The 50,666-nt window shown below is 27.4% G+C and overlaps 3 protein-coding genes across 6 annotated transcripts; 2 read left to right on the forward strand and 1 right to left on the reverse strand.

The window, feature by feature from the left end:
- Window positions 1-277: 277 nt before the first annotated feature.
- Window positions 278-4,645, forward strand: LOC134829842 (deformed epidermal autoregulatory factor 1). Its single transcript, XM_063843120.1, has 5 exons — window positions 278-480; window positions 872-1,565; window positions 1,647-2,087; window positions 3,486-3,715; window positions 3,924-4,645. Exons 1-5 carry the CDS (start codon window positions 403-405, stop codon window positions 4,092-4,094), a joined length of 1,614 nt encoding a protein of 537 aa, XP_063699190.1. The 5' UTR covers window positions 278-402; the 3' UTR covers window positions 4,095-4,645.
- A 656-nt stretch (window positions 4,646-5,301) lies between these two features.
- LOC134829858 (protein SCAI) lies at window positions 5,302-12,667 on the forward strand. 3 transcript variants are annotated; one of them, XM_063843143.1, is made up of 9 exons: window positions 5,302-5,362; window positions 7,423-7,624; window positions 7,685-7,867; window positions 7,923-8,153; window positions 8,763-8,885; window positions 9,720-9,863; window positions 10,407-10,729; window positions 10,798-10,993; window positions 11,923-12,667. In XM_063843143.1, exons 2-9 carry the CDS (start codon window positions 7,524-7,526, stop codon window positions 12,428-12,430), a joined length of 1,809 nt encoding a protein of 602 aa, XP_063699213.1. In that variant the 5' UTR covers window positions 5,302-5,362; window positions 7,423-7,523; the 3' UTR covers window positions 12,431-12,667. The 3 variants fall into 3 exon arrangements, with proteins under 3 accessions (XP_063699213.1, XP_063699212.1, XP_063699214.1); XM_063843142.1 differs by lacking the exon at window positions 5,302-5,362 and adding an exon at window positions 6,753-6,801; XM_063843144.1 differs by lacking the exon at window positions 5,302-5,362 and adding an exon at window positions 6,753-6,801 and having other exon boundaries at window positions 9,735-9,863.
- Window positions 12,668-17,063: 4,396 nt separating this feature from the next.
- Window positions 17,064-33,457, reverse strand: LOC134831031 (DNA-binding protein D-ETS-3). Of its 2 annotated transcripts, XM_063844665.1 has the most exons (7): window positions 32,876-33,457; window positions 32,713-32,766; window positions 28,159-28,236; window positions 25,552-25,599; window positions 21,540-21,729; window positions 19,180-19,388; window positions 17,064-18,086 (listed from the first exon to the last, which is right to left on the reverse strand). In XM_063844665.1, the coding sequence occupies exons 1-7, from the start codon at window positions 32,955-32,957 to the stop codon at window positions 17,959-17,961; spliced, it is 789 nt and encodes a 262-aa protein (XP_063700735.1). In that variant the 5' UTR covers window positions 32,958-33,457; the 3' UTR covers window positions 17,064-17,958. The 2 variants fall into 2 exon arrangements, with proteins under 2 accessions (XP_063700735.1, XP_063700736.1); XM_063844666.1 differs by lacking the exon at window positions 28,159-28,236.
- Between the last annotated feature and the right edge of the window lie 17,209 nt (window positions 33,458-50,666).

A 50,666-nucleotide genomic window follows, 5' to 3' on the forward strand; every position in this document is an offset into this window, starting at 1 on the left:
AAAAAAGCGAGAAATGCATGAAAAAGCCTCTCACGGATAAATTAGAGCCAAAAATAAATCTATAAGTTATTGATTTTTGGCGGTTCTAAAACAACAAAAAAAAAAAAAAATATAAAAAAACAAATATTTAAGAAGAACGTTTTTTTTTTAAATTTCAAAACCTATGCACACTGTATGAGATTGACGAATATTCTTTGGTTTTCTTCAAATACATACTCCTCACAAATGAATTAACCATAAAGCGATTCTTTATCCAAATATCAACAAAAATAAAAATTGAGCCTAATCGCTTTTTAGCAAAAATGTTAAGGAATCGGCAAATATAAGAAAAAAAAATTAGCTGTAGTGATTGTGTACCTTGAAAAATTTTATATAAAACAAGAACTGAGCATAGGGAACGAAATGGAACAAGAAACATCAGAAACTGAAGTAAAAGCAATTTCAAATGTTAAACTTGAACAAATTAATACAAATGGCGAGGTAAATAGATGAGTGTTTCATTCATACATTTTTTTTGGAACTGTGCTTATCATGTACTAATCAATTTGTGGTGTAAAGCAAATGGCAGGACTTTTGAAAATAAAATAATCTTTCAGCTGTCTATTGTAATTTGTTTGGGTTCCATTTTGGAAAATCTTTTTTTCCTACTAGTATAACTACTACATAGAAGCTGAGTTACGAGGGACATTGCATGTATGCCAAATCAGCTAAAATTATGCGCAGACTACAAATACACGAGTGTTATCAGTGAATTTGATCATTAGTTAGTTTTAATTAAAAATAAAAAAAAAATAGATATTTTTTGCGTGAATTTGTGCTAAAATGTTGTTTAGTTAATTTGTTTAGTATTTGATTACTTTTTTTTTTTTAGATATCTGGAAACCGAACGACAGCAAGACTGGTGACAACGGATGCAAACGGAGAAAACACAGTGGTATCTGTACCTGTGTCAGTTCCCGTCAATTCTCTTTTAGGCGGTGCTGCTTTTAGCGTGCTTACCTCGGATCAAATTCAACATTTCAAACCAATGATATGTGTAGACAACAACGGTTTTTTATCAGGCAACAATCTTAACGTGGTAGGTGATTTAGCAAATGCTGGAGATTTGAAGGCAACACATATTGTTATACAGCAGCAACAACAACAAACGAACGACAATTCATCAGGACATCAAGAAAACAATGGAATTTCGGGATTACACGATAGCAATCCAAATCAAATTCAGTCTCATCAGAATCTAGTGGGACAGACTGCGTCACAAGGTCTAAATTGGCAAAATTCAGATCCAAGTCAGTTGGAGGTATTACCAGTACGATGTAAAACGACGACAGCAGAGCTGTTCAAAGCTCGTTTAGGCTCTGGTGGTAGAGGGCGATGCATACGACATAAAGAAAACTGGTATACACCTAGTGAATTTGAAAATTTATGCGGACGTGGATCTAGCAAGGACTGGAAACGTTCTATTCGATATGGCGGACGAAGTCTACAAGCTTTAATTGATGAAGGAGTTCTTACGCCTCATGCCACAAGTTGCACATGCTCTGCATGTTGTGACGACGATTCTAGTACGTGTTCTTGTTTCATTTTTTTTCCTTCACACTCAGAACTCTAATTTATTCTTTTATTTATACATCTATTTTCTTTAGCGGCTAGTGGGCCTGTACGGCTTTTCACACCATATAAACGAAGAAGACGAAATCAAGATTCGCAACAGACACAATTAGTACAATCGCCTCAACAAACAACTAACAGTGCACAACAGCATCACCATCTGCATCAACAGCCACAACAAATTCAAATACACCAAACTACGATACAGAGTCCTAATGATCCAAAAAAGAAAAAAATAATTGGTACAACAACGACTAAAACGTTACAACCACCTCAACAGGCACATCAACAGGAGTTTACAACGGCAAACACCACCACACAACCAAGCAATCATACGCCAACTGCCACTACAATCATTCAAACAATAGATGGTCATCATGTTGATTTGAATAACTTGACAACAAAAGATGAGACGTGGCAGACAATAACTGATGGCTTAGATACTAGCTCAGAATATGTTGATCCAACTTCTCAAAGTAAGTTACTAGGTAATCAAATAATTCGGCTGCTCCAAATTTTTTTCTACTTTTTATCCCATGTCACCTTTCAAAAGTTAAAAATCTAATAGGATATTATTATATATTTCATAATATTTAAAGAAATTTTACAAAACTTGTAAATTTTCAATACATATATACAATACATACATATATTTAATGCATATACCGTAATGTAGATAATTCTTATGGAAAAAAATTACGTTCTATTAACGAAAATAGATTTTAAAATTCGTTCTATTAACATTTTTACGTAAAAATTTTGAATTTTTAACGAAATTTCGCATTTTTTTTAAATATTTTAAACAATAAATTATTTTATTTTGATGAATTTATATTTTGATTTTATGAAAAATAATTTAAAATTTGTCTAAAAAATTTCTTAAAAAATCCAAAAATTAATGGAAAATTATTGTTCTATTAACTTCAAAATTGATGTCCATTAATTATTAGCAATTTTTGAATTTGTAACGGATTTTTTCCATAAGAACTATCTACATTACGGTATATTTATTTAATATTGGAAATCGTTTTTTGACCATATTTTTTTGGAATTTCTCAACAGATTTTTTTATAGTTTTTTTTTTGTTTTAACGCTAAAAAATTGTTTGAAAACACAAAAAAAAACATTTTCGCGAATTTATTTGACAAAATAAAATGAAATGAATTTAGAAAATCCTTTCGATAAGTAATAAAGCCGCTCCAATTTTTTTTCTATATTTTTGTACCCTGCTCCATTTCAAAAGTCAAAAATCCAATGGGGCAAAATAAAAAAAAAGTTGAAAATTTTATAAAAATTGACCGTTTTTTTGAAAGTTTTCCATGTTTTTTCAAGAAATTTTCAAAAAATTTTTTTGAATACTTTCAATTATTAAGAGCTTTTGTAATAAAAAACGAAATTTTTCATTAATTTTCTTCTCTAAAAATATTTTTCAAAATTTTTTGACAGTTACTTTTATAAAATTTTTTTGTTTAAATTTTTAACTTATTAACTTAATTATTAAATTATGAAATCTCAATGTAGATATCATAAAAGCAACTAAAATATTCATTAATGGCCAAAAATTGTTTAATTTTGGACATTTTGCATGAAAAAGTATCTCAAAACTTTTTTTTATTTTGCATCCCCCGCCCCATTTTGAAAAAAGTCTTCTGGGACAAAAGTATCGTAAAAAATTTGGAACGGTTTAATGTGTATTTGTCAAACGCGATCATTGTAATTAGTGCGATTATTTAACCAACGCTGGCTGAAGCCACCTCAGATGTGGAGACCAAAATTTTGGGTTTGTGTTTGAGATGGCTTCGGTAACATCTATTAAAACCTAGTTTAATTAAGTGCAAAATCACTTTTAACAAAATTATTTCAAATTTGAACAGTAATGTCAGAAGCAAATGTGCCGATAGATAGACTACGAAGTCTATGTTCTCAAATGGTAAAAATTACGAACGACTTTAAGAGATATTTGGCCGAAACCAAAGAGATCCATGCTCGACAAATTGAGCGACTGCAGCGAGAGCGGGATACTGCAATATTGGCAGCAAGTCAATTAGAAGATCCAAATAGCATTGGTCAATGCCCACCTGGTGTAGAAATGCCAAATAAAAAGGTATATTTTTTACTAATACATGAATTCATTATTATCCACCTGATTTATGTAAAACTCTGATTTGATTCCAAATGTAGAATATTAAGTATTTTTAAATATTTTTTTCCACATGTTATGTTTCATTAGAAGAACATTCTCAAAATTTTCTGATATCTTAAACTTGAAATTAAAATGAAGAAAAAATAAATGTTTTGTTTTTTTACTTTAGTGTGCAAATTGTAATAGAGAAGCAATGGCCGAATGTTCTTTGTGTCGTCGAACACCGTATTGCTCAACATTTTGCCAACGCAAGGATTGGATTACACATCAAAACGAATGTGCTCGTAGTCAACCTGAACCTACACAACAAATAATGCTAATTGTAAACGAAGAGGCATAGTCAGCATCATATCAAGAGTGACCAATCAGGCACAAGCACAGCGTCAAACAACACAACTTTTTTTACACAGCAACGCGAGGTCAAATTTTATTTGATACCTAACTGAAATTATGTTTTAAGACGAGAAAAAAAAATAAATTAGACTAATTAATAAAAATCATAGAAGCTTCTTTAAAAAAATATTCAAATGATGATAAGTTGTAGGTGTATAATATTGAACATCCCCCAAGAAATGGTTTTACCGTAATTTTAGTACTCAATAGGTGTAAAGCAAAATCATAATATAAGTCTTTGTAGTGAATAAAAAAAACACATCGTTGTTAATCAATTTTTTATATTTTTAAATATAAAAAGAGTTAGTGAAAATGTATAAAAACATAATTAACAAAGTCTATGAGCTAAGAGATTTTTGAAAAATTTTCAACTTAATTTTTATTATATAAGGAATGAAGCAAAAAATATAATTTGTTATTTGTTCTTTCTTCGAAGATTTAAAATTTGAAAAAAATACTTAATCTTAATATCGATAGCATACATATATATTTTTTACTACAGCTACCAAATAAAACGATGTATGATAAATAATACATATATGAGTTATTCATGTCATTTCAAAACATTGAACGAAGACTTCCAAACTGTTTTATGATGATCAGCTGAACTGTTTTTTTAAGTCTTGAAGTAAAAATTCTTAATAATAAAAATATGAAAGTGTAATTTAAGCAAAGAGAAAATGACCCGAAATAAATATTTTAAATACCTAGTTGGATAAATTTAAAATAGAAAAAAACAACAAAATGTCTTATAATTTTTTTAATTTCTAAAGATAATTTTTATACTTTTTTTCATTTTATAACTCATTATAACTCTTGGAAGGTTTTTTAACTGTTCCTTGAAAAAATCTCGTAAAGCTCTAAACGGCATGCATTTCTGTCTCAAAAACATATTTCCCTGTTGCCGAATATACGGAATGATTACCTGTTCAAACAACATCTTTTCTTTTGAGGACTTGACCTAACACAAGCTTCAACAATTTCTTTTCTCAACGACGCGATTTCTTTGTTAATATTTGTGTCATAGTACATTTGATTAAAAAAAAGAAATTGCCAAGATTAAATAGTCCAACAAGAGAAATCTTAGAGAGAACTTTCTTTGACGTAGGTTAAGTATATTGTTTAGTATGAAGGTTATTGCGTTCGATGAAATTACCAAAATAATGGAGTATAAACAATTCAGGGGCCATTGACGACACGCTGAAATTTCTTTCTGTAAGTATCATAGATTTTTCTAGTCGTTTGCCGGTTTCATCATATAATTTTGCTAGGGTTGGTTGTCCGTCTTTTTTTATCATAATTTTACTCGGTTTATCATAATAAAAATTGGCTGGAATACCAACAATGGAACCATACATAAAATAGTATGCTCCAGCATGAAATGGCTTCATATCAAACAGACAAAGCATTTTGTTATGAAATCCTTCCATTTCATTCATGTTTTTACCAAGTGCCTTTATGAATCGTAATTTTACTTGATCTGGTAATTTTTGTTAAATTGCTAAAATATTTTTTTAGTTTATTACGCACTACTGATACACAATATAAGGCTGTTGATCGACAACTTTCAGTCGCAAAATGTTATAGTATCCTCTGAAAATAAGACATTTTAATCTTCTTAAACATTATTCTAAAGTAATGTTTTTTCTCGGTTTGAAAATATCAGTTAGAATATGTGAACTGTCAAATAACTATCAAATTGAGGAAATTTCTGTCATAGATGAACTATGAATACATATATAGGTATATACATTTTGAATACACTTTAAAAAAATTAAGTTAAAAAACGTTAAATTTATACCCATTTTGCTGAAAAGCTGAAAACCTATTTTTTTTAATAGTAGTACAATTGCAAATACCTAATAATAATTTTAGAATGAGTAGTCGTGATCATGTTTCTTTCAGAATAAATTTAGGTGAAACTTAACGGAAATAAAATGACACCTATTCAAATACGCTTGACACCTCGTGATGCAGGGGTAGGAAAGCCAGGGTGGAAAATTTTCCAATTGTCACATACTTATTAATGTATCATACATACAATATTTTCCACTTTGTAACCCCATAGTAAAATTAGTTAGTGGTGTCGCCATGTTTGTCGTGAAATTCACTTGCATACTTTAGTCTTTATACATTAAGAATATTTATATTAAATAAATCCAAATTGTTTGTTCAATAATTATGCCTTCAAGTGAAACATCATAATCATTATTTTCTATTTAAGCGTTTAAGTGTCTAAAATAAAAACTGAATTTTGATAAAAGCACTACTACAAAAGCGATTTACATTGTACTCACATTCACATTTTATTGATGTCCTTTCTTTTTCCTTAAAAGATTTAATAAATTTCACTTTTAATATAGTTTTGAACATTTTATTCCTTATGTATTTTTAAAGTGAAAAAACAATCTTCAGAAATCTTATTGAATAAAATTATCTAGGTATTTTTTTTCTTATAGTGCTCAAATGTAAATTTTAAATGTGAAAATAAAATTTTGATTATTTAAATCGTTTTTATTCATATTTGAAAGGACAGAAATAATTATTGTGTTATTAAAAACTAAACATAGATTCATTTTTAAAAAACATCAAATAAGCTTGGTATAATGGAGAGGAATCGAATAAAATAAGCCATAAACACTGAAGAGCTAAAAGTAAAAGTTCGTTTCACTATAAAAAAAAACTAGACAATCCTATTCTATTTTACATATTTTATACAATTATTTCTCGCATTTATTATTGAAAAAACTATTATAGTCTCAAAGCATATATAAGCTATGTGAGATCAAATGGTTTTAGAGGCAACTGTTGTGTAAAACAGATTAATTGAATATTTATGTGATTGAAAATTGACACTACCTATATATTTTTTTTTAAATTAATCAAAATTTTAAATTAATTAAATAAAACTAAATTAATTAATCAAAAACAAAAAAAAAGGTTGCAAACCGGTTCCGAATTTTGTTTTATATTTTAGAAATGTGGGTGAAGCTCTGTAATTTCGAATTTGTGGCTTGATGTATGGGCTTAGAATATCAATACAATACCTTTTCAGAAACATTATAATTTGATATTTGACATTATTTTTTAAATTTGTTTTTAGCAAGAAGCTCTTAAAAATCCTTAATAACTTAGGAATGGAAAGTTAAATTAAATTTTAATGAATGGTGAAAGTATTTCGAGTGCTGTTGTATGTTTTTTTTATTCATTTATCCATAAAGTAATACAACAAACTTGACAAAATAACTAATTGATAAAACTCATTATTTTCATAGGTGTATTATAACACAGAAAAAAGCATTTACCTATCAATATAAGGACGAATATTAGAAAAATAAAACAAAAAATAGATAATTCAAATACAAAGTCTCGCGGTATGGTTATAATGGCTTCCACACAAGAAGAACAAGATCGTAAAATTGTTCTTGAATTTATACATTTGTTGGAAAAGTCCAAACAACTGTTTAATGGATTAAGGTCAGTATTTTACATAGATTTAATGATTTTGTTTTGATTAACAATAGACCAAAAAAACAGAGATTTGCCACAATATGGTCATCGCCAATGGCAGGCATACTTTGGACGAACATTTGATGTTTACACAAAACTATGGAAGTTTCAACAACAACACCGAATGGTTTTAGACTCTCAGTATGGATTAAAAAGATGGCAAATTGGTGAGGTCGCTAGTAAAATAGGACAGCTTTATTACCATTACTAGTAATATATTTTGACAAGTTTACATGTTTAAAACATACTAATATATTTTTTATAGTTTAAGGACTAGTGAGACTAATTATTTGAATGAGGCGTACTCTTTTTATGCGGCTATTCGAGGAAGAGCTTATTACTCTAGAGCGAATAAAGAAGATAGACCCGATCTTATGGTGAAAAAATTACGTTATTATGCAAGATTTATAGTAGTTTGTCTGCTATTAAAAAAAATGAAACTTGTTCGGGAACTTGTGATGGAATTAGAGAGACAAATTCAAGAATATGTTTCAGCGTAAGACTAATGAATATATTAGGGGGATTCCATTCTAAAAAATACCAAAATCCCGGATTTTAAATTTACCTATAAAAGTACACATTTTATTATTTTATCGTGATGTCCATCCAAAAATAAGAAACTTTTGCTAAGACAACATTTATTTCCGACTTATTTTAAAAATTTTTATCAATGACCCAAAATTTTTTAAAAACGCTAAAAAATCACATTTTTGGGCTTGCTGATCAAACGGTTCGTTTCCCACCATAAGTTTCATGGTAAAAATTGATGTACTCGAGACGACAAACAATCCTGGTGAACAAAAATTTTGAAAATCAAAACTTGAAATTCTGACCTTTTTTTCGCTACGTGAATTTTTCCCATATTTTGCGATAAAAATTTTTTAAAACTATCATAAAATTTTTAAAAATAAGGAGAAAAAAATTTCGCCAAAGCAAAAGTTTTTTCTTTTTTGATGGACATCACGATAAAATATTCAGTTTTTTATTTCTACTACTGTTTTATGAGAAAAGTGAATCCGGGATTTTGGTATTTTTTAGAATGGAATGCACCATTATTGAACGTAGAATAATCATAATCGTGTATTTTATTTGTATGTGCATATAGATATGAGCCCGATGATCAACTAGAATGGCAATTAGTATTGGACGAAATAAAGGGTTTTATTAAAGCAGAGTCTGCTGTTGCAGTATTACATGCTGACAGCAATCCTATAGTATTATCACATAGGTGAGCTTATTGTCCAGAATACTATTTATGAGTAGTTAGGCCCGTGCTTTCCTCTTGTGCATTGTTTTTATCAATTGCAATAATATTTATGTTTTCACAAATATATAAATATATTTTACAAAATCACAAAGGAATTTTTGATAAATCATACATTGTGAATATTTTTTGACCTTTGCTTATGCCTACATTTTTAATTAATAATAAATTAAATTAATCCAATGTTTTTTACAAATTTTTTAATACATGTTTTTAATGCATGCTTACGACGCTCCAATTATTTTTATTCTGTGTCGTTTTGGTTGAATATTCAAAACATTAATTAGGTTGCTCCAAATGAAACTCAATTTCATTTCATTTAATTTCTATTCAGAAACCAAGAAAAAAACAATTATGAAGAGGGGCAGTTTCATAAATTAGATGCTTTCATTATTCAATACTTCGCCTTTTTACAAAAACTGAATCACGTACATCGCGTTTTTCAATGTAGCTATGAATGTGCTGCTTTTCCCTATTTTATTTTATAGTTTTTAATTTTAAAAAATCGTACCTAATATTTTTTAAAAATTAATTTAACTTACTGTTCTAATTAAAATAAGAAAAAAAAATTATCGTTAAAAAATTTAAAATAAAATTGGCCCGTTTCATACATAATTCGTTCAGAACATATTTTTTTAAATAAAAAATTAGGTAAATAAATGTATGTCAATTAAAATAAAAATTAAAAATAATAATTCATAAAAATTCATAATTTCATTCATTGATCTCATTTGAAAAGCACGGGCCATTTTCATATGCACATTAGAACAGTCCTAGCTCTATTTTTTTAATTTGAAGTGGTTCTGGTTCCAGGTTAAGTCCATTAACCACCCCACCCTGTGAAAGATCGCCACATATGACTCTGAGTTTACAAGAAATATTGATTGTGGGCTCAGCATGTGATCAAGCCAAATTTTCAGAGTTAACTATGGACATGTTCAGGTATGATTTTTAATTTTTTTACTATAAATTTACAAAGAAAAAAATAAAACGAGAATGAATTGCATTTGTTTATAAAACGAATGACTTGACCGCATTTCAATGTGTTCAGTTCCATTTTAAAATTTTTGAAGATTTTCTGATTTTCCATGAATTTTCCGAGTTTTCCCGAAAATTTTGATCAATTTTCACTTTTGATGTTAATCGTGAGACTCTCCTAAACATTTTAAAATTCTGAAAATTTTCAAGATTTTCCATGAATTTTCCGAGTTTTCCCGAAGTTTTCCACTTCTTCGACAGCATTTTCCAACGGATGAACACTAATTTAAAATTTCAACGTATAATTTTTATTTTTAAATATGCTGTCAAATCTGTCATTTGAAAAGAATTCGCCAAACCTGCTAGTTCAAACAAAGTTAAAGTGGCACACCACACAGATGGACGGACGGACGGACGACATCACGAGCTTGTCACGAGCACAATAACGTATTTTTTTTCAAAAAAATTGAAATGCGGCAAAAAATGTTTTATCAAATAATTGTTTAGAATGTTGCAAACTCTTGAACGTGAACCAACAGAATCAGCACATCCATTAGCGCATATCATTGGAGTTCATGGAGGGCCACATGACTCAAGTCCAGCGACTGCTCGTATGCCTTATAGTGTGCCCGGTTCTAAGAGCTATTTAGAAAATGGTGATAGACGACACATTCGAGACAATCCTCACAAGTATCTTTTGTACAAACCCACTCTCAGTCAATTGATGGTGTTTCTTTCGAGTGGATTTAAAGAACTTCCGGTCGGTGGTGCGTTATTACTTTATATGTCAGCGGATGGATGTTTCTCGACTACGAAGCATCCACAAGACTGTAAGTTAATTTATGTTTAACTTCATGTACCTATTCTTAACTAAAAATTATAAATGGAACAATTTAAGATGGATATGAACTGGGCGGACTAGCAACGAGTATGAAAAGAGAAGCAGGAGACAGTGGTGTCATCGTAAGGAACAAAGGAATAGGTTTTAAAGAGCCACATTGCCTGTATCCTGGAGATTTGTACCCCTATACGAGACGGCCCCTATTCATTATTATTGATTCAGACAACTCCTTTGTTTTTCAGCATATACCACGGTAAGAGTTCTTAACAAGCCTTAGAAAACTAATATTTTTTTTTTGTTTTGGCCGCTCCAAATGAAACTCAAAAATAAGGTCAAAATATTTTTAAAACAAAATGGAGGCGGGGAAGCGAAATAACAAAATTTTAACAATTTTTTAGTTGTTTACAATGTTTTTAACATTGAGTTTTAAAATTTATTTCAGAACAATTCAAGTTTAAATAAAATAAAAAAAAAGTTTTCATGAAAAAAGGCCGCTCCAAATTTTTGTCCCCTGCCCCATTTCAAAAGTCAAAAACATCGAAAAAAATTTGGAATGGTCTAACTGTAAAAAATTTTTGAAAAATAAGTACAACTTTTTTACTTCTCTTCTTTCTCTTCTTCTTTATTTTTCTCAAAAATTTTGGACAAAACTATTGAGTTTCATCAAAAACACATTTATTTACGACACTAATATTACATATATTAGGCCAAAACAATAATCCTAAATGTTTCAGATTTCCTCCCACGTAATTTTTTCTGAAAATCATAGGTATCGAGTATCTAAAATGTAAGAAATATTTCAAATTTTAGTACATTTTTATTCTAAATTCTTTTGAAAATGATCAAAATTTCCGTTAAAATCAGTTGAAAACTCGATATTTTTACACATTTTCAAATTTTTAGTGAGAAATGATCAATTTTGTAAAGAAAAATATTTATCCCTCCTAAATTTCAAAATTTATGTTCAAAAACATGTTAACTTCTTGGCAATTATAGAGAAAAGTGAATGTTTTTACACTAAAAGATACTCGATACTCGATATACATCCTACCTAATGTTCAGAAGGCCTATGAAACCTGAAACATTTGGGATTATTGTTTTGGCCTTAATATTGTGTTATATTTTCAAGGCATGGCTTTAATTTTTTATAATTACAAAAAAGAAATTATTTCTGATTTTTAGATACTTTGGCCAGCCATTAGTGATATTAATGTCTCCGCAAGATATTCCACCAAATTTTGCTGATTTACAACATCATGGTTCTTTATTCACTCTATTTTTGCATTCACCTCTTACGGCTCTTTGTTTCATTTGTAATGTGGGTGACGTTGCTATAAATCACTGGGAGCGGTGTCAGGGATATGTTGATCGTTTTATTACCGAGGCTTCACGATTATTTTCTCGTTGTCGTGTTGATGATATTGAACAAGGGAGTGGAATTATGGATTCTTCATATGTACAGTTTTTTGGTGACGATTTTTTGCGAACACTCATACTAAGATTTGTGTTTTGTGATGTTACATTAAGATTGCATCGTGGATTTAGGGGACGACATCAAAGACCACGATGTGAACCACCATTACCCACACTAGAGCTACTTGAACATCCTTCACTTGGTCATATTGTCTTACAATTAGCATCATGTTTGGACGTTCGAGGGTGTTTTACTGAGGCAGACATACAGGATTGATACTTGAAAACTATATATTTTGATGAATTAATATTATTTATACCAGTAGTACTTGTATCTATCAATTGAATTTGTCATATCAATATATAAATCATAATATCATTATTTCCTTAAATTTTAATAACACAATCCACAATAAATAAATTCATAAAACAAAGTATAATAATAGTATTAGTGTTAACTAACAATATACCTGTTAAAAAGTACTACATTTTTTAGTTAAATTGTGGTCCCAAATAAATAACATATACCGAACAATAACTAAAATTTTAAAAGATATAAAATATTTCAAAACTTAAAATTCGATTAATGTGAAAGAAGCTACTTTTTGTTTAGAATCTACTTAGATTAATTAAATTGATATGAATATTTTTTGATTTATATTCCAATTATCTATTTACATTTTAAAGACGCTACATCATAGATAGTTAGATAGCTAAAACAATAACAAAAAACTGTATATTTAAAATAATAATAATCAAGCTGAAAATTTTACACTATTACATCTGAATGAAATTTCTCTTAAAAATATAATAAATCTGTCAAATAAAACCTTGATTCTTATCAATTGATTAAAATAATTTTTATTTGCTTTTTAAAATTGATTTAAAGCGTCATTTATTATTAATTACGTCAAAAAATAAGCATTGTGGGCATCATAATCTACGTACAAAATATACGTCCCATGAAGGGGACTTTAAAGTTTGACTTACATAACGAATAACATATTTACTAAAATATCTAACAATAAATATTGATTGATTATATTATTTTAATTGATTATATTATTTCTTATTAAAAACCTAAAATTTTGAAACTTATTTTTTAAATAATATTATCTTAGGCCGCTCTAAATGAAAATCAAAAATAAAGTCCAAAATTTTAGGATATAAAATTAAAATAAAAAGGGGGGGGTGGGCAAAATAAAAATAAAAGTTTTGAAATACTATTTTCATACAAAATGATCAAATTTTAACAATTTTTGAGTGTTTAATCGATTCTCTAATTTAGAATAGATTTCAGAAAATTTCCTACTTTTCAGTACTTTTCCTAACTTTCCTACACAACTGCAGTTTTTGACAAAATTTAGTCAAGAATGAAAAAATATTGTTGTTGTTGTTGTTTTTGTTTTGTTTATGCTTTGTTATTGCATAAAAATTCAATTTAAACCTAAAAATTTAGAAAAATCTTAAAATTGGAAAACTTTGAAAATCTCATTTTTATATGAAATTTAGTGCAATTTTGCGATTTATCCTTTTTAACAGAAAATTTCCTAAAACTATCCCTTAGAGATTAGACAAGAAATTTTTTTGCACAAAAATTGTTTTTATTGGCCAATTAGGTATTTATTTTTGTGAGTTTGAAAATGGAGAAATAGTTTATAAATAAATTTTAACAGCTCAAAAGCCGTAAAAAACTTTAAATCTTTTTTTCTCAGTTTGATAAAAACTGCAGTTGTTCCGTTTATCCTTTTCGCCCGGGTTTTCATAGTAAGAATTAAAGAAAAAAAAATTTATTATAAATGACTGTCAAAAAATTTTGAAAAATAAATTTAGTAAAAAAATAATTTTAGAGAAGAAAGTTTATGATAAAAAATAAATTTCAAAACAAAAATTAGTAAAAATTCAAAATTAAAAGAAAAAATTTAAAATTTCTTGAAACATTATGAAATTTACCAACGGTAAATTTTGATAACATTTTTAACTTTTTTTTTATTTTGCTCCATTGGATTTTCGAATTTTAAAATAGTCTTTTTAAATTATTAGAAGATATTGACTGGGAAATAAAAAGTTATTGGTGATCCGGCTCACTGTTAGTTTTTATATAGTTTTGGTCATAAAAAATAACGGATATTTTGTTGTATTTTATTTTAAATGTTTAAAATCCCAATATGATCAATGTTAAAAATTATTATGTTCCTTACTTAAATTTTTTATATTGATATTATTTTAAAAATATGAATAATTCAAGGTCGTTCCAAAAAATTTTTTTTTCTACCTACCTAATGATGATTTAAACGGCCATTAAATATAATAATTTCACTTTATGCTCTTTAGGGTACTTAAGGAATTTGTCGAAAAAATTCTGAGGGTAAAATTAAAAATTTTAAGTAAAAAAGGACTTAAGGACTTAAAATTTTGAAGTAATGAAAACTTAAATTAATTTTTGTTTTTATGAATAATTAATGTTTAAAAACCTCAAAAAGTTAGCATATAAAAATTAAATAATATTTATTTTTTATACCTTCCCTGCCCTCATCAAAATCCTGATGCGACATAGAGTGAAAGAATTAAATTTAATGGTTTAAATCATGTTCAATTTTTCTTTCTGATTTTTCTTGCAATTTCTGCGATGTCATGTGTTTTATTTTTTTGTTTTCACAATGTGTTTTGAAGCAAATAAAATATTATGACATTTAAGGTTTTATATGAAACGGTTATTTTTATTTTGATAGTTCGATTTTGTTTATTATTCATTAATTAATTAATTCAACCAAGTCATTCGATCATATTAATCATATGACAAAAAATAATAAAATAAATCACTGCCTTTACGTTTAGAGAATTTAATTGAGAAAATGTCATCTCAATTTATAAAAAATTAAGAATAAAATAAATAAAAACGCCATATTTGTAACCAGTCAAATTTACTTACACAACACATAATTTATTTTTTATATTGGGGAACAAAAATTATGCAATAATCAAATATATATAAGGTAAAAATATGAAAGGAATAGCTCACCTATCTACTGGTTCAGATATATAAAAAATCATAATACAAGCAAATTATTGAGAGATTAAACATTTCATTGAAAAAAAAAATGTAATTAACGCACATTTTTTATGTCATAATATACATAACATAAATATACCTTGTGGTCAAGAACAACACCAACTTGGTTAAAGACTAATAGTGTTGTGCATTCATCATTAATAAAAGTATAATATTTACATACTTGATCATCCATAGATTCGCTTAATGCTTTTTCATCAGACAAGTATGTTTGATAAAAATATGATTTATTATATAGTACTTAAATATTTCTTATATAAATTAATCATTATTCATTTTGAATTCATTGTAAAAAGTTAGAAATGTCATTCGCCCAGACGTTTCAAAACTTTATATTACTCGATTTAATTTGTTTATAAGAACCAAAAGTTCACAATATTATAAAAACGATGAAATAATGAAATCGTTGAAATGCAAAAGTTTACTGGAAATTAAATTTATTTTATGAGAATAAAAAAAAAAATTAAATTTAAGTAAGCCAATATAATAAATGAAATATTGTAAATTATAAAATACTTATATGACGATAGCTAATTAATAAACTAATGCTTATATAAAAGATAGCTTTAGACTTTATTCGAATCACATACAACATTTATTCGCATTGACACTTTATCTTGATATTATACTCAACCTATTTTGATTGGATCAATTGTGAAATTTTTAAATGAATTAATAAAAAAACAACAATACGTCTAATTAATTGAATTACTTCGTTTTTATTTTATAATTTTTATACATTGAGAATGCTAAATAATATAAATACAAACAATTATTTTTTTACGTTCTTTAACCTATATTAAATATATGTACTTTGACGACATTTCAATTTGATTTTTAAACTCATTAATCACAACACTCACATAATATTAACTACACATATTTTTCAATATTTTTTTTTCATGAATCATTGCAGTATACCTTTTAATTATAATATTTTTATTTTTTTTAATATTGCTTAAAAATTATATTGAGTATTATATTTCATTTACACCGTATATTTAACATCACACATTAATTGATTAAGATTTATTGAAATGTATGACATTCAATGAGATTTTTAAAACATTAATACATATTTACATAGGTGCGTTCTATAAGTGCCATTCTAAAAAACACCAAAATCCCAAATTTAATTTACTTATAAAAATCCAAACCGTTTTTCTTGTTTGATGGACCTAAAGATAAACTATTCAGTTTTTCAGTTCTATTACTGTTTTATAAAAAAAATTTGAACCGATTTTGGTATTTTATAGAATGGAATGCACCGTATAAGAATTATTTATTACTATTACTATTATGATAAATGTATATCACAGTCTTTAGTTTTTAGACTTTTTTCTGAGATATTAAAAATTATGGTTTTATAAAAACAAGTATTTAGGCCGCTCCAAATTTTTTTTCTATGTTTTTGTCCCATGCCCCAATTTTTTGTCTCAAGTCGAAAATCCAATGGGGCAAAATAAAAAAAAAAAGTTGAAAATTTCATCAAAATTGAGCTATTTTGGTATTTTCCGATATTTTCATAAGGAATTTAAAAAAAAAAGTAAAATATTTTCAATTTTCAAGAATTTTGTATTGAAAAACAAAATTTAACATGAAAAATTCATTCTCAAATATTTTCAAAAATTTTTGACAGTTTATTTATGAAATTTTTCTGTTTACGTTTTTAACTTGAAATACTCTGAGATCAATTTTAAATTACCAAATCTCATTGTATATACTAAAAAAAACAAATAAATATTTGTTAATGATCAAAAATTGTTTAAATTTTGTTATTTTGTTTTAAAAAATATTTCAAATCTTTTTTTTTTTTAAATAAATGTTTTGGGACAAAAACATCGAAAAAAATTTTGAACGGCCTTATTTGAAGGGCTGAAAGGATAAATCGCACATACGCATTTTTTGGCAAAATTGAGTTAAGAATGAGAAATTATGCTGAAAAACGAGTACCTACATTAAGAAAATTTCAAAATTTTTTCAAAATTGTGTGTTTTATTGCAATATGCCAGATCGCACATATGCTTAGTGAAAGGATAAATCGCATATAGCCATACAAACGGACTAAAAGCCAAATTTTCAAATTGCCCCAAAACATTTTTTTTTCTATTTTTTGTGCTCTTTATACTTTTTTAAGCATAGAAAGTCATTTTGAACAAAATATTTCAAGAAAACATTGAAATTAGAAGACCTTCGATAAAAAATTACCCAAAACGTCTCCTTATTGTTGAGGTAGGAAATTTTTGAGCATGAAAATCGTTTTTATTGACCACTAATTAGTAAATATAAGCTCAAACATCAAGAAATTATTTGAAAACCAAATTTTACAGCCAAATTTTAAAATTATAAATCGCTTTTTCTCAGTTTATCAAAAAGTGCGTATGTGAGATTTATCCTTTCAGCCCTTCATTTGTTAAAAGAAACATTTGAACATCATTCTTAAAACTAAAATATATGTACATGCATATTTTTTACTTATATAATTTAACAATGTTTATTTTTAAAAAAGTCATTTAGATCCGTAGATTAGATCCCGTAGATGGTGTAGTTTGAATGAACATGAAGTGTTGAAATATTCTTATTAAGTAATTCGATAAGTCATTTCAATTATTCTTTGTTTTTCAGAAACTGTCATGTGACTATTCGTAGGGCGACAATTTTTTATAAATCTCGAAGTTATCGATTTGACATGTCGGAGTGACTGACGAGTGTCCACCGGGCACACCACCGGGTCACATATATGAATAAGAATGTGGCGTAACATGTGAAGATGTGACGTGGCTCATGCTATGAGATGGATAGAGATTTGTAGTAGGGCTGCCCCAGTTACTCCATGTTGCGGCTGATGGAAATATTGATGCTAAATTTAAATTGAAAAATAAAGAAATTTATTTAACTAACGATTTGAAAGCAAGACATATTTTGAAATATTTTTGGTACCGTATAAGTTTAAAAGAATTTAAAGATTATCTTAGTGCTTCATGTTTAATATTTGATATATAATATTATTTAGAGACCCTGGTATTTAGATAGAATCATTATCTGATTTTCAAAATACAGTCAATGGAACGCAAAAAATTCAAAACTGTTCCAATTGAGAATTTCACAAGACTCCCGAAATTTAGTTCTCAGTACTGAATATTTTTTTTTTTTTTCAAAAAATATTAACATAATATTTAAGGTGAATAAATATAATATATCCATTTTTTGTCGCCCCCATTCCGATTTTGTAGAAAAAAATCAGGGGAAAAATAATAATTATAAAAAAATTAAAAATTAAATAAAAAAAATAAATAAATTAAATTAAAAATTTAAATATTTTTGACATTTTTGGAATTTTTTAATTGAAAAATTACGGTTTACGATAAAATCATACAAAAAACAAAAAAAAAATCGCTTTTACAATACGTTTTCTATTGAGATGTAGAAGAATTTTTTTTTGGTAACGTGCTCACATTATTTTTTTTCAAAAATTTTTGTTTTGGAAGATTTTGCTTCACTTTTATGTTCAAATTTGAAAATAATATAAATCAAAATTAAATTAAATAAAACGTTAAAAAATTACAAACAAACAATTAAAAAATATTTACTTTCCTTCTCATGAAAATCCTCATGGGACAAAAAATGAAAATATTAAATTTATTCGCCTAAACAATTAAATCAATTAACCAAACCGTTTTCATCGTATTCTAGGATTCATAATATTTACATTGTTAATTAGACTTTTTTATGGGTTGAATTTTTCATTTACTGACTTAAAAAAAATGTGCCCGAAATTTTTGTTGTATAGGTGTCCCAATTTAGGAAACTGTCTAAATTGAGTGCTGTCCCAATTTAGAGGCATTGACTGTATTTGCTATTCATATGTATGTTTTATACGGATAAGGTCAGATCATATACATTTTTCCGTAGCAATCACAATATTTTAAAATAACGTTTTCATCTCAACATACCTGATGAGGATCCCATAGTGTGATGTGGACTCAAATAGGAGCTTAACTTAGCACTATGATGATAAGGTGACATAAAGAGATCACTCTGATACTTGTACGCTGGATCAGAAGCTGCTGGCTGAGTTGCTGCTGCCAAACCTTGAAAGTCAAATTTATACGCATAACGTTTTCCGTGAACCTTTGTCATGATGTTTTTGTCGTAATAGTACCTAGGAATAAAAAAACAATGCTAGCATAATTATACCAATTTTATGCAATTGAATGAAAAAAAAATTGGGAAAATACGATAAATTGATACAATCTATATAGTAGCCAATTTTGTACGTGTTATTTTACTGTGAAAAAAAAAAATCAGTAATACATTTTTCTATAAAGCAATTTGTATTCAAACAACTAGATATTGTTTTGCTAAAAATGGAAGGCTACTCCGACCTTATCTGATTTAATATTGTTCTTCATTGCAACGATGAAAAAAGGAAAAAAAATCAAAACCAGTATCTAGAAGAATATACCTATTGCTAAGCGAAATTCAATTTACTTTCAATTACTTTTTAATAAATCAATCGTACAACATCTGTCACTAAAAAAACTTCAAATTTAAAGGTATTTTATTGGTTGAAGCTTAATATCTTTATTTTCTGGTAAAACAATGTCTTTCTATGTCACTCATGGATATGATTTTCCGGCGGTTGCATTTAATATTCATGTAAAAGGATGTAGAGTGTATGCGCCATGGTTTTTCACCTCATGGTTTTTCAATAGTTAAGTATTATAATCAAATTTGATATTGCTTTTCATCAAATGTATTTGATTCCTATCTCTCTCTCTCTCTCTCTCTCTCTCTCTCGTTGTGATTTAATTCTTCAAACATTTTCATTGCTTTGTTCTAATCTATTGATATTAAAAGGTTTTGCGTAAAAAGTTCATATCTATTATATGGTCGTCAAAATACGATGACAAGTCAGCCATGCGTGATTTGACGTGCATTTGACGCGTGGCATATTTTTAAGGGTAAATGATTAAGTAGGTACGTATTTTTCCATAAATTTTAATTCTAAGCTGTGAATTGTACAAAATTTATAAAAGTAAATGAACCGACTTGTCTGTTTAACAATGGTATGACAAAACTGAGAGTTTACTATTAAATTAATTACGATACTTTTTATATTTTTGTCGAGTTTTATTTGTCACTTTTCATTTTGAATAAATGCTTTTTCAAGTTTATCCTTTTTTAAGAATCTTCTTGAGATTTTTCGAGAGTTTTATTGAGAAAATGATCTACATCTGTGAAACTATTACTTATCATTTATTTGAGTACAATGAGAGTTTCACACGTAAATCTATATTTCACAAAATTTCAACTTTTACTGTGTCAATAATGTCAAAATAAAGTAAATTACAAGGGGTTAGCGTTCATTTTAAACGGAATGAAAATCTCAAAGTACAAACATTTGTAAAGCCTTAATGATGTCCATCTTCATCATGCAAAATCAAGAAGTCTTTTATTCTAGTGAACTTTACAAGTAGGTATAAAATTCTTTACGACAAAATCATCTTTTACAAAAATCTTCAACTGAGTAAAATTATTTTATCAGGTTTGTTTGTCACCTCGGGTAAATTATTTTGTCTATGAAACAAACTTAAAATTGCGTAAGAAAAACAAAAAATGTTATTTTTCAAATAAAATGTGTAGAAAGTTTTTGGAAAGCCGACGCTGAAGATCTATAAAACTTTTCAAAATTTTGTACTTAATGACTTTACACTCTGTTTAAAATGTAATGGAAAAATGTTTTAAAAAGCATGTTTTATTGCAAATTTCATCGAATGGTACCTTATTTTGATCAAATTATATTCAGAAAAGAATAGGAAGGGAGCTATGTAAAACATTTTTTGAAATTACACTTGCCTATATTTTGAAATATGTTATAAAATATAGAAAGTGTTGATGATTGTTCCAATCTATTTGATTTTGATCTGAATACGTACAAAACACACACTTGATATGATTAAAGTCTCATTAGTGCAACATCTAGTTTGAAGGCGGAACAGAATACAGTTAAGTTTATTTATCATCTTTTGTACCCCTTGAAATCAGAAGTTATTTAGAACATAAAATAACAATGGAACGGTATTGAATTAGAGATTCAAAAGGCAGCACCATATTATGTTTAATATATTGACTGGCAAAAATTATTGTTCAAGTGATTTGTTTCTTTGTATGTGGGGTGAAAAATCAGTGCGTCAATTCGTTTGTAAATAGAGTTCAAAGAGAAAATTAATTTGTTTTTTTTTTGTATTCAACTCGATTATTTTCATTGTAAATATCATAATTACCATTATTAATGAACATGATTACTTACCTCAATGCTCTACTCAACTTGTCATAGTTCATATTTGGCTTAGATTTGCGTTCTCCCCATCGACGAGCAACTTCATCAGGATCTGTCAGTTTAAATTCACCATTTGTGCCTTCCCATGTAATACATGCAGCATTGCCCGAATCGCTTAACAATTCCAAAAGAAATTGCCAAAGCTGTATTTGTCCAGATCCTAAAAAAATATTTTTATTAAAGCTATTTCTAAAGTCTTTTTAAGATGCGTAAGATAGTAAGACAGTATAAAGACTACTAAAGCTTATGAATCATTTAAACACCTATCACCTCACCCCTTTTCTGATTTTTTTGTCTTTGTTTGAAAACATTAAATTTTCAAAGTGAGAGTGCGCCGTAGGAGGTCCATTCACTTAATTTATTTCCCCATCATCATAAATATTGTTTTTTTATGTACAATAAAAATTTATTCACATGATTGACTCCCTTCAAAAGAACATTAATCAAATTGTCTATGATGATGACTTGTAGGTTAATAATAATCTAAATATAAGGTCAGAAGCGTAGCGTTATAGGGCCTTCCTCGACATGAAAAAGAAATTCAGAAGCCAAAAGAAAATAATGATTATTATTAAAAAAGATAGAAATGTACATATTCGCTATTTTCCCTAGCTACGGTTCTGCTAAAAAACTAACTAAAATTTCGCTCTGAAATGGTTTCATAACAATACGGAAAATGTCTAAACGTCGTAAAACAGATTTGCAATTTATTTATCTATTCACCCTTATAACCTTTTGATAAATTAGTGATTAAGTAAGTATTAGATGCATTTATAAAAAATAGAATGTACTTTTACACACGATTGATTAGCGATTGAATTTCAGATTAGATCTATTATGTATTATTTTTTTCATTTGGTTTAATTTATTTGTAAGTGTGTTAATTAAAGGAAAAAGTTGAATAGAATTTATAGCATAACAAAATTATATTTTTTGTTGTTCTTATTTGAAAAATTATTCTATTTGCCCTTCTTAGTAGTTATGTGTATTCTATAATACCCATTTATAGAGCATGCAAAAAAAAATTGAAGTTTTTTAAATCAAATACTAAAAGTATAACTATGTAAACAAAATTGGTTAATCAAAATTTCTTAATTTTTTCATTCAATATTATATTTTTTTAAAGTTTTTAAAGATTTTCTTATTATTCTATTATATTTATGAAAAATGAAAAAAAAAAGTTTAATTGAATTTCCGGAAGAAAAATTCTGTTTTCCTGCGTCAAATGCATTGCATGTTTCAACAGTAGGTAAATTATTAAAAAACACCAGGAACAAAGTCTGAGCAATTATTTGTTTGTTTGATGCAATTTTTGTATGCATGTATTTTTTATAGGTATATACAGTTTACTTCTTTTTAGTTTTTTCCTCTTTTCTCAAAATTAGCTCAAAGCATAACTTATACGATCCATAGATTTTTTATTATCATCAAAAAATATAATTCCTTTCAATTTACAGTGCCTTAATAAATTTAAGGCAAGTACAATTTAAAAAAAATGTTTCAAATCAATTTTAAGCTTAAATGAAAAATAAAAGTGAATTCCAATATCATAGGGAGTTTTCGTTCTGATGATTTGTTAAGCATTGTGACTACTAGCTTTTGCTGTGTTTGATTTTTTACCACATTTCATTTTTTTTAAATGCGGTATTGTGTTTGTACTGTCGTAATGTCGTCCGTCCGTCTGTCTGTGTGGTGTGTCACTTTCATTTTGTTTGAATTATCAGGTTTGGCGAATTCTTTTCAAATGACAGATTTGACACAATATTTAAAAAAATTATCCGTTGGTAATTTAATTTAGTGTTCTACCGTTGAAAAATATTGTCGATAAAAATTAGTGGAAAACTTCAGAAAAACTCTTGGGAGTCTTGTGAGTAACATGAAAAGTGAAAATAAATGAAAATCTTTGAGAAAACTCGATAAATCCAGGAAAAATCATGGAATTTAACACATAAAAATGCGGTCAAGTCATTCGTTTTATAAACAAATTCAATTCATTCTCGTTTCTTCTTATAAACCTTATAGCCAATACAAAGAAAATAGTGCATATGTGCGATTTAGCACATTGATCAAAACAGAATAACGTGCTAAATGACACATATGCAATGAACATTTTAAATTTTTGACCCAGTGTACATTTTGAAGTTTTTAGACCTTATACAAATTTTAGACTTCTGACCCAGTGAGCATTCGAAATTTTCGCCACAAGGTACATTTTGAGCTTTTGGCTAACTTATCCATTAATAGATTTTTCATCCTAAATCCGTAAAATATAAACATCTGAGTTACTCTATCCTAATGTCATACGATTTATTACATTATTTTAAATTTTATGCTTAATTGCGACTTGGCACATTGCAATTAAACAGACATTTTCGAAAATTTTTTGAAATTTTCTCAATGTATCTGAAAGTACTCGTCTTTCTGCATAATTTCTCATTTTTAACCTTATTTGCCCAAAAAGTGCGTGTGTGCGATTTATCACATTAGCCCTTTAATTTTACAGTACCTAATTTAACGAGCTTTGAAATTCAATATAGTGTTTTATAGACAGTTTACATCTCATAATTAACCTTTGGACAAATTTTTATACCAAAAATATTTTCAATAAATTTTCTAAAGTTTTTGACAAATTTGAAAACTTTGAATTTTTTTCACTTTTTTCTGTGCACATCAACCGATATCAGCATTTCATCGAAAAATAAATGGCATGAGATTTTTTGATAGTTTTGTATTAGATAGGCCTGAAGTAGTCCAAAAAACCTAAAAACCAAATACACTAAAAAAATGTCTAAAATTTCAAGGATATTCCGTTCCATTAGTTCGATTAATATCCCATTATTCCCTCCTTAGAATTTCGGAAAAAGTTAAGTGGACATGTAAAACATTTTTTGGAATTGTACTTGCTTTAAAACTATATACTATTTACAACACTCTTTGTATAGTTTTCGTGAGTTATGTGAGTTTCATGTTATGTTTGGAAAAAAAGCATTTAATTTTGTACGGGAAATTAACAGCTATAATTTGTATTACTAATATTTTTATTAACATCGTACAACCCATTATTATAAGCTGATGACTGTTGTTTAAGGAAAATCACACGTAAAACAAAACAAATGACAGGAAAACAGAATAGTGTTTTATTAAAAGCAAACGGAAAAAGTGAACAAAACGAGCAAAATGTAATTTTGTCATCCTGAAAACCAGATTTTTAAGACATGTAAATTCTTTGGTTAAATTTTCTTTTTGTCGATAACACTGCATGATTTTTTCTATTTTATCTCTAGAGTGTACTTTATTTTATTTTTTTTTTGTTAAATAAACAAGCATATAAAAAAACTTAGAGAAAAATTTTTGTCTAATTTATTCAGGGTTTGCATGTTACCCGCTACTAATTTTATTCACTGATTGTTTTACGGGTGTCCAGTAACAGTGGGCTTTTTTAACATTAACATTAATGGCAGGCGTTATTTGTTCCGCACTAAATAAACCTAAAGTAGGTTTATAATAAAGCCATATCATTTTTTACGCAATTTTTGGGGAAATAGCGTTTCACATAATGTCTGAATAAAGAAAAAAATAAAAAAAGATTATAATCACTTTTTATACCCATTTTGCTAGGGGTTTCTTTTTGTTTTTTTTTAATATTGTTATGTCATGAGTTCATTAAAAAACATATATGTGTAGGATAAGAATTCTCTTGTTGCTCAGATTTTTTTTAAATATAACACCTTTATACACTTAACACCTGCACCCTTTGAAACTCTGATTACAGAAAAAAATATTATTTTATTATGTGTATGTATTATTGAAAATAAAACTTTCTAACAAACCATGACAAAAATTATGCTTAATAATATCACAAAAATGCAAATATATTCATATTTATTTTTATTCAGACGCATGTAAGCGTGACTCCGACACGTGAAAATATACCAAATTGTACCCTTTTTATTATATAGAAAAAAAAGTGCATAAGACTTACCTGAGCTAGCCAAACGACTACTAGTCGGACCAAACATTTGGTATGGATCTAAAAAGAGATTTTTTATAGTTATTTTTAATATTTCTTTCAAAATTATATAAATTGTTAAGATTTCCCGGTAAGTCGTTTGGAGTTAAAAATATAGATACCTATTGTCATAGTATAATCGCAATCTTGTCTCATTTTGACATTTTTTGATATATTTTTAGCTGACATCTACGATATAATATAAGTTAAGTATATATCCACTTGTGCGGAAACGGAGAAAAGAAGCTTTTAAATTAAATTTCAAAAAATCATCCGTAAGACTAAATAGGTTTTTATTTACCCTGTGATGGTAATAATTATGACAATGAATTAATATTATCTAGTTTTTTTTTTATCAGGAAAACTTCTTGTCCCCCACTAAATCCGCACTTGCAGATAAATTATTCTCTACTTTAATTACTAATAATTATGCCGATTACAATTTCTGTGTTTAAAGGGCAAATCACTTCTTTTTATGATTATGACAGTTTGCTTTAGAATAATATCTTGAATGTATACGAAATGCATACAGGCCCAAATAAAATATACAAAAAAATTATATAATTCAAATTTTATATCATTATAATTAATATATTTGTATTCATTCGTGGAACAACTATTTTCGAATCTAATGCAATTAAATTCGATTTTGTACTAATCATAATTTTTTCGAGATTTTGCCGATTTCGCCAAGGAAAGGGCTCTTATCTATTTGCCGAATAAAGTGTGTCTTATTCAAATAGACACAGTAAGATTGCCTGACAATTACATGTCATTTTATTGTAAATAAAAAGAGTCAATAACAGACAAGTTTACTGTTAATATAAAAGTTTTTTTCTATGTTTGTTTAACATAACGAAAAGACTGTAGCTGCACATTATAGTGTTAAATCGAGACATTACTGTTTACCTAACGCAAACAAATTAAAAGCCGATGCTATGAATATCTTATATATTGAGCTAATAGCAAAAAAGGGAGAATATTTTCATTATGGGAGTAATGCTTTCAGGAAAAATATACAAGTATTTTGGGTGTGAAAACAGTAATTGTAATTTTATTTTTTTTACCACCTATGTACCTATTTACATTTGGTTCTACTAACAATAAAGGCAACTGTTAGGGTGTGGTGCAATATGATTCGATAGATTAACATTATTTTTATTTCCAATAACGTACATACATAAAGTGATTTCTCCGATTTTTTTTTATAATCGAAGTTTTATTACATGTCTCTCAAATTCAAAACTTTCGTAAGTTTTATGTTATTGTTTTATATTTTCTGCTGATTTGTCATTGAATAAAGTAAACACAAATTTACTATTTTTGTTTTAATTTTTTTTATTTTATCTGAAAATTCTTGTTACCTTACTTAATTTAGGTGAAAAATAAAAATGTGTGAAAGAGAAATTTGTCCTAAAAAAGCCTCAACCAGTAATATTTTTAGTTTTCTTTTACTTTTTTATATTTTCAATATTTTAAGTTTAGCATGAAGTACCTATAGAAATTTAGAAAAATACATTATCATTCGATCAGAAAATTAACAGGTAATTTAACATCAAATTTGCATGTTTTCTTTTCTTCCAAATCAAGAGAAACTTTTACAAAGAAAATACAAGAAAAACATAATAATATAAGGGGTAAAATGTGTTGATTGTTCAAAAGGATTATCCATCAGAATGATTTTTCCTGATTTCGTTCAATAAATAAAAGAGAATCAAAAGTTTTTGGACAAAACTAAGAGTTTGTTTATTGAGTCAAATCAACCAAACTTTAACCCACTATTCAATACGTTGACTTTGACGTATAGATCTTAAATATTTGCTTTCACTTTATTTACTGACGCATTGATTGTATTTATGTATGAATTGATTACTCTCTCTGGACAATGATGGACACAAATCAAGTTAATGGACGCACAGTAAAATAAAATAAATTTTCATTGATTTTTGTTTGAACAAATAGAAAAAAATAATTTTCTTAGTACTTTTCTAGTTTTCAAATACTTTAATATAAAAAATAAAACTTTAAAAATAAATCTTTAAAATACATCATAAGTCGTAATAGAATTCGTCACAGATTTTGTATGAAAACATGAGAGCACTTTAAGTGCATTATTATGTGAGTATTATTGTTCGTTTGTTTTTTTTTTATTATTTTGTCATAAACAATGCAACAATCATATATTTCATAAAAAAGTATGAATCATATAAATTTACCCTTGTTTTGCAAGTATTTTCTTTTTACATATAAATACCTACATTAAAAAATGTTCAGTCTTTTTTTTTAATGTAATTCTAATATTTAGAAAATGCTACATTCATAACAATACATTGTTAAGATACTTCAAGTTTTATTGTTTTTTTTCAAATAGTAAGCAAATAAAAATATATCCTTAATTATTTTTATTGTGTTGTTATACATATATGGGTATTAAATTTTATTTATTTCAATGCATGTTTTAAAATAGATTTCAAAATGTTTTAAAAAACACAATTTCATTGTTCTTTATGTTTCAAACTTAAAAAATATTGAAGCTGTTACATTTTTTCCCGAGTTTCGAATTTAGATAAGAACACTTACCTGGCTGTCTAAAATGTGAATGTGGATCAAGTGATGATTTTCCTACACCGACGCTGGTTAAAGTATTTGTACTATATCCTTTGAGAATATAAAAAAGTGTGATTAAATATTTTTCAATTTTTCTTTTTTATTTTTATTATTTGAATTTGAATATTTTTCCGAAAAATTTATTTTTTTTCTGTTTGACAAGTTGAGATATAAAAATAAGGAGGTAAAATCCATTCAACACCAGACAGACGAATAATATTTAGGGTTCTCCACATGCACATGTCGACATATATGTCAATATATATGCTGTCAATATATACCTATGTCGACATGTAACATTAGAAAATGAAAAAAAATTGTTGATTTTAAGAGAAATTTTAACAAAAAAAAATTAGAATTTTCATGAACGCGGTTTGCTTTTTATGTTCTAATACTCAAATTTTGTTCAATTTTCTTCAAATTTGTAGTTTTTACTTTGATTTGGAGACCGGAATTCACTTTGTTCTTAAATTCATTCAAATTCTTTTATATCATCAACATAAAAATTATTTAAAAAAAATAAAGATTTTCGAAAAGAAGAATGTTAAAATGAATAACAACTTCAAACAAATTTAATTTATAAATTTATATTTAATAATATCTTGCTGTTTTGACCAAAAAAGTATGCTGCACGCATGTTGGCATATGTCGACATATATGCTGACATATATGCATGGTTTTTTCCATACAGCATATTCCGAACACTATTATTATTACACGAAATTCTTCTAAAATTTTTATCATCCTATAAAGACTAGTTTAATGAAAACATTCAAAATATTCTAAAATATTTGACTAAAAATTGTTTTAACTTTTAATCTTCCTCGCACTTTACTTGTTTGAATACAAAAACAAAAGACAACACGCATGACTTGCTAAAGAAACGCCAGAAGTTAATATAATAATTTTTTCAAGGCGTAGTAGGCATAGCACATTCAATATTGTGCTATAATAATATTATTTTAAGTTTTTGTCACATTTGGTAGACACGATCTCTTTTACATCAGAAAAATGACACAGGCAAAAAAGATAATGGATATTAAATTTCTGCTTGAACAAAATCAAACAACAGACATGAGCATCAATATATAAAATAGAAGGCATCATCATTGTTATTATCATTCGAGTTTTTGAGTATACTGTATTTTGCTTAGAGTTATTTAAGGGAGAACGTTTGTAAAGTGTAAAGTGTATGTAGAGTGTACTTTTTTAGACGTGCTGCAAATTATGCCCTACAGCATTAGAAATCGCTCATTAAATTTTTAGACTTTGATTTTTAATTTTTTTTTTTCATTTTTTTATTTCAAAATGTTCCTGCTTGCCATTTTAAATTTTCACATTTAGTGTAAATATAAAGAGTACTCGCAAATTTTTCAAAAAATATACATGTGTAAAAAAAAACAAAAATAAATTACAACATATTCGTTTGCAATTGTTGAGCTTAACTGACTAACTTAAATTATTTTTTCAGCTTATTTTTCGAAAATTTTTCTGCAATTTTTAGTGAAAAAAATAAAATTAAAATAAAGCAATTTTTAGTTTCCAAGTTGTTCATAGACACACAAAACTGATTTATTTTACTAAAAATAAAAAAAATGATTCCATTGCAATTTTCAAAATTGATTTGGGTTTCCTATTTCTATTTTTTTTAAATATTTTTTGTGATATCGAGTACTAAATATCAATTTTCATATTTTAGTACATTTTTTATCATTTACAATATTAGGTTAAATAAATCTGAAAAATATCTATTTTTGTAAAAATGATATTCAAAGTCTAATTTTTACCGCATTTCGAAGAAAAATGCGGTATTACTCAGGGAAAGTCGTCCGTCTGGTGATGTGCGTACAGTTGTGGGCGTACGCAAAAAGGTGTCGTGCACAAATGGATGTTGGCGTGGGCTATGTCGTCGTGTCAGTATGATGTAGGCGTGGGATATGTCGTCGTGTCAGTATGATGTAGGCGTGGGATATGTCGTCGTGTCAGTATGATGTAGGCGTGGGATATGTCGTCGTGTCAGTATGATGTTGGCGTGGGATATGTCGTCGTGTCAGTATGATGTTGGCGTGGGATATGTCGTCGTGTCAGTATGATGTTGGCGTGGGCTATGTCGTCGTGTCAAAGGGATGTTGGCGTGGGCAAGTGTGCCGTGTTATATGTATTTAAATTAATTTTTTGCCAAAAAAAGGCTTTTTGATAATTCCGAAATTTGAAAACACGAAATGCGGTAACTTTGTTCGTCGTGCTTCTGACGACGACTTTATATATTTTTTTAGTTTTTCTTTGGTGAAACTTGGTCAATATTGTAAGGAAAAAAAAAATAATTAAAATTAGGTTTCTGATATGTGAAATTGAACGTACGCAGTGCGAAGTTCGTTTCTTTCTATCGTTTTATTTTGCATATCGAGATGAGATAAAGTCGTCCGTCTGGTGTAGTATATGCTCATTTGTCGTTAACGTGCCCAATATGTCAATGGTGTCAGGTGAAGTCAGGAGTCGAAATGCAGTAACTTTGTTCGTCGTTCTTCTGACGACGACTTTATATATATATATTTATTTATTTTGAACGATAACATTTTTCGCTTTTAGTCTTAAGAATATTTTTTTCTTTATAGGTTTCATAGATATTTGGTGTCAAAAATTGGGATTTTATATAAAAATTCATGTTGGTCCAAAAAATTTTGATCTTGTAGCCTTATAAAAACGTATATGCGAAAAAATTTACCGAAAACAAATAATATTTTTCACAGGAACCCTTAAGGGTTTTGTAGGAAAAAACGTACTCGGAGACACATCGCATCATAGTTTACAAATATATGTATGAACAATATAACAAATCATTTGTTGAAACAAACAACTAAACTGCATTAAAAAAAATGTAGTAATTTTTAAAATTTTCTTCCACTTTGCTCACAGTCTCCCTTCTTCCATTGCAGTCTTACTGCATTTTCTTATATACATAAATTTGGTTGTTTGGAGTGGGTTTTTACAGGAGTCAAAAACAAATATTTGATAAGAAAAAAATGAGATATATATATTTACAGAATGTATATTCTGTTTCCCCAGTAAGTCCCGGTAAGTCCTTAGGAATCAAATTTGTACATGTTTTTTCTACACATATATGAAAAAAAAAAATGTTACAATGTTTTTCGAATTTAGAATTTTTTGTTTTTAGAATGTGCATTGGGGTAACTTCTAGATTGTTGATTGGGGCAAAGTGTTAAAGAAACTTTATAGGTACGAGAAACTTCATAAAGTGTTCGAAAATTTTCCATGCAAGTTATCCATTCAAGCTTCGAGAAGAAAAAAATTTTCGGCATACCAAAATATTCTTATTTTTTGATGGTTAGGTCCATCAATCAGATTTGGATTTTTAAATATTATTATTTTTATTTAATTTTTTATATAATAATTTTTTTTATATAAGGCCGCTCCAAATGAATCCTAGTCTTGTTTTTCGTAGCCCTATTTTAAAATTCAAAAAGTGATTGGGGCAAAAAAAAAAGAGTTAAAAATTTTATCAAAAATGACTGTTTTTTGGTCTATGTTCATATAGTTTTAAGAAATTTTCGAAAATTTTTTTCAATCTAAAAAAAATGTACTTAAAATTCAACTTTAAGTTACATGAATATTCTTCTCTAATAATATTTTTTATGAAAAATTCTGAAATTTTTATTCAAAAGTACCTTAAATTAGCTAAGCAAATTAAAATTGTAGTATATGTTTGTTATATAACCCGTTTTTGTACCGAGTCAATGTTTAGTTTAAGAAAAATTATTGTTCATTCTCTGTAAGCTGGACAAACATAGGGCGGATCCAGAGGGGGGGGCAAGGGGGGCATTTGCCCCCCCTTTCCGACTTTAAATGTACTAAAAATTACATAAAAGACCAGAACAAAAAAAAAGATTTTTTATTGATTTGCCCCCCCTCTCAGAGTCCTCTGATAGCTCTCTGGATCCGCCCTTTCCGTTGAAATCCAGAAAAAAAAATTTTTTTTGAAAAATTTTAATTTTTTTCAAAAATTTCTCGGCTATAAAAATAAGGATACTTTTTTGCCCAAAAAATGTAATTTTTTCGCCATTTTTCCCAACTTTGAGGCCTGGGCTCCAGATTTTTTTGTTCAAGCCGGGAAATTTTATGCCTGAATTAGAATTCTTTGGAAAGTTAACTGTCGTTTAGCACCTTACCACCTTTGATTCTGACAATTTTTCGATGTTTTTAGGCCGGCGTTTCACAAAATGGGCCCTTTTTGTGTGGTAAAAACAATGTAGTATGTAACAAGCCATCCATTAATGGCGTCGTAAAAAATAGGGAATTTTCGGTGTCCCAATTCGGGGACCTGTCCTAATTGAGTGCTGTCCCAATGTGAGGGCATTGACTGTATTTTGAGAAAGGTATGAACCACTTTCTAATTTACTTGAAATTTGATATTAGTTAAATTATGAAATATGTGGAAGAAAATATTATTTTTGAAAATATTATCTATATTTTCTTAATTTTATAAAAATGAAAGGTTTAAAAATTTACCTTGGCTTTGAGATGTTTGGTGCCCACTCCAAGAATTTTTATAAGATGATGAATCTAAAATATGAAAAAGTCATCATTTAATGTCATAATTAAATAAAATAAAAACACATTTTTGATAAATTTATATAAAATTAGGCTAATACTATAAAGGTATTTGGCTCACCAGCAAATAGCATTGAAAAATTACTAAAACTTCCGGTCGATGTCCGATTAAGATAATCGGGAGACGGTTTTATGTCAATCATATTATGTGTTTTTTTTATTTTTGATAAAATTTTTACTTTTGAGTGTATTACATCCTCTTATGTTTATGATCACAAATGATAAGCAAAGTTCAATTTTTCATTTTGAATTTTAATAAATTTCATACTTCGCCGTAGGTATAACTGTTTTTTATGATAAGAAATGAACAACAATAAGTATCTATAAGAGGCAAACAGGAAAACGGAAAAGGAACGGGAAAGTATGACGATCGACCGGTTACCGGACCAACACTTTAGTTTCCGTCTTGTTGTATGTACACAATACACGAGGATAACGATATATATGCACTATTAATTGAACTGTTATTTTTTTCTTTTAAGTCTGTTTAAGACTGTTAAATTGTTTTCAATAGTAGTATTTTAAGCACAACTAAATGTTTATCGTTCATTAAATAAGATACTTTTTTTTAGAGTTTTTACAATTTTGAAGAAAAATTTTTATGACAAATAATTTGTCAGTTTTTAACAAATTCAAATGTAACACGTCCTTCCTCGTGTCGATCACTTGGTACAATAAATATACTTCATTTTCCAGAAAATGTTTTTCACCATATTCTTAATGTAGATATCCACAGCACCACTGTCATTCGCCCAGAATCACAATTGCTAATGTACCTATACAATATACACGAACCGACACATTTACATCCCCATACAGAAGTGGGCGAGTCTTTTTCACACCATCTACCCCACACAATATATACTCACCCTTAGCAACAACCAATTACTAGAAATGTAGGTGTGCACTTCTAAAATTTTTACACTGTTTGAGGCAATACACAAATTTTGGTCTACAAAGCAGTATAGCGTAAGTCGTTTTCTCTAACAACAGACAGTAAATATTGTTGAATGGAAAAGGAGACGGATATACTTAATATTTCCCTCTTCCTTCCACGTTGTGTTCGAAGGCTACCGCTTTCAGAATATGTATTTTGAATCCATCTACACATCTATTGCGCAGCCCCCATTTAACGCACTACAGGATCGTATTAAATAAACCAATACAGTGTGGAGCTACGGTATACTCCATCATTATTGTTATTTTCGTTATTGTTGCTTTACTGCCACAGATTACAAGGGATGTATTTTGTCATAGTTGTTGCTCACTTATATATTAAGCATGTAGTTTTCCATTGAAATTTTTAATAAAGTATAGAAACCAAAATTTTAATATGTTATTATTTAGAAGTTGTCTATAAACCAAACATGGAATGCGATTTTTTTTTATACACATGTAAAAATTAATTATTGTTTTCATTGTTTGATTTACTTTTACTTTTACTTTAAATAACCCATACCGAAACAATGAGAAGTGAAATACTAAATTATTTTTTAAAAGTAAGTATTTGGATGAATGGTATTGAATATTATCGATCAATCATTAATTCATTAGTTAAAAAAAATCTACAATTGACAAGAAGCTTTAGAACTTTAGAAAATACATAGTTGTATAACTTGTATTTTTTTCTCACCATTTCCATCAAAACTTGTACATTATTATCACGCATTAAAACTCTTGACTTTATTGTTGTTATTTTAGAGTGATAATCATGAATGACACGCGTGTACATTATTGTATTTCCCAGATACAAGATAAAATATCAAAAATAGACAACAGTATCAATGGGATTATATACCAACACACAACGAGCGCAACTAATGCGTGTAAAGATGAAAGGGACGAGATAATGATTTTTATTTTGTTTGCTTCTATTGAAAAAAAGTATGACTGGCACACGAATATCATATTTATGTGATCTAACTTTATTTTGTATTGCATTACCTTTCGTTGATTTTTGTGCAATTATTGATGCTAACGTGCTGCATGAAAAATATAGAGCGGAGAGGGTGAATAATTCGTTTTAGTAAATAGACAATACTACTTTATTATAAGCGAACGCTTGCATGAAAAAACATACGTTACGTGTCTTTTTATTGCTTCGTATTGAAAATCGTGGGAATTAACCCCTAAAACGTGTCAACAATTTACAAATCAAAAAGTCAATTAATAGACAATCAAAACAATAATTTAAATTTATCCACTGTAATAAAAACAATAATACTATTCAGTGAAGTCCTACCTTAACTTTAACATAAAAAATCGATACTATTCTAATAATCAATGAAAAAAAAAAAGAAAACACAAAAATTTGTTTCGGAATCATAACGTAAAGTGTGTACAAAATACGGACGCTCAAAACTTCCCGGTAGGAAATGAGAAGTTCCTTCCTTTGGCAGAGACTTCTACGCTTATACGATAAGTGTAGAAAGTAAACTGTACAGTGGTAGTAGTGTATTTTAAGTATTTTCTTTCTACTTTTTGCCCAGTTGCTCTTCTCCATTGACAAATTGATCGATTTTTGTTGAACCTTTTTATTTTATACGTAATTTTGTATCCTTGACTGATACCTGTTGCATTGCTTCTATTATTTTATAATGAGTTGAGTATTAAAATCAATAAAAGTCGATTACATTTTTCTAGTGATCAGTTAACGAGCCGATGAACTGGAGCGCATTTACATTTTAGATACAGTTTTTCATTCAAACTTTTTACATGCTTTTTTTATTGAAATTCAAAATATGCATTAGGTCAAAGTTTTCGAATGTGCATTGGGACAAAGTGTTTAAAAAACTTCAAAAGTGTACGACAAATTTCATAGAATTTTTGAGAAATCTCATAGAACCTTCGAGAAACTTCATAGAATATTCAATACAAGCATTTCCATACAAGTTTTATATTGAATTTTCGCTATGGACGGACGGACGGACACGCAACCAAGCACAATAGCGCCTTTATTTTCTTCGAAAATGTAAATGCGCAAAAAAGTGACAGGAATGAAAATTTTATGTTTTGGAACATTATTCGAAACTGCTCCACCATACTTGGGTTCAAACTAAAAAAAAAATAAATATTTGCTCGTTTTGCATTAAAAATGATCGTGCGTCAGACTGTATGACATAAAAACAATTGCTTGTAATAAGTGAGCATTAATAAAAATATTGAGATAATTTTCTATACGAAAACGACACGTGTGTAATCACGCTTGTGTCATTCATATGCCATTAATAGCCACGTGGCACCACTGATTATAAAAAATTATTCATTTGCAATATGACTCACTTATTAGGACAAGTAAAATATTATATCAATGATACAAATTTTCAAGAAATAAGTACAAAATGCAAACAAACTGATGAAGTGTTTAAAGAGCGTTTTAAATAAACACCCTCAAGAGTGTTTTTTTTTGTTATTACTTAATAGTCATTTTAACGAAGGAATAATTGTACCTCTTGTATTAAAATGGGTGAAACCTAAAAAAAGAGCACATCATAAAAAAAATGTTTTTGAAATAAAATTTTTTTTTTCAAAAACAAAAAGGTATTATTTTCATCTGTAATCTTCTTGCCAATTCCTAAAATAAACTTTTAAATTATTTCACATGTACCGATGGATATTTTTATCGGTATTTGTTTGTTTCAATAATGATTATTGGTATTCTGATTAAGAAGACTAAAAATAAATTGATTTATTTATAACAACACGCCGATACCAAATTATTTTCTTTGAGCTGCGATATTAACTGCTTCAACGTGAAAAAAAATTAAAATAATTTAATGTTTTTTACTTCTTTTTTACATTTTTAAACGTTATACGTAGATTATTCACATTAAATTAATTTTTAGTTTTTATTATTTCAAAGTTTTAAGTCAAAATTGAAATAAATTTCATCCTTTAAATTGTTTAAATAAAAATTTGCTATTTTTATCGTTTTTAATCAAAAAATGTCAAATATTTTCTTTTTTTACTAAATATTTTTATTTTTCTTCCTGATTTTTTTCGACAAAATAATAAAATTTAATGGCCTAATTTTTTATAATAAATGTATAATTTTTAATTAAAATTAAAAAAAAATATTGGTATATATAAAGTCGTCGTCAGAAGACCGACGAACAAAGTTACCACATTTCGACTTACGATTTCCTTTTTTGTAAAATTCTCTTTGAATTAATATACTTAAAATGAAAAATTCAAATGGGCACACCATCGACAAACGGGCACAGACGACAGACGGATGACTTTTCCTGAGTAATACCGCATTTTTTCAAAATTTCGCATAGCATCAATGAATGTGAATAGTTGTTTTTATCAATATTAAACAGTGACAAATTAAAACAATTAAATCTTCCAAAAAGTGGTCTGATTACTTAACATTCAAATAGGCTCTGTACGTCAAGGACATTAAACATTAAGAAATTCCTGTTTTTTCCTGTTTTTGTTTAATATTGATGAAAATTCTAAAGCTTCTGTTAATGTGTAAGTACGAAGAAACTATGTATAAAATTGTAAACTAAATTATTTTTGATAAAATGAAAGCCTATTTAATTAAACTTAAATTTAATTAAACTTACACAGAAGCTTTTTTAAAATATTCATTATTTCTAGTTTAAATGTATTTGCCGTTATTTATTTAGGCTCGTGACTGCATTGCATGAGGAAATCCAAGTGACGGAGTGAGACGATCGAAAGTGATACTGTTATATGCTGTCAGGTAAGTATACCAGTACTGGTATACTTACCTGACAGATGTATAACAGTTCAATTTCAGCCGACTCACTCCGTCACTATGGATTTCTCGCGCAATTCAGATTTATCGTTATCTACAGTTTACAGTGACACATATGAGAAAATTCTCGAACTAAAAATGTAACGTCAAATTTGTATAACAAAAATTTGATCATAAATAATTTTTTTGAGTACTTACCATTTGTATATTTGCTGTTTTTATTGTTGAGATCTACGAGAGTTGTTGTTAAGCCCAGCGACTTATCAATGGTGGCTAAAATATATGTACACATTATTTTGATTTTGCATAGAACAAAAATAATGTTTTTTTTTAAATATACAATTATGAAAGATAGGTATAATAAGCACACTTTTCGATTCGTTACAGTACTTGAAACCAATCAAATATTTACAAAGAAGTTACTGGTGGGAAACTAAATTTAAGTGTTTTAATATACGATCATCCTTTAATTCACACATTTTCATTTTGTTGCCAACGTCGGCAATGACAATAAAAACATCAACATGAGATGGGAAAATAGAAAAGTAAAAATGTATTATTTATTGCAGAATAGATAACTTTTACCATCTAAAACTTTCACTGAAACTATTGTTTGAGTATTTATTAGAGACGAGACAATACATATATCGCAGACTTCCGTAGTTGTCGAATCATCACTCTGCCTTTTTTCTAATACATACATACATAATACATATTTGTTATTGTACAAAAAGAATAATTGAACGCGTGCAGTTTTCCCTATCTACAATTAGGGTCGTTCGTTTCGTCATGTTATTTTTCTAAAATTTCTCAGGTCTCAGATCTATTCAAATTGCTTAATTGGTGTAAATAGTATTGGTGACTTATGCAACGTCATGCTAGATAAAATATTATTGTTGAATGTTTATTTATGTTATTTTTATTCTTTTATTTATTTTTGATGTATAACGATCAGTATAAATAAATATCATCCCATTTAATTATGTGTTCATCAGTTGTCGTTTAATCGCGTGTCCGCTTCTGTTTAAGTCGATCTGTTGACATCCGGAAATATCAGAACGATTAGCATGTTTTGTTTATTATTATTCTGTGTTTAATTGGTCGGAAAACTTACTGTAAGATGAATTTTTATACCAATAAATTTAACTTTAATAATTCTGTGTTTGGAAAAAAAAGTTGAATGTAACCAAATTAAATTAAAATGGCAAAAATGACTTAAGAAAAAAAAAAAAAATTTCAAAACCTATATTAATAAGTCATCATTTTTTGAATACACTTTTTAAACATTATTTACCTTTCGTATCTGTAAGCGAAACAGAATCTATTCCTCCACCTCTTGGTGATGTATTATTTGTTGTGCTTTCTCCAGCTCCACTAGATAATGATGGCGAATTAGAAGTAATAGTTGAAATATCTGTTCGAGAATTGTTATGATAAATGGAACGTTGAGGAATGACGGACGAGACATTATTTGAGGCAGATGTAACATTATTAAGGTTGTTTAAACTGCTGGTGCTAAAATTTGAATTAGCTGCAACAACATTTTCCAATGATTCAGTAAGTCGCGGGGAAGAATAAATATCACTATAAGAACAAAAAATTCTCTAGTTAAAAAATTCTCTTGTTCTTGATTCCAAGAATTACCTAAAATTGCTACCTAAGAAACATGTACGGTCTTGCAATGCTGCTTTAGCTTTTTCCACACTTTGTTTTAGTTGTTCAAATGTTGATTGATGAAAACGATATGATGCCCAATCTGCACAATTAGTACTAATGCCGACACAGTCTTCAGCTTTCACTTGAGGCAATGGTGAAATAGATCGTTTGAGATCTAACGCAGATTGATAAGAGCATGAGCTCTCATACATTTTTGTGACAGTTCGTTTTAGCCTGTCCCGAATAAAAAAATCAGAATGAGTTATTTAATGCACAAAAAAGTTATATATTTAGAGTGTAAAAAATCTTTTTAAATTAAATTAAGATTTTTAAAAAAGATTTTTATCTTTGTTTTTTCTGAATTTCTTAAATTTTCACGAATTTAGTAAAATTATTTTTATTTTTAATTTGCAAACTGCTTTAAACTATATTCATCGTGAGGCGAAGTGCGAAAGATTTTTTGTCTTTTTATTCGTAGAACTTGGAGGTATTAATAAAAATGAAGACAATTTTTGTGAGTTATTTAATTTTCAGGTTTTCCTATTGAGTATAATTAAATAACAATTTAATGCAAATTCGATTAACGTATATTTTAAAAAAATCCAGTACGTTTAAAAATTATTTCTTAATGTCCGATCTATAACCATTTTGTATTGTAATATAAACAAAAATGTTTTGCATTTCATCCTTTCTAGTTATTCTGAAAATATATCAATGTATGTGCTTAATATATTTAGATTAAAAAATTTTAAAAATAGACAGCTTCATTCATTGTTTAGCATTAGAGGTCATCAGTTTGAGACTTAAAATCACAAAAAAACTTATCTCATTTCACTTTTGCGATTTTCTCTAAATTTACTGCGACTCTGCTCCCGGCATTTATTAATGAAACTTAAGATTTCACATTGGCCGCGGTACAGGTATTCTAAGCCCTACTGAACTCTACTGTTAATGAAAATTCTAACGCATAGGTACTATCCATGTATTATTGATTGTATAATTTCTGAGTAGAAACGCATGTGAAACGTGTAAAATTAAATTAGTATATTTTCATTTGATAACGCTCATACGCTTATATATACGATCACATATTAATTTTCATAAATATTTAAATTTTAACGGAAGTGTTAAACTTTGATTTATGGTGCTCAATTTTTGATTATTAGATTCTCTCTTATCATAATATATGTTTTTGTGCCGCAAAATATATTTAAGTCATGTATGAAAGATTATAAAGAAGACCGAAGGGATTTCAAAGAATTGTCTTACGACCTAACTTAACTTGTATGAAACGTTAACTTAATATTAAATTATTATATGTAATATTTTTATGAATTTATGATATTATTTTAAAAAGTTACATTCAATTTACGTGATACTGAATTATTACTTAGACAAACTTTAGAGTTGCTGTTGTCCTTAATTTTTCCCGGACTTATTTAATCATTTTGGTTTTGGTTCTTCTGCTCTATAACATCTAAACATCTATTTACAAAAATTTCCACTTTTTTAAAGTTAAGCATTACAAAACAAATCGATTACGTAATCGAGTTTATTTGTTATTTGAATATCGTATTGTGATTATTATAGATCCTTTATATTTAGTCAATGAGGCTTCTATTACTCATTTCGTACACGTCTCACGGCTTTCCCTTAAGAGATAGAAGGTTCATTTGTTCTACAGGTCATGCTTATTTTGCTCAATTTAGGTCCCATTTGTGGAATCGAGGCATGATCCCAATGCACAAAAAATTTTCCCCATATAAGAGTTCAAAATTATAACGAAAAAAAAACGGAAAATTCAAATTTAAACCGAATCCCAGTGCAAATTTCAAAAATCTAATGATGCAGAAATGTTTGTCTCGTCGAGACGCACAACATTGCCATACATCACTTTTGTCCTACGGTTCTCTAAAATAGACCTCCCATACAAATGACACCTCTTAACCCAAGGCGGTCACTACAATGAATATTCTGTGGGTAGTTTTTCAGTTTTGGAAATTCCATGATTGAATTAAGGTTTAAAAAATCTATTGAACAACACTAAAAAGTAATAAATAAAAAAATATATTAAAAAAATATATTAAAAAAATATATGAAAAAAATATATAAAAAAATATTTAAAAATATATAATTAAAAAAATATATTTAAAAAATTATTTAAAAAATATATTAAAAAATATATTTAAAAAAATGTTATACAAGAAGTTTTCAACTTCAAAAATAGATCATTTATATTCGTCAAGATAAAAAAAAATATAAAAAAGCGAACTAAAAAGGAATAAACAAGAGCCTTGTGGTAACAAAGTCGACAAAATTGCCAAGTAAAGAAAGTTACAAATTTTTTGAGAACAAAAACTTGAATATAAAGGATTTATTTCAGAATAAATATTAATACTGACGTAGACTGAAATAAATCCTTTATATTCAAGTTTTTGTTCTCAAAAAATTTGTAACTTTCTTTACTTGGCAATTTTGTCGACTTTGTTACCACAAGGCTCTTGTTTATTCCTTTTTAGTTCGCTTTTTTATATTTTTTTTAATATTTTTTTTATCTTGACGAATATAAATGATCTATTTTTGAAGTTGAAAACTTCTTGTATAACATTTTTTTAAATATATTTTTTAATATATTTTTTAAATAATTTTTTAAATATATTTTTTTAATTATATATTTTTTTGAGTAAAAACACCTCATTAATTACTCTTTTTTTTTGTTAAAAACGTTTATTTTTTAATTAAATCATATTATTTTCACGACTAGTTTTAGCTTAGAAATTTGTTTTAGCGGAGTTTTATCTTAAAAATTAACTAAAATTCAAATGGAAATTCTTGAAAGGAACTTTAAAAAAATTTTAAAGAACGATTGGAGTCAGAAATAAATTTCATGATGTGGTTTTTCGAACCGTTGACTTTGCGCTCGACAATATGATACACTAACCACTGAACTAAGCTGACTCCCTTCAGAACTGACTCTTCCAGAACCCAATTTATCAACAACCTTTAAAGCTTGGTCATTAGAATTAATACTAAAATTTATATAACATTTACTTTGATATTGAATTGTCTCAACTAACTGCATAATAATATTAATAATTCCCGGGATAAATCACACAACTGAAGCTTTCGCACAACAAACAAAGAAAAAACAATTTAAAGTTTTTTACGGTTTTTGAGCTGTTAAAATTTATTTATAAACTATTTCTTTATTTTCAAGCTCACAAAAGTAAATAATTAGCCAATAAAAACAATTTTTGGGCAGAGAAATTTCTTAACTAATTTCTAAGGGGTAGGTAGTTTTGGAAAATTTTTTGTTGAGAAAATTGAAAAATAAAAGTGAAATTTTGTGAAAGTGAAAGTTTTTCTAATTTTAAGATTTTTCCAAATTCATAGTTTCAAATTGACTTTTTATGCAATAACAGAGCAAAAACAACACAAAAACATAAACAAAAATAATTTTGGCCAATTTTGATATTTGGCTTATCAGCAATTTGTATGGCAATGTATCTTAAAATACTCGTCTTTAAGCATATTTTCTTATTTTTAACCCAATTAAGTTTTTAACTCAATTTTGTCAAAAACTACAGATGTGCCTTTTTTCCTTTTTGCCCGGAAAATTTATAAATTAAAGACTTGAAAAAATCGTGCGCAACATGGAAAGTAAAAATTTGAGAAAAAAATTAAGAAAATTTTTGGAAGGTTGAAAAAATTAGAAACCCAATTTTAACCGTCCTTTACGTAGCAACTTGAAAAAATTATATAAGGTATTTCACTATTTCAATATTTAGCTGTCTGTCTAAATATAATAAATTGGACATCTAATTTTGGACATCTAAAAAAGAACAATGTTTCAACGAGACTCTTGATATCTGGAAGAATTCCATCATCTTTTTGAGCTCGACAGATAATAGCTGTTTTTGGAGTGTAAAATTTATTTATTATTATAAATTGAATTATAAAGTAAATTATTTTGTTAATCGCATTCAAGGAAGGAACTCAACGTCATTATAGTTTTTTTCTTTAACAATTCAGTTATTTCAATAGAATAAGTACCTCGTTTTGATGCAATTATGTCTCTATTTTAATCCACTATAAATTTTCAACTATTTTTTGCCACTTTATTATAAATTTTTATGTAATATAGTAACCAGTCTATATCTTTGATTGTTTGTTTTAGTTAATTATTGCTAGAAAATCACTTTTAATTAATATTTTATATGTAGGTATTCACTTTATTTCACTTTATTTACTCGATATTATTTAGCAAGCATTTATTTTTTTTAATAAACACCACAAAAAGAGGTAGACCGCAATCATACAAAATTAATCATTCAATTTTTTGTTAAAAGTAGAGACCTTGGCTAATGTACTGCTCTACAATATTTTGAATAAATGGATATCCGCTAAGACGGCTTCGCCTGCCAACACAATAATAAAATGGTGGCAACAAATATTATAAGTAATAATGTTGTTTTGCGAAAAAAAGATGATCCTATTTTCTGTCATAACGTACGGAACTATATGATATATAAGTATCAGTTTTATAAATGCACATGCTACATTTATATTGGTTAGTATGTAGCATCCCAATTTTGTGGTATTTTCAGGGGAAGGAAAATGTTACTAACATACGATTTTCTCTTTTCCACTACGATTGAAGCATCAATACACGAACATATTTTCCAGCAGGGTTAATACAGTTTGGGCACATTCTTTTTGGGCGGAGTTTGTCTTGGACTATAAAGACAAATGTGACATACATTATCTTTGAAATAAATTGGATTTTGCGTAAACATTACGTTGAAATATCTGTGGCCACAAGCTGATTTCAAAATAGTGCATGAGGATAAATTAGCTGGCAGTGTAGGTATTAAAAGGAGAGTAAAGTTGTCTGTAAGTCTTTAACTTCTTCTGAGTACGGTCGTTTTTTTTTAGGACGAAAATATATATGTTAACAAAACTTTGATCTAAAATTTATACGAATACTAAGTTTCTGTGTAACTTATGGATCACTTAAATTTCATTTATGTATACATACGTCAAATCTAATTAAAATTTATGGAATAAGACGATAAAACAAAAAAGGGGTTCCTAATTTGTTCAACATTTAACTTACTAATAAAAAAACCCCTTTGTAAACATTTTCTTATTTTAATTCATTTAATAATGCGATAACATCAATATAAATAGTTCAGGTGTTTACAAAACACATTTTTTTTTCTCTGAAAACTATGAAATATTAAATAACAAGTTTTTTCATATAAAATAGTACGTTTTTTTGTTTTTTTTTTTTATTTTCCTTATAGCTTAATAACATGCATTTTGTTTTGTAAAGAGCATAAAACAAAACAAACAATTAAATAGTATAAGACTGATATTGGTGTCGTAATATACTATCAATAGAATACTCATAAATTATATTTTATTTTACAGGCGGACTATATATAAATAACGCCGGTATATCGTCGATATATATTTAGATCAAAATCATTTAAAAAAATAGAAAAAGGAGTTGTCTTAAGAATGATACACACCTTCTAATTTTCATATGAAGGGCTGAAAGGATAAATCGCACATACGCACTTTTTGGCAAAATTGAGTTAAGAATGACAAAATATGCTGGAAGACAAGTACTTCAAGATAGTATAAGAAAATTTCAAAATTTTTTGCTTCATATGGGCGATTTATCCTTTTTTTCGATAAAAATTGCCCAAAACGCCTCCTCATTATTGAGGTAGGAAATTTTTAAGCATGAAAATCGTTTTTATTGACCACTAATTAGTAAATATAAGCTCAAACATCAAGAAAATATGTAAAAATCAAATATTACAGCTCAAAAATAGATAAATACTTTAAATCGTTTTTTCTCAGTTTGTCAAAAAGTGCGTATGTGCGATTTATCCTTTCAGCCCTTCATATGTGCTACCTAAATTTTACAATGTGAAATTATAATTCTTATTATTAATTATATGATTAAAATTATTTAAAAAAATCAATACCTAGTAGGAAACAATTGGGAACTATTGGGAACTTAAAAATGGCACAGAAAATCAGTGCTTTCTTTGTGCCATTATTTATTTATTGTTAAATTCTTTTCAAGTAGTATATTCCTTGGACATTTTTGTCATTGAAATGACCGCAGCGAAAAATTTTGAATACAATACGGACAACAAGTCGAGTTTAATACCGATTATTTTTTTTGAAATGCGGTAAAAATGGTCAATGCACTTTTTCTTACAAGTAGACTTTTAATAATCAACAAGTACTTAACTAATTTTTTGTAGGTATGTAATCACTTTGGTAAAGCACAAATAAAATAAAATAAAATTATCAGCCCCTAATCCTAATCCTAAAAGTAAGAATTTTATGTTTAAAAATATTTCGAAAAAGTTCAAAGTATCTGTTAAAATAAATGCAGTTTATATACCTATTCTTAAATTTTGATTGAAAATTAATAAATTTCGTTAGAAAAATACAACATTATTTTTTTTATTTAATTTAAATTTAAATTTATTTTTTATAAACAGTAGACAGATTTTTGTGTAAATTTAGCATGTTTTTACATCTATATTTCACTTTAGCGATTTTTTTCGTCTTTTCGTTGCTTTAAACCATAAATTTTCGTCGCAAGGACGTCAAAAAGCTTCCGTAATGTTGCTATTGCACGTGCCGTCGTTCACCAGTTCCTGGAAATTCATTGTTACTTTATTAAAACATTTATGATATGCCCATTAAATTCAATAAAACATGCGTAAAGAATAAATCAGAAAAGTAATAAATAAACTTTAATATGCAATTGAAATTTGAACCTAGCATATTACTTTTATTTTGTATGAAAAATCTACGAATGTGCCTTGTTATTTCTATTGATATATTAAAATTGATAAAATTAGGGAGTCTTATCTATTAAATTCATTTTTTAGATGTTGACAATGTGTATATGATCTTTTTGAAGGGTTTGAATTTTCTTTATTTCCGGTGTTAATTAAAGAAAAACTTTTTAAAGCGTTTTTCATTTTAACACATTTAGACTTTTTTTTAATTAATAAAAAGTTTGCGATAAATTTATAATAAATTAAAATGATAAATTATATAATTTAAATTCATATATTTATTATTACATACCTACTATTTTTTATCTTAATCTATGACAATTGCACAGTTTGTTTTAATACTTTTTAAAAGATAAAATTGTTAATCTTGATTATTTTGATTATAACTCTAAGAAAAATATGTGAGAAATTCTATCCTAAAAATACCAAAATCACAGTTCCCTTTTTTCATAAAACAGTAAAAGAACTGAAAAACTGTAAGGTTCATCAAAAAAGAAGAAACTTGTTTTCATCGAAATTTTTTTCTCCATGTTTTTCAAAATTTTATGATAATTTTATTCAATTTTTTCCGCAAAGCGAATTTTAGGAATTTAAAATTCTTTATTTTAATTTTATCATTTTTGTTATACGCATTTTGCATTTTTGCTAGGGAGATACGGGAAAAGCTATAAATTGACAAAAACTTTAAATTTTGAACATTTTATACCTTTTTATTTTTATGTAGGACATACCTATTTAGTAAATTTGAGGCTAAATCTCAAATTTGTTAAAATCACTTGTGCTCTCAATACAGAAATTGATATATACATATAATTAAAAAAACACTTTAAATTTAAAAAAAAATATTAAAAAAATTGCAATTTTAATATATTATTAAAATAATACATTATACAAAAAAGCATTAAATAGGCAAAAAAGTTCATGAAAATATCGTTGTAAAGATTTGCAAATGCTTATTAAAATTTATTAACAAATATATGCCAACAAAAATATTTTCAAATATTTGATCCAAAAAACATTGCAACCTTATTTTAATTGAGCCAAATTATACAATGATTTACAATAGAAAATTTAAAAAAATAGCGTTCGGCATATGCTGCATGTAAAAAAATATACATGCATGCAGCATATATGTAGCATACATTGCATGCAAAATAGTTTCAAATTTTAATAGTCTGAATTTCAGTTTTGTAAAGACAAAATTATTTTTTTTTCAATCTGAATAAAGAAAATGAGTCCAGTGATATTTACAAAATGTATATAAAATTAAATGAAAAATAATATTTTAAAACATTTTTTTTAGTAATCTTTTTCAGATATCAATACAATTTTCAGCAATCCCTCTAGAAATCTCAAAGCTTGTGTTCAAAAATATTAAAAAAATCTATTTGCTGTAACGTTTTTAAGAGCTCATTAATCAAAAAGAATTTTTGAATATTACACTCAATAACAAAAATTTTTTTTTTTCAATCCGCAGAGAAATCCTTCTGTAGGATGAAAAAGGGCCTAAAACTGAACAATTTTTTCCTCCACAGTATAGGTCTAAGGCTTAGAGTTTTTTCTCTACAGCCCCCTGAAGTTTCAATGTATTTTAAATGAGAGCGACTTACGAAAAAAACATTAAATTCACTTTTTTCGAAATTTCGAGCGTTTTTTCAACACATAGTTTGTTTTCACCCAAGAGTATTATTAATGAAATTTTCTCAGCTTTTTAATGGTATAATTAGATGTTTGATTTTTCGAAATAATTTGGCGGAAAATCTTCAAAAATGACAGAAACAGATTTTTATATGAATTTTCTCAGACAAACTTCAGTTGGCTGTAGAGAAAAAACTCTAAGTCTTAGACCTATACTGTAGAGGAAAAAATTGTTTAGTTTTAGGGTCTGTATCATCCTACAGAAGGATTTCTCTGCAGATTGAAAAAAAAAATTTTTTGTTATTCAGTGTTATAAACTAAAAAAATTATTTATTTATTTTTTTTTTTAATAATTTTCTCTAAAATATTTTGTTTTCTTATTCTGCATGTCGACATGTGATTTTTATGCTGAATATATGTCGACATGTAAATAGAAAGAACATTATAAAATTTAGCACAATGATCGAATTTTTCAGAGTTGCTTAAACATTAAGCTTAATAGTCTGAATTTCATATTAAATAAAAAATTTCAAATAAAATAATTTAATAAGTAAAATTCTTAAAATTCAAAATTTAATATGATTTGAACTCAATGTTTAAGCAACTCTGAAAATTTCGATCATTGTGCTAAGTTCATAAAAATGTGAAAAGTATTGAATTTTTGTCATTTTCTTGCTTTTCCAGTAACTTCTGGACTAATTTTCACAGAAAAAAATTGTAAAATTCATAGTTTGGAATTTGTCGAAATTTAAAAAAAGTCGTTGGAATTATTAATTTTTTTTTGTAAAAAATTATCACAATATCATTGTTTTTCATTATTATTTAGGTATTTCTTACATTTCGAAAAATTGATAATGTGAAACATTTTTCTGGAACTGTACTTGCCTTAGTAAATTTGTAATAAAAATTCAGTATGAAAATTTTGAATAAGAGGGTCAAAATGACAACGTTAAAGACGGACGGACAATAATATACACCGCATCTTTTCAAAATGAAATAAAAATTTTTTCATAAATCTAGTTCACAAAGCTTCAGATAAAAAAAAATAAAGCTTCACAAAATCTAAAGCTTCTATTATTTAATAATAAATCTTTAACTTATCACAAATGAACACACTAATTACCATGCACCATACTAATTTTTTCCTAACAGATTTTATGTCCATAAAAAACAAAACATTTCCCGGGCGAAAGGATATATCGCACAACTGCAGTTTTTAACAAACTGAGAAAAATCGATTTAAAGTTTTTTACGGTTTTTGAGCTGTTAAATTTTTTTCTAAAAACTATTTCTTCATTTTTAAGTTCACAAAACTAAATAATTGGCCTCTCTCTGTATCTTAATGTATCATCTCTCTGTATCATCTCTCAATGTATCTTAAAATACTCGTCTTTAAGCATATTTTCTCATTCTTAACTCAATTTTGTCAAAAAGTGCAGTTGTGCGATTTATCCTTTTCGCCCGGGATTTTAAAACGAACTATGAAGAATAATATGATAATTTGAGGTATTTTTTATAAGAAGAGTAGGTAGAATTTGCTCATATATCGGAGTTTTTTGGCCAAAATATAGGTCCAAACCACTAAGACAAAACAACATTCCAAAAATATACAACACTTAGTGGTTTCAATCTAAAAAATATTTTTTCATGGATGCCACAAAAGGAAAATTTCTCGTTTTTTCCTGAAAAACCTCGTGTATATGTCAACAAATGAGTCAAATAAAAAATTTAAAAGGGTTTCTAATGTTAAGACAACAGGCAAACTAAAAATTATTATTTTATTGAGATATAACGTAGTTTTGAACAAATTCTATCACCTGAAATCCTTCTAAACTTCAAATGCGAATTGTCTCGGATGTGCTAGAAACCTATGAGTGGGCTTTTGTAAATGAGGATTTTGTAAACGTCTTTAATAATCTGCTAGAATTTCCGAGACACATTGAAGTAGTGGTTTTCGTGTGTGTTAGTTGTTAGAATGGCTTTGTTGTATTAATAGAATAAAATTTTTCGTCTACGAATCAGATTTTGAAGAAAATTGTTTTAGGTATAAATAAAGCAGGTTCTTAGAAGATCAAATCTTTACCACTTCTTAGACAAATTTATATTTAAAACGAGATGATTTTTCATAAATTTTTTGAATTTTCCCGAAAATGTTCATCAATTTTCATTTTTCATGTTACTCGTAAGACTCTCCTGAACATTTTAAAATTTTGGAATTTTTCAAGATTTTCCGAATTTCCATGAATTTTCCGAGTTTTCCACTAATTTTCATCGACAACATTTTCCAACGGATGAAAACTAATTTAAAATTTTAACGGATAATTTTTTTAAACATGCTGTCAAATTTGACATTTGAAAAGAATTCGCCAAACCTGCTAATTCAAACAAAGTTAAAGTGGCACACCACACAGACGGACGGACGACATCACGAGCACAATACCGCATTTAAAAAAAAAAATTGAAATGCGGTAAAAAAACAAACTATAAAGTAGAGGTGGAAAAAAATTATTTTTTCCCGGGAACCAAACTCATTTCCCAAATTTATATTTACCCCAAGATAATGAAAAAAAAAACTTAACTTAACAAGAGTCTTAAATGTTTCAGGTTTCCTCCCACCTAATTTTTTCTGAAAGTCCCAGGTGGGATATCGAGTATCGAATATCTAAAATGTAAGAAATATTTCAAATTTCAGTTCATTTTTAACCTAAATTTTTTTGAAAATAGTCAAAATTTCCGTTAGAATCAGTTTAGAATTCAATTTTTTCATACATTTTCAATATTTTTTGTGAAAAATTATCAACTTTGAGAAAAAAAATATTCATCCCTCCTAATTTTTAAATTGATTGAAAAAAATATAAAATCCTTAAGAAAATTTTACTTTTTTACTCTGTAAGATACTCAATATACATACATCCTACCTAATGTTCAGAAGGTCTATGAAACCTGAAACATTTGGAATTATTGTATCGGCCAAGTAAATAAATATACATTTTTAGCGC

This window comes from Culicoides brevitarsis, chromosome 2 (assembly GCF_036172545.1).
Source record: "Culicoides brevitarsis isolate CSIRO-B50_1 chromosome 2, AGI_CSIRO_Cbre_v1, whole genome shotgun sequence".
Classification (NCBI taxonomy): domain Eukaryota; kingdom Metazoa; phylum Arthropoda; class Insecta; order Diptera; family Ceratopogonidae; genus Culicoides; species Culicoides brevitarsis.

Coding starts and splice junctions, on each gene's coding strand:
- LOC134829842 (XM_063843120.1), top strand. CDS start 403: ATGGAACAAGAAACATCAGAAACTGAAGTAAAAGCAATTTCAAATGTT. Junction 1,566..1,646: donor ATGTTGTGACGACGATTCTA/GTACGTGTTCTT, acceptor TATTTTCTTTAG/CGGCTAGTGGGCCTGTACGG. Junction 2,088..3,485: donor TGTTGATCCAACTTCTCAAA/GTAAGTTACTAG, acceptor AAATTTGAACAG/TAATGTCAGAAGCAAATGTG.
- LOC134829858 (XM_063843143.1), top strand. CDS start 7,524: ATGGTTATAATGGCTTCCACACAAGAAGAACAAGATCGTAAAATTGTT. Junction 9,864..10,406: donor TTAACTATGGACATGTTCAG/GTATGATTTTTA, acceptor ATAATTGTTTAG/AATGTTGCAAACTCTTGAAC. Junction 10,730..10,797: donor TACGAAGCATCCACAAGACT/GTAAGTTAATTT, acceptor GAACAATTTAAG/ATGGATATGAACTGGGCGGA.
- LOC134831031 (XM_063844665.1), bottom strand. CDS start 32,957: ATGATTGACATAAAACCGTCTCCCGATTATCTTAATCGGACATCGACC. Junction 19,389..21,539: donor AAGTTGAGTAGAGCATTGAG/GTAAGTAATCAT, acceptor TTTTATTCCTAG/GTACTATTACGACAAAAACA. Junction 18,087..19,179: donor CACTATGGGATCCTCATCAG/GTATGTTGAGAT, acceptor ATTTAAATTTAG/CATCAATATTTCCATCAGCC.